General features: G+C 47.3%; 1 protein-coding gene across 6 annotated transcripts; it reads left to right on the top strand.

Moving 5' to 3' along the window:
- Positions 1 to 4,279: 4,279 nt before the first annotated feature.
- DCTPP1 (dCTP pyrophosphatase 1) lies at positions 4,280 to 43,126 on the top strand. 6 transcript variants are annotated; one of them, XM_066577644.1, is made up of 5 exons: positions 4,298 to 4,319; positions 4,526 to 4,607; positions 38,398 to 38,467; positions 40,364 to 40,474; positions 42,403 to 43,126. In XM_066577644.1, exons 3-5 carry the CDS (start codon positions 38,412 to 38,414, stop codon positions 42,656 to 42,658), a joined length of 423 nt encoding a protein of 140 aa, XP_066433741.1. In that variant the 5' UTR covers positions 4,298 to 4,319; positions 4,526 to 4,607; positions 38,398 to 38,411; the 3' UTR covers positions 42,659 to 43,126. The 6 variants fall into 6 exon arrangements, with proteins under 6 accessions (XP_066433743.1, XP_066433741.1, XP_066433744.1 ...); XM_066577646.1 differs by lacking the exon at positions 4,526 to 4,607 and having other exon boundaries at positions 4,280 to 4,319; XM_066577647.1 differs by lacking the exon at positions 4,298 to 4,319 and having other exon boundaries at positions 4,402 to 4,602.
- The last annotated feature ends 11,288 nt before the right edge of the window (positions 43,127 to 54,414 follow it).

Raw genomic sequence — 54,414 nt, 5'->3', positions numbered from 1 at the left:
CAATTTAGAGGAGAAAAAGTAAAATTTCATATTTTTGCAAATCTGTCATTTTAAAGACATATTTGTTTCCTATAGTTTACATGAAAATCAGGATTTACACCCCAAAATGGATACCCCTATTTCTCCCGTGTTCAGAAATATACCCATTGTGGCCCTATTGTTATATCTAAGTCCACAACGGGGCCCAAAATGAAAGGAGTAGTCAGTGTCTTTCAAAACAGAAATTTTGCTTGAAGTCCTTTTAGGCCCCATAGCACACATGTAGAGTTCTTGATCGCCCAAAACCATAGAAAACCCCCACAAATGACCCCATTTTGAAAACTAGACCCCTTAAGGAATTTATCTAGGGGTGTACTGCATATTTTGACCCCACAGTTTTTGAATGAATTCAAACCAAGCAAAAGGAAAAAATTGTGATTTTCGTTTTTTCGGCAATTCTGTAATTTTAAAAACAGCTTTTTTTGTACAGCACACATATGTAGGAAGACTTGCACCCAAAAATGGATACCCCTGTTTGTCCCGTGTTCAGAGACATACCCATTGTGGCCCTAATCTTATGTCTGGATACACAACGGAGCCCAAAATGAAAGGAGCGACCGGTGGCTTTCGGAACACAAATTTTGCTTGAAGTCCTTTTAGGCCCCATTGCCCACTTGTAGAGTTCTTGAGCGCCCAAAACCACAGAGAACCCCCACAAATGACCCCATTTTGAAAACTAGACCCCTTAACGAATTTATCTAGGGATGTACTGCATATTTTGACCCCACAGTTTTTGAATAAATTCAAGCAAAGCAAAAGGAAAAAAATAGGATTTTCATTTTTTGGGCTATTGTGTCAATTTAAAAACAGTTTTTTTTGTACAGCACACATATAAATGAAGGCTTTCACCCCAAAATGGATACCCGTTTGTCCCGTGTTCAGAAACATACCCATTGTGGCCCTAATAGACTTACAGGACCCATGGCTAGGCCTACAATGAAAGGAATACCCGTTGGATTTCAGGGTACCACTGAATAAATTTCAGGCCCCATTGCCCACTTATAGAGCCATTGAGCGGCCAAAACTATAAAGAACCCCCTCAAATGACCCCATTTTGAAAACTAGACCCCTTAACGAATTCATCTAGGGGTGTACTGCGTATTTTGACCCCACAGTATTTGAATGAATCTAAGCAAAGCAGAAGGAAAAAGTTACGATTTTCAGTTTTTTTTGGCAATTTTTTCAATTTAAAAAGTTTTTTTGTACAGTGCACATAGGAATGAAGACGTTCACCCCAAAATGGATACCCCCGTTTGTCCGGAGTTCAGAAACATACCCATTGTGGCCCTAATCTACTTACAGGACGCATGGCAAGGCCTATAAAGGACGGAACACCTGTTGGATTTTAGGGCACAACTGAATAAATTCCAGGCCCCATTGCTTATTTGTACAGAATAAAGATTGACTCCCTAAAAATTCCCCCCCTCCCCCTCCGCGCCCTTTTTGGCATTCGCAAATCTTAGATAAAAGTAAAAATGTGAACTGTGTAGTATTTCCGAAGACAGGGGTAATTACGGAGGCTGGTTGGAATGGGCCCATGGGGCAATAAAACCGGGTATCCCCCCCCCTCCTCTCATGCTTTTTGGGGGTATTTCATGACCTCAGTGGCGGGTATGGGCTGTAAAAAGGGGCGTTCCGTGAGTCTCCGTAAGCTTGATGAGGTGCGGCGGTCTCACACAGAAGGCGCTCAACAAGGTGCTCCTGGAACTGCAGGAAGGCGAGCGTTCCCGGGGCTTCTTGTAAAATACGTATCACAGGTAGCGGTCTGAATAACGCCGGGCTCACGCGGATCCCATCTGTGAGCCCGGCTGTGACCCTGCGTACGGCTGCGTAATGTACTGCGCATAACTGCCTACTCACACAGGCGGTCATGCACAGTACACCTTTGTTTGTATTTCCCGCACCATCGCTTAGCGATGACGCGGGTACCCGCAGCCCGTATACAATGTAGTTACGTATGGGCTGCGGGTATATCCACGACCATGGAGCACAATGGGCTCTATGTTGCCGATATCCGCAGTAAAATAGAACCTGCTGCGTTCTCTTTTCTGCGAGTGGATTACGCAATTCCGACCCGCTAATGTGAGCGGAAATGTGTAATCCAATGCGATTGATCTGCGTAATACCGCGGATCAGAAGGATGCAGAATCCGTAATTCCTATCCGGTCATGTGAGACCGGCCTAAGGTAGATTGCTACCTTTTTATCACGTGACCGGGGACCGCTCAACGAGGCCACCTGTCACTGCTCCAGGCTCTCTGTGACCGTTGGTCGCTGGGAGCAAGGAGATTTTAAGTTTCCTGGGCTCCCTGACTCCTGCGCATGTGTCCGGCTTTTTACCGGCAATCGCATGTGCAGAATCCTGGGAGGTCCACGGAGGAAGATCGCGTCGGGATTCAAATACGCAGGCCTCCGGTAAAAAGTTTCATCTCCTCTCACCGATCGCATCAGTGAGGGGAGATGAAACTTCAATTTTTTTTTTTAACTTTTACGTGATCGGCATTATTGGATAATGGCGAACACGTGACCAGGAACCGCTCACCGCGGACCCCCATTAAATCTCCATGCTCTTGGCTACGTTTTGTAGCCAGGAGCAGGGAGAATTTAAATTATCCTGGCAATCCACAGCTTTTGCGCATGCGCCCGCCATTTTGGCGACGGGCGCGTGTGCAAAAGCTGTGGTAAGGTCCGCGGATAAATCTGGGGGCCTTAGGTACGTACTTTCATCCTCCCTCACGGATATGATCCATGAGGGGAGATGAAACGTACGCTTTTTAAACTTTTAAAAACTTTTTTTTTTTTACTTTTTTACACTTTTTTTTCACTTTACACGATCACTGTCATCCATTGGATGACAGTGATCATGTCCCCGGTATAATCTCTCTGCTCCTAGCTACACATGGCAGCCAGGAGCAGAGGGATTTTAAATTCCCCGGAGCTCGAGCCCGTCTGTGCACGCGCCCGATGTCAATCATCGGGCGCGCATGCGCAGACGGGGATTCGGGTCCCGGGACACCGCTGAGGACTGGGGGTGAGTATTTTCACCTCCCCTCATGGATCCGATCCATGAGGGGAGGTGAAACTGACTTTTTTAAAACTTTTTCGCGATCGCCGCTAACCATTGGATAACGGCGATCGCGGTATCGGGGACCGCTCACCACAGTCCCCGCTGACATCTCCTGCCTCCCGGCTACCTACAGGAGCCGGGAGCCAGGAGATTTTAAATCTCCCGCGCCGCCGGGCCTTCTGCGCATGCGGCTGACGTAATGCCGCCTGGCGCGCATGCGCAGAAGACCGGCTTCGGGCCCCGGAGTGGCAGGAGAGCGGGGAGCAGCGTGCCGGACCTGGGTGAGTAATTTCAGCTGCTCCGATGGATCCGATCCATCAGAGCAGCTGAATCTTTAACTTTTGTGTACTTTTATTTACTTTTTTTGCGATCGGCGCTATCCATTGCATAGCGCCGATCGCAATGCCGGGGGGGGGGGCTCCGAACAGCCCGGGATGACAGCTCCATGCTGTCAGCTACCTGCGGACACCGACAGCATGGAGCTGTCACGTCCACAGCCCGAGGGGCATTATTCTCTGCAGGACACATGTTTTTACGTCCTCAGAGAATAGAGCCCACTTCGGGAGGACGTAAAAACACTATGGGCTGGTCGTTAAGGGGTTAAAAAACAAAAAAAAAATTTAATTTTTTTTTTCTGCTTCCTCACTTCTGCTCTGTAAATTTTTGGTGAACTCATATATCCTGCAATTGTTTTACTACTATGCAGAGATAATTTATGTAATTATATCTATGAGATCTGGGAGTATGCATTCAGAGGAAAGGAGAGAGAACAAAAGAGAAAAAAATTTTTTTTTTTAATTTTTTTTAATTTTTAATTTTTTTCTGCTGTGTAGATTTTGGTGAACTTATATACCCTGCAATCGTTTTATTACTATGCAGAGATAGCTTATGCAACTATATATCTAGGAGATCTAAGAGCATGTATTCCAGTTTTTGTTTTTTTGTTTTTTTCTTCTTGGACTTTTACTTTGGAATTTTTGCTTTCCAGATTCCTTTTCCCTTTAGAATTTTCACTTATTTATCATTGTATTGATGTATTCAAATACTACTTTCCAGATATCCACATACATACTTGTTCCTCTGTCTGTCTGTTTTAAACTCTTTTGCAACAAATCTCTGTATGCTAGTTACAACATGTGGTGCAATTAACTCCTGAACACCCCCTCCACACCATTCCTCAGCCATCTCTCCTCCTGACAAGCTAGCACACACAGGTATTGCTTCTTTGATTTTAATTTGTATTTTGTCTATAAATGTCTTGTGTAGTCCATACCTCATAGCTGTTGACAAAGGTTACTATAGCCGAAACGCGTTCAGCGCGAACCTGTGAGCTGTATGCTTTTTTTATTCAATAAAGAATGACATTTTTTTAACGGTAGCAGCTCCTCTCCACTCCTATTTTTGTTTATATGGAATTTAGCCGTTTGCCGTCGGCTGCTTGAGGACGGAGCTCCTGTTGAATTTCAGATCTCCCTGCAACACTGAAAGATACTGCTGGTGAGGTGAGCCCATATTTCTTTTTTTGTAGTTTCCAGGGTAGTCAGTAATACTCTCTCCGGTGCAAAACACTTAAGTAGTTATAGAGTATTCCTTTTTCCACGTCTCCGTGTAATTGGTGGAAGTGCTAACGACTAAACTAAGGAAACACTCTTCGGCATCTACAGGGAGATTTAGGGGGACCATCCCCGAGTGTAGTCGGGCACTACCGCACACGCAACAGTTAGACTTGTTGCTCCTGTTAGCATTGTACCTCATCAACTCCAACCAGCGATTCTGGTCAGAGTAGCCAGTCGCTACTGTCAAGGTGTCCTCAAAGGTAGGGTCGGCTATGATCATCATGTTCGTCAAGGTCTTTATCTTACGGCGGAGGGGGTTAATTATGGGCACGGGACTAAGTGAAGGCTTCCATTCGGGTGCATCTACCATATCCCTTATTTTAAACTTCCCTAAGGGATCTGTCCTCCCGTACCTGTATGTCCCCAGACTGTAAGTCCCCCCGTCCCCCGGGCTTGGATCTCCCATGGTTAATGTAAAAACCGCATTAAAACCAAGCAACATACTAAGTTCAGCCTTTCAATACCTGCTGTCCTTATTATTCTCAAGGAGGGTTATACGACTAATTAGGGATTTACCGCTCTTATCTTTCTTATTTAAGGCACTTCGTGGTTTATAGGACTAGTCTGTTCCTGCGTTCCATCCCACTAATCCCCAATAACGGCAGTCTTCTCCCGAGACATTATCAGTGGCGCAAACATATTGTATTCCCCGGGTATATAAGTCATATAACCAGCTGGACTGGGCTAAATCTGGTCCGCGGTGGGATCTTGCGCCTAGACACGGGACCACAGTACAATAGTCGAAAGAATATGCAGCTACTTAAGTGTTGGACAAGTTATACCAGAAGGTAACCATACCCTCATATTCTTCCGACTAAGAATTCCAGTTGCCACCCTCCTCTCTCACTAGCCCTAACCAGAGTAATGTCCTTGGCACAACTAAGACTGGTCTCCCGGATCTGAGGCTTTCTTACAGTATGAAGCATGGATCCATGTAAGTCTTTCGGCTAGTTTCACAGCTGTGGCAGTAGTCAGAAGCACCTGGTAGGGACCATCAAATCGGGGCTCAAGAGGGTGTTTCCTGAGGAACTTCTTGACACACACCCAATCCCCAGGCTGCAAGATATGTGTCCCAGTGTCTGCCTCTGAGTCTGGAAGAGAACACCTATGCATAGGCTTTGGTTAGTGCTTTAACAACGGAAATCACATACTTAGTCAACACATCAGATTGTAATTGTAACTACTGAGGATAGTAACAACCTAGCCTTGGGGCTAGCCCAAACAATCTCGTAGGGAGATAATGCATGATCCCCCCTGTGTTCATATCTAACACTGAATAGGGCTATTGGATGACAGTCTTTTCAAAGTGGCGTCATTTTAAGTATCTTGCTTTTTAGCGTGCCACTACGTCTCTCCACCTTTCCACTACTCTAAAGGTGGTAGAGTATGTAAAAGGCCTGGGATACACCCAGAGCAGACATGACATGTTACATTCACCTGTGAAGCTTGTACCTCTGTCTGACTCTGAATCCCTTCTGGCACCCCATATTCACAGTTTACCTCGTTCATGAGCTTCTTTGCGGTTACCTACTTGTTTGCCTTGGTAACAGGGTCAGCCTCCAACCTGCAAAGACATCAACAACAACAAGCACATATTCATACTTCCCAACAAGTGAGAGCTGAACGTAATCAATTTGCAATCCCTGAAATGGGTAGAGTGGTCCCGGCAAGTGTGATGTGGCAAATTTACTTCTGCCCTGTCTCACCCATGGCATAGATCATGCTAAACTGGACAAATGATGCAGCAGCTACAGAGAACCCAGAAGTCGCCCGTCTTCTTTCAAGCGTCGACGTCATTACTGCTTTACTAGGTGGGTCTTTCCGTCCATCAGCTGGGCCATCATGGGATACAGGAACTGTGGTGGGCAAGTGCTGCTGACTGTTCACCATACGCTGTCCTGTTTCTGCTGCTCCCATATTAGTCCATTTATCCTTTCCTTCCTTGCTGGCTTGTAACTGTAAAGTCTTTAGCATATCAAAGTCCAAATTTTGTCAATGTCCAAAGTTTTTACCACTGACTCATGCTGTCAATATCTTTCTTCTTTCTTCCACGGCTTGAGGGCCGCTGCCTTTGCTGTGCTGTCAGTGAGGGTGGGAATTGGTGCGAACTCTCAACTTTGTCAGGTAGAAGTAGGGCCTCCATGAAACTCTGCACCGCTGCACCATTCTCAATTGGTTGTCCTGCTAAAGTAAAAAACTATCTGGCCTTCCATATTGGGCCGTAATCATGAGCTATGCCAAATGCATACCAGGAGTCAGTGTAAAGGGTTGCCGTCTTACCTTTCACCACTCTACTCGCCTCAGTGAGGGCCTTCAGTTCCGCTTTTTGTGCTGAGACATGCGGAGGCAGAGCCTCTGCTTCTAGGATATCTTGTTGTGTGACCACTGCATATCCGATGTGGAGTCATCAATCCTCACCCTGGTACCATCTGCAAAAAGCTCAACATATGCATCATCAACAGAGGTTTCGGTAACTGTTTGCATACCTGCAGTTTCTTACTGTATTAGTACTAAATAATCGTGTTGATGTTCTATTTCACATGGCTCAGAATCTTGTAGCACAAAATCATTTATTTCCTTTTTATCTTATTTCATTTATTTATTTATTTTTTTTAAATCCAATAGCTGATCTACAACACCTAGATCATCTATGACTCAGATCAACAATGCTTCCCCTTTTGAACCGGAATACTCAATGGAAAAAGAGTAATCGCGTTCAAACTAGTACAACGTTGAAAAAGGAAACCAAGAGGCACAAAAACAAGCACTTTGTAGATCAAGGTGACATTGTATGCAGTGAAGCCTGAGCAAAAATCTCCTTTAGATTTTTTTTTTTTCCCCCCTCTTCATGTCACAGTTAGCATTTTTTTAACACAAGGGGGTGCAACACAAGCAAAATTTACAATCACCCAGTGTAAAAGTATTTCAGGCAACGTCAATGGTTAACTTTCACTCTCCTGTCGGAATATAATGATAGCTTCAGTGTAGACTGACACAAGAATATACAAAAGACTTAAGGAAAAAACTAAAGAATACGGATGAATTGACATCCTGCTCTGGGCAATTCGTCCCTCTTTCTCACAGAACAACTAAAATTACTTCATCAAATTCATCTGTCTGAGCATCTATTGGAGAAGCAGGCAGTGGAAAACAGAGCCCCTGGGAACACACCATGAGAAGGCGTCCCCTTTCATGGGTCCCTGGCCTCTGTCCCCCATGCATCAACTCCAATCTTCCATACACTATAAACTAGCTTAGTCATCTACTATGTCCCAAGCTGCATCTTCACAAAGGTTTGTTTCCCTGAACTTATCACACATCCAAAGTGGCCACATTTTGGAGTGTAACAAAGTCTGGTCAAACAAAAGCTTACATCAGACAATCATGATGTTAGCACTGGATACAGTGGCATTGGAGAATGTAGGCCTCCCAAGTGCAGCAAAATGGCCGCCAGAGGCAGAAAGGGGCGGGGCTACAAATCTCCCAGGTGAGGCAAGATGGCTGCTGGAGGAAGGGGCAGGGCTTAGTCCTATCCCGGATTGGAATGGCCGGAAGTAACATCACACACCCTGAAAGTGAGCACATGGGGGGGGGGGGGGGAGTAATTTCAGGGTGGGGGCAGGGCTCACCACACTTGCTGCAGAGTCACACTATGTGGGGTTTTAAACATTGCAAGTGCGGCCGCCATTATAGGGAGGGGCTGTAGTCAACACAAAGGCACGATACAGGCAATACACATCCCCCACTACACTTTCTCATCTTGGATCTCTTTCCTACATTATACCTTCTCCTAGCAATCTAATACACCTTTCTTTCTGCTTATCTGTCCATAACCCGACATTTCTTTCTGCAACTTTTCCTGATCCTTTTCTTGTAAAACATTTCTACATGTTTTGCATATTCCAAAACATCCTGCACTGATCCCTCATTCTATTCCGCCTGCTTATTCTATCCTATTTGAAATTTCTGGACACAGTAAAACTCCTTTACCAAATTCCACCCATCTCTTCTTATATCCCTCGTAAATCACAATGCGCATTAACACTATAGGCAAAGGGAACAAACGGGTTAACTGGGAAATGTTTTCAGTGGCTTAACTTCAGCCCACTCTACCCTCCCCCAATAATAAACACTGCATTGTTTAAACAAGACCTCTGAAACACACAAAGACTGATGATTATATTCAATGACCAAGAGCTCTAGAGCCTATAATTCTCCGCGTATATACCTTTCCACATATGAGAACATAACACGCTCAATCATACAGGTAAATACACCTTTTTTAAACCCTGCGTATCCTTTCACATATGAGAGCACATAACACGCTCAATCATACAAGTGCATACGCGTATCATAAATTTTCCTGACCTCACTAGTTACCTAGGAGTAAGTGTCCCTCTGGCGCGCTCCCTCAGACTTAAACAGCCAAGTCCGCCCTTCTGACACATTAACCCTCACAGAATTTATCTCTTGGTCTTGTATACACAATCTTTAACCATCTCAGCCATAACATACCCAGCATACAGAATACCCCTTAGGCAGGTGAAAACGGTGTTTTTTTTCCGAGAAGAAAGGACTATATTACCTGCCTTTCATTGATTTATCACTCTGGATTAGACATAGGCAGATTAACAGTTAGAAATCAGCTTGACACAGGTAGATAAAGCAATCTTACCGTGTTCTGTAGATTTTCGGGCCCCTGAGTTCTACGTGTTATCTGCCGATCTCTGTATTGTTCCAGAATGAAAGAAATCAAAAGAAATCTACTCTGGCTCACCCAGGGACTCCAATTGAGCTGGATCATATTTTCCTCCAGCAGGTTTCGGGGTATTCTGTAGCTCCCAAATTGTATAGTGTGCACTAGAGATGAGCGAACGTACTCGGTAAGGGCGATTTCGCAATCGAGCACCGCGATTTTCGAGTACTTCACTACTCGGGTGAAAAGTACTCGGGTGCGCTGTGGGGCGGGGGGTTGCAGAGGGGATTTGGGGGTAGCAGCGGGGAACAGGGGGGAGCCCTCTCTCTCTCCCTCTCCCCCCCACTCCCCACTGCAACCCCCCGCTCACCCACAGCGCACCCAAGTACTTTTCACCCGAGTAAGTGAAGTACTTGAAAATCGCGGTGCTCGATTGCGAAATCGCCCTTACCGAGTACGTTCGCTCATCTCTAGTGTGCACACATCATCGACCAGATCAGACACAAGTGCCGGTCTAAGCTGGGAGAGTCTCTTCACAAATGTGTAGAGCCTCAGGCTTTTATTGTAACACATGATAACCGCCCTTTTATGGGCGTGCAACAGATTACATCAGTAACATATAGGATTCTTATTTGTTGGATCATATAGAATCCCCCACCCCTCTCTAAAGTCCACTGTGTAAGGGTGAAGTCACACGAACGTATATCGGCTCGGTTTTTACGCTGAGCCGATATACGTTGTGCTCGTGTGCAGGGGGGGAGGATGGAAGAGCCAGGAGCAGGAACCGAGCTCCCGGCCCCCTCTCCGCCTCCTCTCCGCCCCTCTGCACTATTTGTAATGGGAAAAGGCGGGGCGGGGGCGGGGCTAAGTTCAGAGAATTAGCCCCGCCCCATCCCACCTTTCCCCATTGCAAAAAGTGCAGAGGGGCGGAGAGGAGGCAGAGAGGGGGGCGGGAGCACAGTTCCTGCACTTGGCTCTTCCATCCTCCCCCCCCCTGCACACGAGGACAATGTATATCGGCTTGGCGTGAAAACCGAGCCGATATACGTTCGTGTGACTTCACCCTCAGCCAGTCCTTTGTTCCATCACATGTGCTCAAAACTGAAAGCATCTTTGTTTGAGAAGCTGGAGAGTGGGTGAGGGGGCTTCTTCAGTATTGGAATGTGACTTAACTCTTTAAGAGGCTGCTGTGGAACTGTGTGCAAAGTCAACATTATACCACACACACATCTTTTCACCATGCCATTGTCCAGCAATTACTATAATGAAATTATGCAGTCATTAGACTCTAAGAGTTAAAGTCACTATAGCTGCGTAATACATCTAGTTTAGTACAAATCAATAGACATTTTACACTGACTAATTATCATGTCTATCACATGACATAGAGCTTATTAGAGCATTGCCCCGTGCACACAGTACATGACATAGAGCTTAGAGCATTGGCCTGGTGCACACAGTACATGACATAGAGATTAGAGCATTGCCCCCGTGCACACAGTACATGACATAGAGATTAGAGCATTGCCCCGTGCACACAGTACATGACATAGAGCTTATTAGAGCATTGCCCCCGTGCACACAGTACATGACATAGAGATTAGAGCATTGCCTTGGTGCACACAGTACATGACATAGAGATTATTAGAGCATTGCCCCCGTGCCCACAGTACATGACATAGAGATTATTAGAGCATTTCCCCCGTGCACACAGTACATGACATAGAGATTAGAGCATTGCCCCCGTGCACACAGTACGTGACATAGAGATTAGAGCATTGCCCCCGTGCACACAGTACATGACATAGAGATTAGAGCATTGCCCCCGTGCACACAGTACATGACATAGAGATTAGAGCATTGCCCCCGTGCACACAGTACATCACAGAGATTAGAGCATTGCCCCCGTGCACACAGTACATGACATAGAGATTATTAGAGCATTGCCCCCGTGCACACAGTACATGACATAGAGATTAGAGCATTGCCCCCGTGCACACAGTACATGACATAGAGATTAGAGCATTGCCCCCGTGCACACAGTACATGACATAGAGATTAGAGCATTGCCTTGGTGCACACAGTACATGACATAGAGCTTATTAGAGCATTGCCCCCGTGCACACAGTACATGACATAGAGATTAGAGCATTGCCTTGGTGCACACAGTACATGACATAGAGCTTATTAGAGCATTGCCCCCGTGCACACAGTACATGACATAAAGATTAGAGCATTGCCCCCGTGCACACAGTACATGACATAGAGATTAGAGCATTGCCCCCGTGCACACAGTACATGACATAGAGATTAGAGCATTGCCCCTGTGCACACAGTACATGACATAGAGATTATTAGAGCATTGCCCCCGTGCACACAGTACATGACATAGAGATTAGAGCATTGCCCCCGTGCACACAGTACATGACATAGAGATTAGAGCATTGCCCCCGTGCACACAGTACATGACATAGAGATTAGAGCATTGCCTTGGTGCACACAGTACATGACATAGAGCTTATTAGAGCATTGCCCCCGTGCACACAGTACATGACATAGAGATTAGAGCATTGCCTTGGTGCACACAGTACATGACATAGAGCTTATTAGAGCATTGCCCCCGTGCACACAGTACATGACATAAAGATTAGAGCATTGCCCCCGTGCACACAGTACATGACATAGAGATTAGAGCATTGTCCCCGTGCACACAGTACATGACATAGAGCTTATTAGAGCATTGCCCCCGTGCACACAGTACATGACATAGAGATTAGAGCATTGCCCCCGTGCCCACAGTACATGACATAGAGATTAGAGCATTGCCCCGTGCACACAGTACATGACATAGAGATTAGAGCATTGCCCCCGTGCACACAGTACATGACATAGAGATTAGAGCATTGCCCCGTGCACACAGTACATGACATAGAGATTAGAGCATTGCCCCCGTGCACACAGTACATGACATAGAGATTAGAGCATTGCCCCCGTGCCCACAGTACATGACATAGAGATTAGAGCATTGCCCCCGTGCACACAGTACATGACATAGAGATTAGAGCATTGCCCCCGTGCACACAGTACATGACATAGAGATTAGAGCATTGCCCCGTGCACACAGTACATGACATAGAGCTTATTAGAGCATTGCCCCGTGCACACAGTACATGACATAGAGATTAGAGCATTGCCCCCGTGCACACAGTACATGACATAGAGATTAGAGCATTTCCCCATGCACACAGTACATGACATAGAGATTAGAGCATTGCCCCCGTGCACACAGTACATGACATAGAGATTAGAGCATTGCCCCGTGCACACAGTATATGACATAGAGATTAGAGCATTGCCTTGGTGCACACAGTACATGACATAGAGATTAGAGCATTGCCCCCGTACACACAGTACATGACATAGAGATTATTAGAGCATTGCCCCCGTGCATACAGTACATGACATAGAGATTAGAGCATTGCCCCCGTGCACACAGTACATGACATAGAGATTAGAGCATTGCCCCCGTGCACACAGTACATGACATAGAGATTAGAGCATTGCCCCCATGCACACAGTACATGACATAGAGATTAGAGCATTGCCCCGTGCACACAGTACATGACATAGAGATTAGAGCATTGCCCCCGTGCACACAGTACATGACATAGAGATTATTAGAGCATTGCCCCCATGCACACAGTACATGACATAGAGATTAGAGCATTGCCCCCGTGCACACAGTACATGACATAGAGATTAGAGCATTGCCCCCGTGCACACAGTACATGACATAGAGATTAGAGCATTGCCCCCGTGCACACAGTACATGACATAGAGATTAGAGCATTGCCCCGTGCACACAGTACATGACATAGAGCTTAGAGCATTGCCCCCGTGCACACAGTACATGACATAGAGCTTAGAGCATTGCCCCCGTGCACACAGTACATGACATAGAGATTAGAGCATTGCCCCGTGCACACAGTACATGACATAGAGATTAGAGCATTGCCCCGTGCACACAGTACATGACATAGAGATTAGAGCATTGCCCCGTGCACACAGTACATGACATAGAGATTAGAGCATTGCCCCGTGCACACAGTACATGACATAGAGATTAGAGCATTGCCCCCGTGCACACAGTACATGACATAGAGATTATTAGAGCATTGCCCCCGTGCACACAGTACATGACATAGAGATTAGAGCATTGCCCCGTGCACACAGTACATGACATAGAGATTAGAGCATTGCCCCCGTGCCCACAGCACATGACATAGAGATTAGAGCATTGCCCCCGTGCCCACAGTACATGACATAGAGATTAGAGCATTGCCCCCGTGCACACAGTACATGACATAGAGATTAGAGCATTGCCCCCGTGCACACAGTACATGACATAGAGATTAGAGCATTGTCCCCGTGCACACAGTACATGACATAGAGATTAGAGCATTGCCCCCATGCCCACAGTACATGACATAGAGATTAGAGCATTGCCCCCGTGCCCACAGTACATGACATAGAGACTAGAGCATTGCCCCCGTGCACACAGTACATGACATAGAGATTAGAGCATTGCCCCCGTGCCCACAGTACATGACATAGAGATTAGAGCATTGCCCCCGTGCCCACAGTACATGACATAGAGACTAGAGCATTGCCTTGGTGCACACAGTACATGACATAGAGATTAGAGCATTGCCCCCGTGCACACAGTACATGACATAGAGATTAGAGCATTGCCCCCGTGCACACAGTACATCACAGAGATTAGAGCATTGCCCCCGTGCACACAGTACATGACATAGAGATTATTAGAGCATTGCCCCCGTGCACACAGTACATGACATAGAGATTAGAGCATTGCCCCCGTGCACACAGTACATGACATAGAGATTAGAGCATTGTCCCCGTGCACACAGTACATGACATAGAGATTAGAGCATTGCCTTGGTGCACACAGTACATGACATAGAGCTTATTAGAGCATTGCCCCCGTGCACACAGTACATGACATAGAGATTAGAGCATTGCCTTGGTGCACACAGTACATGACATAGAGCTTATTAGAGCATTGCCCCCGTGCACACAGTACATGACATAGAGATTAGAGCATCGTCCCCGTGCACACAGTACATGACATAGAGCTTATTAGAGCATTGCCCCCGTGCACACAGTACATGACATAGAGATTAGAGCATTGCCCCGTGCACACAGTACATGACATAGAGATTAGAGCATTGCCTTGGTGCACACAGTACATGACATAGAGATTAGAGCATTGCCCCCGTGCACACAGTACATGACATAGAGATTAGAGCATTGCCTTGGTGCACACAGTACATGACATAGAGATTAGAGCATTGCCCCGTGCACACAGTACATGACATAGAGATTAGAGCATTGCCCCCGTGCCCACAGTACATGACATAGAGATTAGAGCATTGCCCCCGTGCACACAGTACATGACATAGAGATTAGAGCATTGCCCCCGTGCACACAGTACATGACATAGAGATTAGAGCATTGCCTTGGTGCACACAGTACATGACATAGAGATTAGAGCATTGCCCCCGTGCACACAGTACATGACATAGAGATTAGAGCATTGCCCCCGTGCACACAGTACATCACAGAGATTAGAGCATTGCCCCCGTGCACACAGTACATGACATAGAGATTATTAGAGCATTGCCCCCGTGCACACAGTACATGACATAGAGATTATTAGAGCATTGCCCCCGTGCACACAGTACATGACATAGAGATTAGAGCATTGCCCCCGTGCACACAGTACATGACATAGAGATTAGAGCATTGGCCCCGTGCACACAGTACATGACATAGAGATTAGAGCATTGCCCCGTGCACACAGTACATGACATAGAGATTAGAGCATTGCCCCGTGCACACAGTACATGACATAGAGATTAGAGCATTGCCCCCGTGCACACAGTACATGACATAGAGATTAGAGCATTGCCTTGGTGCACACAGTACATGACATAGAGATTAGAGCATTGCCCCCGTGCACACAGTACATGACATAGAGCTTATTAGAGCATTGCCCCCGTGCACACAGTACATGACATAGAGATTAGAGCATTGCCCCGTGCACACAGTACATGACATAGAGATTAGAGCATTGCCCCGTGCACACAGTACATGACATAGAGATTAGAGCATTGCCCCCGTGCCCACAGCACATGACATAGAGATTAGAGCATTGCCCCCGTGCCCACAGTACATGACATAGAGATTAGAGCATTGCCCCCGTGCACACAGTACATGACATAGAGATTAGAGCATTGCCCCCGTGCACACAGTACATGACATAGAGATTAGAGCATTGTCCCCGTGCACACAGTACATGACATAGAGATTAGAGCATTGCCCCCATGCCCACAGTACATGACATAGAGATTAGAGCATTGCCCCCGTGCCCACAGTACATGACATAGAGACTAGAGCATTGCCCCCGTGCACACAGTACATGACATAGAGATTAGAGCATTGCCCCCGTGCCCACAGTACATGACATAGAGATTAGAGCATTGCCCCCGTGCCCACAGTACATGACATAGAGACTAGAGCATTGCCCCCGTGCACACAGTACATGACATAGAGATTAGAGCATTGCCCCCGTGCACACAGTACATGACATAGAGATTAGAGCATTGCCCCCGTGCACACAGTACATCACAGAGATTAGAGCATTGCCCCCGTGCACACAGTACATGACATAGAGATTATTAGAGCATTGCCCCCGTGCACACAGTACATGACATAGAGATTAGAGCATTGCCCCCGTGCACACAGTACATGACAAAGAGATTAGAGCATTGCCCCCGTGCACACAGTACATGACATAGAGATTAGAGCATTGCCTTGGTGCACACAGTACATGACATAGAGCTTATTAGAGCATTGCCCCCGTGCACACAGTACATGACATAGAGATTAGAGCATTGCCTTGGTGCACACAGTACATGACATAGAGCTTATTAGAGCATTGCCCCCGTGCACACAGTACATGACATAGAGATTAGAGCATTGTCCCCGTGCACACAGTACATGACATAGAGCTTATTAGAGCATTGCCCCCGTGCACACAGTACATGACATAGAGATTAGAGCATTGCCCCCGTGCCCACAGTACATGACATAGAGATTAGAGCATTGCCCCCGTGCCCACAGTACATGACATAGAGATTAGAGCATTGCCTTGGTGCACACAGTACATGACATAGAGATTAGAGCATTGCCCCGTGCACACAGTACATGACATAGAGATTAGAGCATTGCCCCCGTGCCCACAGTACATGACATAGAGATTAGAGCATTGCCCCGTGCACACAGTACATGACATAGAGATTAGAGCATTGCCCCCGTGCACACAGTACATGACATAGAGATTAGAGCATTGCCCCGTGCACACAGTACATGACATAGAGATTAGAGCATTGCCTTGGTGCACACAGTACATGACATAGAGATTAGAGCATTGCCCCCGTGCACACAGTACATGACATAGAGATTAGAGCATTGCCTTGGTGCACACAGTACATGACATAGAGATTAGAGCATTGCCCCCGTGCCCACAGTACATGACATAGAGATTAGAGCATTGCCCCCGTGCACACAGTACATGACATAGAGATTAGAGCATTGCCCCCGTGCACACAGTACATGACATAGAGATTAGAGCATTGCCCCGTGCACACAGTACATGACATAGAGATTAGAGCATTGCCCCCGTGCACACAGTACATGACATAGAGATTAGAGCATTGCCTTGGTGCACACAGTACATGACATAGAGATTAGAGCATTGCCCCCGTGCACACAGTACATGACATACAGATTAGAGCATTGCCCCCGTGCACACTGTACATCACAGAGATTAGAGCATTGCCCCCGTGCACACAGTACATGACATAGAGATTATTAGAGCATTGCCCCCGTGCACACAGTACATGACATAGAGATTAGAGCATTGCCCCCGTGCACACAGTACATGACATAGAGATTAGAGCATTGCCCCCGTGCACACAGTACATGACATAGAGATTAGAGCATTGCCTTGGTGCACACAGTACATGACATAGAGCTTATTAGAGCATTGCCCCCGTGCACACAGTACATGACATAGAGATTAGAGCATTGCCTTGGTGCACACAGTACATGACATAGAGCTTATTAGAGCATTGCCCCCGTGCACACAGTACATGACATAGAGATTAGAGCATTGTCCCCGTGCACACAGTACATGACATAGAGCTTATTAGAGCATTGCCCCCGTGCACACAGTACATGACATAGAGATTAGAGCATTGCCCCCGTGCCCACAGTACATGACATAGAGATTAGAGCATTGCCCCCGTGCCCACAGTACATGACATAGAGATTAGAGCATTGCCCCCGTGCACACAGTACATGACATAGAGATTAGAGCATTGCCCCCGTGCACACAGTACATGACATAGAGATTAGAGCATTGCCCCCGTGCACACAGTACATGACATAGAGATTAGAGCATTGCCTTGGTGCACACAGTACATGACATAGAGATTAGAGCATTGCCCCCGTGCCCACAGTACATGACATAGAGATTAGAGCATTGCCCCCGTGCACACAGTACATGACATAGAGATTAGAGCATTGCCCCCGTGCACACAGTACATGACATAGAGATTAGAGCATTGCCTTGGTGCACACAGTACATGACATAGAGATTAGAGCATTGCCCCCGTGCACACAGTACATGACATAGAGATTAGAGCATTGCCCCCGTGCACACAGTACATCACAGAGATTAGAGCATTGCCCCCGTGCACACAGTACATGACATACAGATTAGAGCATTGCCCCCGTGCACACAGTACATGACATAGAGATTATTAGAGCATTGCCCCCGTGCACACAGTACATGACATAGAGATTAGAGCATTGCCCCCGTGCACACAGTACATGACATAGAGATTAGAGCATTGGCCCCGTGCACACAGTACATGACATAGAGATTAGAGCATTGCCTTGGTGCACACAGTACATGACATAGAGCTTATTAGAGCATTGCCCCCGTGCACACAGTACATGACATAGAGATTAGAGCATTGCCTTGGTGCACACAGTACATGACATAGAGATTAGAGCATTGCCCCCGTGCACACAGTACATGACATAGAGCTTATTAGAGCATTGCCCCCGTGCACACAGTACATGACATAGAGATTAGAGCATTGCCCCCGTGCACACAGTACATGACATAGAGATTAGAGCATTGCCCCCGTGCACACAGTACATGACATAGAGATTAGAGCATTGCCCCCGTGCACACAGTACATGACATAGAGATTAGAGCATTGTCCCCGTGCACACAGTACATGACATAGAGCTTATTAGAGCATTGCCCCCGTGCACACAGTACATGACATAGAGATTAGAGCATTGCCCCCGTGCACACAGTACATGACATAGAGATTAGAGCATTGCCCCCGTGCACACAGTACATGACATAGAGATTAGAGCATTGCCCCCGTGCCCACAGTACATGACATAGAGATTAGAGCATTGCCCCCGTGCCCACAGTACATGACATAGAGATTAGAGCATTGCCCCCGTGCACACAGTACATGACATAGAGATTAGAGCATTGCCTTGGTGCACACAGTACATGACATAGAGATTAGAGCATTGCCCCGTGCACACAGTACATGACATAGAGATTAGAGCATTGCCTTGGTGCACACAGTACATGACATAGAGATTAGAGCATTGCCCCCGTGCACACAGTACATGACATAGAGATTAGAGCATTGCCCCCGTGCACACAGTACATGACATAGAGATTAGAGCATTGCCCCCGTGCACACAGTACATGACATAGAGATTAGAGCATTGGCCTGGTGCACACAGTACATGACATAGAGATTAGAGCATTGCCCCCGTGCACACAGTACATGACAGAGATTAGAGCATTTCCCCATGCACACAGTACATGACATAGAGATTAGAGCATTGCCCCCGTGCACACAGTACATGACATAGAGATTAGAGCATTGCCCCGTGCACACAGTACATGACATAGAGATTAGAGCATTGCCTTGGTGCACACAGTACATGACATAGAGATTAGAGCATTGCCCCCGTGCACACAGTACATGACATAGAGATTAGAGCATTGCCCCGTGCACACAGTACATGACATAGAGATTATTAGAGCATTGCCCCCGTGCACACAGTACATGACATAGAGATTAGAGCATTGCCCCCGTGCACACAGTACATGACATAGAGATTAGAGCATTGCCCCCGTGCACACAGTACATGACATAGAGATTATTAGAGCATTGCCCCCGTGCACACAGTACATGACATAGAGATTAGAGCATTGCCCCCGTGCACACAGTACATGACATAGAGATTAGAGCATTGCCCCCGTGCCCACAGTACATGACATAGAGATTAGAGCATTGGCCTGGTGCACACAGTACATGACATAGAGATTAGAGCATTGCCCCCGTGCACACAGTACATGACATAGAGATTAGAGCATTGCCCCCGTGCACACAGTACATCACAGAGATTAGAGCATTGCCCCCGTGCACACAGTACATGACATAGAGATTATTAGAGCATTGCCCCCGTGCACACAGTACATGACATAGAGATTAGAGCATTGCCCCCGTGCCCACAGTACATGACATAGAGATTAGAGCATTGGCCTGGTGCACACAGTACATGACATAGAGATTAGAGCATTGCCCCCGTGTATACAGTACATGACATAGAGATTAGAGCATTGCCCCCGTGCACACAGTACATGACATAGAGATTATTAGAGCATTGCCCCCGTGCACACAGTACATGACATAGAGCTTAGAGCATTGCCCCCGTGCACACAGTACATGACATAGAGATTAGAGCATTGCCCCCGTGCCCACAGTACATGACATAGAGATTAGAGCATTGGCCTGGTGCACACAGTACATGACATAGAGATTAGAGCATTGCCCCCGTGCCCACAGTACATGACATAGAGATTAGAGCATTGGCCTGGTGCACACAGTACATGACATAGAGATTAGAGCATTGCCCCCGTGTATACAGTACATGACATAGAGATTAGAGCATTGCCCCCGTGCACACAGTACATGACATAGAGATTAGAGCATTGCCCCCGTGCACACAGTACATGACAGAGATTAGAGCATTTCCCCATGCACACAGTACATGACATAGAGATTAGAGCATTGCCCCCGTGCACACAGTACATGACATAGAGATTAGAGCATTGCCCCGTGCACACAGTACATGACATAGAGATTAGAGCATTGCCTTGGTGCACACAGTACATGACATAGAGATTAGAGCATTGCCCCCGTGCACACAGTACATGACATAGAGATTAGAGCATTGCCCCGTGCACACAGTACATGACATAGAGATTATTAGAGCATTGCCCCCGTGCACACAGTACATGACATAGAGATTAGAGCATTGCCCCCGTGCACACAGTACATGACATAGAGATTAGAGCATTGCCCCCGTGCACACAGTACATGACATAGAGATTAGAGCATTGCCCCGTGCACACAGTACATGACATAGAGATTAGAGCATTGCCCCCGTGCACACAGTACATGACATAGAGATTATTAGAGCATTGCCCCCGTGCACACAGTACATGACATAGAGATTAGAGCATTGCCTTGGTGCACACAGTACATGACATAGAGATTAGAGCATTGCCCCCGTGCACACAGTACATGACATAGAGATTAGAGCATTGCCCCGTGCACACAGTACATGACATAGAGATTATTAGAGCATTGCCCCCGTGCACACAGTACATGACATAGAGATTAGAGCATTGCCCCGTGCACACAGTACATGACATAGAGATTAGAGCATTGCCCTGGTGCACACAGTACATGACATAGAGATTAGAGCATTGCCCCGTGCACACAGTACATGACATAGAGATTATTAGAGCATTGCCCCCGTGCACACAGTACATGACATAGAGATTAGAGCATTGCCCCCGTGCACACAGTACATGACATAGAGATTAGAGCATTGCCCCCGTGCACACAGTACATGACATAGAGATTAGAGCATTGCCCCGTGCACACAGTACATGACATAGAGATTAGAGCATTGCCCCCGTGCACACAGTACATGACATAGAGATTAGAGCATTGCCCCGTGCACACAGTACATGACATAGAGATTAGAGCATTGCCCCCGTGCACACAGTACATGACATAGAGATTAGAGCATTGCCCCCGTGCACACAGTACATGACATAGAGATTAGAGCATTGCCCCCGTGCACACAGTACATGACATAGAGCTTATTAGAGCATTGCCCCCGTGCACACAGTACATGACATAGAGCTTATTAGAGCATTGCCCCGTGCACACAGTACATGACATAGAGATTAGAGCATTGCCCCCGTGCACACAGTACATGACATAGAGATTAGAGCATTGCCCCCGTGCACACAGTACATGACATAGAGCTTATTAGAGCATTGCCCCCGTGCACACAGTACATGACATAGAGATTAGAGCATTGCCCCCGTGCACACAGTACATGACATAGAGATTAGAGCATTGCCCCGTGCACACAGTACATGACATAGAGATTAGAGCATTGCCCCCGTGCACACAGTACATGACATAGAGATTAGAGCATTGCCCCCGTGCACACAGTACATGACATAGAGCTTATTAGAGCATTGCCCCCGTGCACACAGTACATGACATAGAGATTAGAGCATTGCCCCCGTGCACACAGTACATGACATAGAGATTAGAGCATTGCCCCGTGCACACAGTACATGACATAGAGATTAGAGCATTGCCCCCGTGCCCACAGTACATGACATAGAGATTAGAGCATTGCCCCCGTGCACACAGTACATGACATAGAGCTTATTAGAGCATTGCCCCCGTGCACACAGTACATGACATAGAGATTAGAGCATTGTCCCCGTGCACACAGTACATGACATAGAGATTAGAGCATTGCCCCGTGCACACAGTACATGACATAGAGATTAGAGCATTGCCCCGTGCACACAGTACGTGACATAGAGATTAGAGCATTGCCCCCGTGCACACAGTACATGACATAGAGATTATTAGAGCATTGCCCCCGTGCACACAGTACATGACATAGAGATTAGAGCATTGCCCCCGTGCACACAGTACATGACATAGAGATTAGAGCATTGCCCCCGTGCACACAGTACATGACATAGAGATTAGAGCATTGCCCCGTGCACACAGTACATGACATAGAGATTAGAGCATTGCCCCCGTGCCCACAGTACATGACATAGAGATTAGAGCATTGCCCCCGTGCACACAGTACATGACATAGAGATTATTAGAGCATTGCCCCGTGCACACAGTACATGACATAGAGATTATTAGAGCATTGCCCCCGTGCACACAGTACATGACACAGAGATTAGAGCATTGCCCCCGTGCACACAGTACATGACATAGAGATTAGAGCATTGCCCCGTGCACACAGTACATGACATAGAGATTATTAGAGCATTGCCCCGTGCACACAGTACATGACATAGAGATTATTAGAGCATTGCCCCCGTGCACACAGTACATGACATAGAGATTAGAGCATTGTCCCCGTGCACACAGTACATGACATAGAGATTATTAGAGCATTGCCCCGTGCACACAGTACATGACATAGAGATTATTAGAGCATTGCCCCCGTGCACACAGTACATGACATAGAGATTAGAGCATTGCCCCCGTGCACACAGTACATGACATAGAGATTAGAGCATTGCCCCGTGCACACAGTACATGACATAGAGATTAGAGCATTGCCCCCGTGCCCACAGTACATGACATAGAGATTAGAGCATTGCCCCCGTGCACACAGTGAACTGGATTATAATTTTCTCCAGCAGGCTTTTGGGGTATTTTGTCGCTTCCAAATTGAGTATTGTGTAGAAGCAGTATGCGCACACTGACCAAGTCAAACACGAGGTATCAGTCTCATGCTCAAAATGGCTCTCTGCCCAGAAACAGCCAGACAGGGCCTTTTATTGTACAGACACACAATGGGCGTGCAACAGGTTACATCAGTAACATATAGGATTCTCATTTGTCGGATCATATATAATCCCCCCTCCTTCCTGCCCACCTTCTCTCAAGTCCAATGTATAAGCAAGTCTTTGTCTTTAACATGTGTCCAAATCTGAAAGTGAAAGTAGATATCCCTTTGTTCAAGAAGATTCTGTGTGTGGAGGATGGGAGGACTGGGAAAACACTCAAGCAATAACATAACACTGTGATTTAACTCTTAGAAGCTGGTTGTGCAACTTGTGTAACTTCTATGTACTTAACTAACATTAGATCAGACATCCATTGTCTAGCAAATACTATGATTAGATTGTGTGTGTGTCCTTTAAACTCTTGAGCTAAAAGTCATTACAACAACAAAATACATTTGGGTTATATTAATCGATAGACATTTTATAAATAATCATCATGTCTATCACAATCCCCCCTTAAAATGTCTATCCTCTAATTCTCTATCTAATTTTCACAGTTTTCTGCGCGTGAGCCTATAACTGGAGCGCGTTGAAGGTTCGTTTTAGAGTCTTCAAGGGGGTGTAGGACTTGTCCACTCCTTCTGGGGATGCATCCAGCAAACTCATGGTGGGAGCGGCTTTTCCAGCATCAGTTTCACAGGTCTCTCTGACACAGGGGATAACACAGCAGACTAGAACAGAAAGGGTAACCATCAGTTCACATACAACAGCGACGCCCGTCTGTGCCAGGATCCTTTACCACCCGCTCATCCATGGCGAGTGCTGGTCCCAAAAGTTAGCTCTTTTTAGTTAGTGCGGTCAGCTTCTTAATGGCAACTGCGTCTTTACCCGCGGGTCACGTGTCGTCTAGGATGTAGGTACAACAAGTCTCCCCTATCATCTTTACAGACACTCCCCTTTTTAGCTAAAGTCATATCTAAGGTCACTCTATTTTTAAAAAAAAAGTCATAGTCGAGGTAGGTCCTATTGGTCGACTAGTCCCTATAAGGCGTCTCTAGTATAATTTATAAACCGCTGCTAATTATAATAAACATAATTAATCCAGTCAACATTTATTTACCATAATGATCGGGAAAATGGACTCGAATCTAGTTTTAACTTGATCTCTAATTTTTAAAACTTGTCAGGTACCCCCCTTGGCTATCCTATGATGTCAATGTATACGTGTAGATCAAAACTACCACCAGGGGTCTCTCTTCTCGCTCTAGTATAATGTTACAATACTAGTAGCGTGCACAGGTACGCACGGCGTGGGACTCCCTAATCTTCACCCACACCAATGTCCCTCCTGGAGATAGTCCTAATGGTGAACACGTCCAGGTCGCCTCACCCTTGCGTCAGGGTTTTCCCACTGCCCGTAAGTCCCTACTCCTAGGAGGGGGGGAATCCCTACCTCACCTCAGAGGGAGGCCATGGATTCCCTGGGCTCATTTCCGGGCATCCATACCCTCTATCTGTACAAGTTAACACCACACAGGGTGTGCCCTCGCCGGAACCTAAGGTCTTCTGCACTATCCCTTGGCAAATGGGAATTCCACTGACAATCCATCTTAGGAGATCGGGGCAGGCACAGTACTAGTACATTTCTCCTTTTCTTTGGTAGCGTATGTGTTTGGCATTATCGGAACTGGCTCTTCATCTTTTTTAAACAAGGGAAATATTGGTGAGTTCCCCAAAAATCTCCCTCTACCCTGCCTATTTGCCTGGCAGGTGTAGTTTCCAGGGTAGTCAGTAATACTCTCTCCGGTGCAAAACACTTAAGTAGTTATAGAGTATTCCTTCTTCCATTTCTCACGGACAGTGTAATTAGCGGAAATGTTCGTGAAGAGACTAATAAACCACTCTTCAGCATCTACAGGGAGATTTAGGGGGACCATCCCCGAGTGTAGTCGGGCACTACCGCACACGCAACAGTTAGACTTGTTGCTCCTATTAGCATTGTACCTCATCAACTCCAACCAGAGATTCTGGTCAGAGTAGCCAGTCGCTACTGTCAAGGTGTCCTCAAAAGGTAGGGTCGGCTATGATCATCATGTTCGTCAAGGTCTTTATCTTACGGCGGAGGGGGTTAATTATGGGCACGGGACTAAGTGAAGGCTTCCATTCGGCTGCATCTACCATATCCCTTATTTTAAACTTCCCTAAGGGATCTGTCCTCCCGTACTGGTATGTCCCCAGACTATAAGTCTCCCCGTCCCCCGGGCTTGGATCTCCCATGGTTAATGTAAAAACCGCATTAAAACCAAGCAACATACTAAGTTCAGCCTTCCAATACCTGCTGTCCTTATTATTCTCAAGGAGGGTTATACGACTAATTAGGGATTTCCCGCTCTTATCTTTCTTATTTAAGGCACTTCGCGGTTTATAGGACCAGTCTATTCCTGTGTTACATCCCACTAATCCCCAATAACGGCAGTCTTCTCCCCAGACGTTATCAGTGGCGCAAACATATTGTATTCCCCCGGTATATAAGTCATATAACCAGCTGGACTGAGCTAAATCTGGCCTGCGGTGGGATCTTGCGCCTAGACACGGGACCACAGTACAATAGTCGAAGGAATATGCGGCTACTTGAGCATTGGACGAGTTATACTAGAAGGTAACCATACCCCCATATTCTTCCGACTAAGGATTCCAGTTGCCACCCTCCTCTCTCACTAGCCCTAACCAGAGTAATGTCCTTGGCACAACTAAGACTGGTCTCCCGGATCTGAGGCTTTCTTACAGTATGAAGCACGGATCCATGTAAGTCTTTCGGCTAGTTTCACAGCTGTGGCAGTAGTCAGAAGCACCTGGTAGGGGCCATCAAATCGGGGCTCAGGAGGGTGCTTCCTGAGGAACTTCTTGACGCACACCCAATCCCCAGGCTGCAAGATATGTGTCCCAGTGTCTGCCTCTGAGTCTGGAAGAGAACACCTGTGCATAGGCTTTGGTTAGTTCTTTAACAACGAAAATCACATACTCAGTCAACACATCAGATTGTAATTGTAACCACTGAGGATAGTAACGACCTAGCCTTGGGGCTAGCCCAAACAATCTCATAGGGAGATAATGTATAATCCCCCCTGGGTTCATATCTAACACTGTATAAGGCTATTGGATGACAGTCTTTCCAAAGTGGCGTCATTTTTAAGTATCTTACTTTTTTAGCGTGCCACTACGTCTCTCCACCTTTCCACTACACTAAAGGTGGTACAGTATGTAAAAGGCCTGGGATACACCCAGAGCAGACATGACATGTTACATTCACCTGCGAAGTTTATACCTCTGTCTGACTCTGAATCACCTCTGGTACCCCATATTCACAGTTTACCTCGTTCATGAGCTTCTTTGCGGTTACCTACTTGTTTGCCTTGGTAACAGGGTCGGCCTCCAACCTGCAAAGACATCAACAACAACAAGCACGTATTCATACTTCCCAACAAGTGGGAGCTGAACGTAGTCAATTTGCAATCCCTGAAATGGGTAGAGTGGTCCCGGCAAGTGTGATGTGGCAAATTTACTTCTGCCCTGTCTCACCTATGGCATAGATCATGCTAAACCGGACAAATGATGCAGCAGCTACAGAGAATCTAGAAGTCGCCCAACCTCTTTCAAGCGTCGTCGTCATTACTGCTTTACTAGGTGGGTCTTTCCGTCCATCAGCTGGGCCATCATGGGATACAGGAACTGTGGTGGGCAAGTGCTGTTGACTGGTCACCACACGCTGTCCTGTTTCTGCTGCTCCCATATTAGTCCATTTATTCTTTCCTTCCTTGCTGGCTGGTAACTGTAAAAGTCTTTAGCATATCAAAGTCCAAATTTTTGTCAATGTCCAAAGTTTTTTGCCACTGACTCATGCTGTCAGTACCTTTCTTCTTTCTTCCACGGCTTGAGGGCCGCTGCCTTTGCTGCGCTGTCAGCGAGGGTGTCGTCTCTCGCCTCTCCAGTGTAGGAATCGGTGCGAACTCTCAACTTTGTCAGGTAGAAGTAGGGCCTCCATGCGACTCTGTACCGCTGCACCATACTCAATTGGTTGTCCTGCTAAGGTAAAAAAACTGTCTGGCCTTCCATATTGGGCCGTAATCATGAGCTGTGCCAAATGCATACCAGGAGTCAGTGTAAAGGATTGCCGGTCTTACCTCTCGCCACTCTACACGCCTCAGTGAGGGCTTCCAATTCCGCTTCTTGTACTGTGACATGCGGAGGCAGAGCTTCTGCTTCTAGGACATCTTGTTGTGTGACCACTGCATATCCGATGTGGAGTCATCAGTCCTCACCCTGATACCATCTGCAAAAAGCTCAACATATGCATTATCAACAGAGGTTCTGATAACTGTTTGCATACCTGCAGTTTCTTACTGAATTAGTACTAAATAATCGTTCTGATGTTCTATTTCACATGGCTCGGAATCTTGTAGCACAAAATCATTTATTTATTTTTTTTTCAAACCCAATAGCTGATCTACAACACCTAGATCATCTATGACCCAGATCACCTCTGCCTCCCCCCTTTTGAACAGGAATACTCAATGCAAAAAGAGTCATTGCGTTCAAACTAGTAAACCAAGAGGCACAAAAACAAGCACTTTGTAGGTCAAGGTGACATTGTATGCAGCGAAGTCTGAGCAAAAATCTCCTTACAAAAAATTTTTTTTTCCTTTCAGGTTGCAGTTAGCATTTTTTAACACAAGGGGGCGCCACACAATTCAAATTTTACGTCACCCAGTGTAATAGTATTTCAGGGTATGGCCAGCGTTTAGCTTTTACTCTCCTGTCGGAATATAATTATAGCTTCAGTGTAGACTGACACTAGAATATACAAAAGACTTAAAGAAAAACTAAAGAATACGGATGAATTAACATCCTACTCTGGGCAATTCAATCCCTCTTTCTTCACATAAAAAGTTAAATTACTTCACCAAATTGCGTGAAAAAAGTTTGCTGGGTGACTATAGGGAAATTATTTCATCTGTAGGAGCCTTCCATAACATCATCTGTCTGAGTAGGCATTGGAGAAGCGGGCAGTGGAAAACAGAGCCCCTGGGAACATGAGAGAGCGTCCCCTGTCATGTATTCCCGGCCTCTGCCCCCCATGCATCAACTCCAATCTTCCATGCACTATAAACCAGCTTAGTCATCTACTATGTCCCAAGCTGCATCTTCACAAAGGTTTGTTTCCCTGAACTTATCACACATCCAAAGTGGCCACATCTTGGAGCGTAACAAAGTCTGGTCAAACAAAACCTTACTTCAGACAATCATGATGTTAGCACTGGATACAGTGGCATTGGGGAATATAGGCCTCCCAAATGCAGCAAAATGGCCGCCAGAGGCAGAAAGGGGCGGGGCTACAAATCTCCCAAGTGAGGCAAAATGGCTGCTGAGTAGCAGCACGTCCAGGTGAGGCAAGATGGCCGCTGGAGGAGGAAGGGGCGGGGCCAGGTCCTGTCCCGGATGGGGAGGGACCAGAAGTAACATCACACACCCTGAAAGTGAGCACATGGGGGGGGGGGAGTAACTTCAGGGTGGGGGCAGGCCTCACTACATTTACTGCAGAGTCACACTATGTTGGATTGTAAACATTGCAAGCACGGCCGCCATTACAGGGAGGGGCTGTAGTCAACACAAAGACATTACATTGTTCATTAGCAATACACATACCCCCCTACATGCTTTCCCCTCTTCAATCTCTTGACTACGTTATACCTTCTCCTAGCAATCTAAAACACCTTTCTTTCTGCTAGGCTTCCTGCTCATCTTCTGAAACTTTCTACAGCCTATCTTATCTGTCCATGACCTGACATTTCTTTCTGCAACTTTTCCTGATCCTTTCCCATCAGCAACCAAATCACAAGCTCTATGACCTTTGTCCTTGTTCACTTTGCTCAACTCTATGCTACCTGCTTATTCTATTCTATTCAAAGTTTCTATTCATTCTATTCGAAGACACAGTAGTGTTTCTCTTGTAAAATCTGCTTTCTTCAAATCCTTCCCATATAACCTCTTTCCCACTCAGATTACAATACGCATTAATTCTATAAAACACAGGGAAAGACAAAGTAAACAGAAAGGGTTAATTGAGAAGTGCTCTTAGTGGCTTAACTTCAGTCCACTCTCTTACCAGCACCCCTCCCCCAATAATCAACACTGCACATTCTTTCTATAATAGCAGACAGACGGGATTACTGGAGAATACCCACAACGGCTCAAGGTATATATATATATCCACCTTTCTATCAACCCAAGGTATATATCTCATCTACCTTTTTTAACAACCCACCGTCTAGTAATCCCCAAGAGCACTCCTTGTACACGATCTAGACAGGACATTTAGCTATACACAGAGACTGACGATTATTTTCAATGACCAAAACTTCAACAATATTCTGGAGAAATCAGCCGTCACACCACGGCTATATTCACCCGTAAATACCTTTCCACATATGAGAACATAACACGCTCAATCATATGGTAAGTATACGTATCATAAATCTTCCTAACCTCACACTAGTTTTACCTAGGAGCACGTGTCACTGGCGTGTTCCCTCAGACTTAAACAGCCAAGTCCGCCCTCCCGACACATTAACCCTCACAGAATTTATCTCTTGGTCTTGCATAAACAATTTTTAACCGTCTCAGACATAACAGCCACAGCATACAAAATACCCCTTAAGCAGGTTAAAACGGTGGTCTTTTCCGAGTAAGAAAGAACTATATTACCTGCCTTTCATTGATTTATCACTCTGGACCAGGAACAGGCAGAAAAGCAGTCAGAACCCAGATCACATCGGTAGATTTACATAAAGCAATCTTACCGTGTTCTGTAGATTTTCGGGCCCCTGAGTTCTGCGTGCCATCCGCCGATCTCTGTATTTTTCCAGAATGAAAGAAATCAAAATCTCTTAACTCGGTCCACCCAGGAGACGCCACTGAACTGGATTATAATTTTCTCCAGCAGGCTTTTGGGGTATTTTGTCGCTTCCAAATTGAGTATTGTGTAGAAGCAGTATGCGCACACTGACCAAGTCAAACACGAGGTATCAGTCTCATGCTCAAAATGGCTCTCTGCCCAGAAACAGCCAGACAGGGCCTTTTATTGTACAGACACACAATGGGCGTGCAACAGGTTACATCAGTAACATATAGGATTCTCATTTGTCGGATCATATATAATCCCCCCTCCTTCCTGCCCACCTTCTCTCAAGTCCAATGTATAAGCAAGTCTTTGTCTTTAACATGTGTCCAAATCTGAAAGTGAAAGTAGATATCCCTTTGTTCAAGAAGATTCTGTGTGTGGAGGATGGGAGGACTGGGAAAACACTCAAGCAATAACATAACACTGTGATTTAACTCTTAGAAGCTGGTTGTGCAACTTGTGTAACTTCTATGTACTTAACTAACATTAGATCAGACATCCATTGTCTAGCAAATACTATGATTAGATTGTGTGTGTGTCCTTTAAACTCTTGAGCTAAAAGTCATTACAACAACAAAATACATTTGGGTTATATTAATCGATAGACATTTTATAAATAATCATCATGTCTATCACAACAGTACATGACATAGAGATTATTAGAGCATTGCCCCGTGCACACAGTACATGACATAGAGATTATTAGAGCATTGCCCCCGTGCACACAGTACATGACATAGAGATTAGAGCATTGCCCCCGTGCACACAGTACATGACATAGAGATTAGAGCATTGCCCCGTGCACACAGTACATGACATAGAGATTAGAGCATTGCCCCCGTGCACACAGTACATGACATAGAGATTAGAGCATTGCCCCCGTGCACACAGTACATGACATAGAGATTAGAGCATTGCCCCGTGCACACAGTACATGACATAGAGATTAGAGCATTGCCCCCGTGCACACAGTACATGACATAGAGATTAGAGCATTGCCCGTGCACACAGTACATGACATAGAGATTAGAGCATTGCCCCCGTGCACACAGTACATGACATAGAGATTAGAGCATTGCCCCCGTGCACACAGTACATGACATAGAGATTATTAGAGCATTGCCCCCGTGCACACAGTACATGACATAGAGATTAGAGCATTGCCCCCGTGCACACAGTACATGACATAGAGATTAGAGCATTGCCTTGGTGCACATAGTACATGACATAGAGATTATTAGAGCATTGCCCTGGTGCACACAGTACATGACATAGAGATTAGAGCATTGCCCCGTGCACACAGTACATGACATAGAGATTAGAGCATTGCCCCCGTGCACACAGTACATGACATAGAGATTAGAGCATTGCCCCGTGCACACAGTACATGACATAGAGATTAGAGCATTGCCTTGGTGCACACAGTACATGACATAGAGATTAGAGCATTGCCCCCGTGCACACAGTACATGACATAGAGCTTATTAGAGCATTGCCCCCGTGCACACAGTACATGACATAGAGATTAGAGCATTGCCCCCGTGCACACAGTACATGACATAGAGATTAGAGCATTGCCCCGTGCACACAGTACATGACATAGAGATTAGAGCATTGCCCCCGTGCACACAGTACATGACATAGAGATTAGAGCATTGCCCCCGTGCCCACAGTACATGACATAGAGATTAGAGCATTGCCCCCGTGCACACAGTACATGACATAGAGATTAGAGCATTGCCCCGTGCACACAATACATGACATAGAGATTAGAGCATTGCCCCCGTGCACACAGTACATGACATAGAGATTAGAGCATTGCCGCCGTGCACACAGTACATGACATAGAGATTATTAGAGCATTGCCCCCGTGCACACAGTACATGACATAGAGATTAGAGCATTGCCCCCGTGCACACAGTACATGACATAGAGATTATTAGAGCATTGCCCCCGTGCACACAGTACATGACATAGAGATTAGAGCATTGCCCCCGTGCACACAGTACATGACATAGAGATTAGAGCATTGCCCCCGTGCACACAGTACATGACATAGAGATTAGAGCATTGGCCCCGTGCACACAGTACATGACATAGAGATTAGAGCATTGCCCCCGTGCACACAGTACATGACATAGAGATTAGAGCATTGCCCCCGTGCACACAGTACATGACATAGAGATTAGAGCATTGGCCCCGTGCACACAGTACATGACATAGAGATTAGAGCATTGCCCCCGTGCACACAGTACATGACATAGAGATTAGAGCATTGCCCCCGTGCACACAGTACATGACATAGAGATTAGAGCATTGCCCCGTGCACACAGTACATGACATAGAGATTAGAGCATTGCCCCCGTGCACACAGTACATGACATAGAGATTAGAGCATTGCCCCGTGCACACAGTACATGACATAGAGATTATTAGAGCATTGCCCCCGTGCACACAGTACATGACATAGAGATTAGAGCATTGCCCCCGTGCACACAGTACATGACATAGAGATTATTAGAGCATTGCCCCCGTGCACACAGTACATGACATAGAGATTAGAGCATTGCCCCCGTGCATACAGTACATGACATAGAGATTAGAGCATTGCCCCGTGCACACAGTATATGACATAGAGATTAGAGCATTGCCCCCGTGCACACAGTACATGACATAGAGATTATTAGAGCATTGCCCCCGTGCACACAGTACATGACATAGAGATTAGAGCATTGCCCCCGTGCACACAGTACATGACATAGAGATTAGAGCATTGCCCCCGTGCACACAGTACATGACATAGAGATTAGAGCATTGGCCCCGTGCACACAGTACATGACATAGAGATTAGAGCATTGCCCCCGTGCACACAGTACATGACATAGAGATTAGAGCATTGCCCCCGTGCACACAGTACATGACATAGAGATTAGAGCATTGGCCCCGTGCACACAGTACATGACATAGAGATTAGAGCATTGCCCCCGTGCACACAGTACATGACATAGAGATTAGAGCATTGCCCCCGTGCACACAGTACATGACATAGAGATTAGAGCATTGCCCCCGTGCACACAGTACATGACATAGAGATTAGAGCATTGCCCCCGTGCACACAGTACATGACATAGAGATTATTAGAGCATTGCCCCCGTGCACACAGTACATGACATAGAGATTAGAGCATTGCCCCGTGCACACAGTACATGACATAGAGATTAGAGCATTGCCCCCGTGCACACAGTACATGACATAGAGATTAGAGCATTGCCCCCGTGCACACAGTACATGACATAGAGATTAGAGCATTGCCCCCGTGCACACAGTACATGACATAGAGATTAGAGCATTGCCCCGTGCACACAGTACATGACATAGAGATTAGAGCATTGCCTTGGTGCACACAGTACATGACATAGAGATTAGAGCATTGCCCCCGTGCACACAGTACATGACATACAGATTAGAGCATTGCCCCCGTGCACACAGTACATGACATAGAGATTATTAGAGCATTGCCCCGTGCACACAGTACATGACATAGAGATTATTAGAGCATTGCCCCCGTGCACACAGTACATGACATAGAGATTAGAGCATTGCCCCCGTGCACACAGTACATGACATAGAGATTAGAGCATTGCCCCCGTGCACACAGTACATGACATAGAGATTAGAGCATTGCCCCGTGCACACAGTATATGACATAGAGATTAGAGCATTGCCCCCGTGCACACAGTACATGATCGCTGCCATCTGCTGCTACTCCAATAAAATGAATAGAGTTCTGGTCCAGCAACAAAATTTCCTGCGAAACTCTAGAATGGCCCCGCCCACACAGGAGTCTGGTCACGTGGTCATGACGTCATCACAGGTCCTTTACCCACTAGTAGTAGCATGCATAAGAGCTGTGAGGGCGGACTTGTGATTGGACACTGAGCGCGGCCACGTGGTATTTGTGTGCTCTGCTGGCGCGGAGTTTTAACTGAGTCAGACAACTAACTGGAGAGCCGTAAGTGCATGTGTGTGCTGTACTCCCCAGCATACCGCTCATCACACACCCCACCAGCAATGCCCCACACACCTCATCACACTGTCCACAGCACACCTCACCGCTCATCACACATCCCCCCAGCAATGCCCCACACACCTCATCACACTGTCCACAGCACACCTCACCTCTCATCACACATCCCACCAGCAATGCCCCACACACCTCATCACGCTGTCCACAGCACACTCTCTCATCACACGGCCCCCAGCAATCCCCCCACCACACCTTCTTATCACACAGCTGCCCCCCCCCCCCAGCAAACCCCTCACACACCTCATCACACACCTCATCAAACATCCTGCCAGCAATCCCACCACACACCTCATCACTCATCCCCCCTCCAGCAATGCCCCACACACCTCATCACACTGTCCACAGCACACTCACCACCACATGGCCCCCCAGCTATCCCCCACCAGCACACCCTCTCATCACACGGCCCCCAGCAATCCCCCCACCACACCTCATCACTCATGCCCCCCCAGCAATCCCCCCACACACCTCATCCCCCCCCCCCCCCAGCAATGCCCCACACACCTCATCACACTGTCCACAGCACACCCACCACCACATGGCCCCCCAGCTATCCCCCACCAGCACACCCTCTCATCACACGGCCCCCAGCAATCCCCCCACCACACCTCATCACTCATGCCCCCCCAGCAATCCCCCCACACACCTCATCCCCCCCCCCCCCCAGCAATGCCCCACACACCTCATCACACTGTCCACAGCACACCCACCACCACATGGCCCCCCAGCTATCCCCCACCAGCACACCCTCTCATCACACGGCCCCCAGCAATCCCCCCACCACACCTCATCACTCATGCCCCCCCAGCAATCCCCCCCCCACCACACGGCCCCCCAGCAATCCCCACCACACCTCATCACACGCCCCACAGCAATCCCCCCCCCCCACCCTCATCACACGGCCCCTCCAGCAATCCCCCCCCCCCTCTCATCACACGGCCCCTCCAGCAATCCCCCCCCCCCATCACACGGCCCCTCCAGCAATCTCCCCCCCCCCCCCCCCTCATCATCACACGCCCCACAGCAATCCCCACCACCACCACACCTTTTCTATTTTTACTTTTCTTTTTTTTATCTTTTACTTTTTCTTTTATTTTTTTTGTAGTTTTTATTTCTTATGTTTCACTTTCTTTTTTTCCATTTATTTTCATTTTTTTCAATTTTTCTGTTTATTTTTTTTCTGTTAATTTTTTGTCTATCATTATTTTTCTTACACTTGCTTCTATATGTCTTGCCTTGTATCGCCTTCTCTTAGTCCACACCATACACATACTGCTTTTTACATTTGCTTCCTTCTAATAGCCATTCACTACATACTTATTTGGTCTGTGATTGGCACTACTATTATGGGGATTGTGGCACCATCTTGTGGCTGGCAACTCCATGTGCCTCTATTTAAATCTCCCTATATGTAATACAGGACCGACCCTTCCTGTTTGCGGGCGCCATATTGTGGCTGGCAAAACAGCCTTATGAGCCTGACGTCTTGGTTGGCGGCCCGTACATGCGTAGTCGGCCGACTATTGTGTGTTCGCACTATGGCAGTATTGGGACGCCGAGTGCGATATGACATCGGTGGAGCAGCCCAGCACATGGAGCTTACCCAGGTTTTTAGTGTTTGCAGTTAACATATGTGATAATTACCTCCCTGTGGGGGGGTGTCTGTCTTTTTTTTGTCTGTCATTTGCTATATAAACTCTGTACTAGTGGCTGTATGTTAGGCTTGATAAAGACTGCTAAAGTCAAAACGTTGCCTGCTGTATGAAGCAATAAAACTTTATATTTTTTTGCTACACCATTGATGCTGCCATTTGCTTCTCTTCTGGACGTATCACACCTTCTTATCACATAGCCCCCCAGCAATCCCCCCCCCCCACCACACCTTCTCATCACACGGTCCCCCCAGCAACCCCACCACCACACCTTGTCATCACACGGCCCCCCAGCAATCTCCCCACCACCACACCTTGTCATCACACGGCCCCCCAGCAATCTCCCCACCACCACACCTTGTCATCACACTGCCCCCAGCAATCTCCCCACCACCACACCTTGTCATCACACTGCCCCCCAGCAATCCCCCCACCACCACACCTTGTCATCACACGGCCCCCCAGCAATCCCCCCACCACCACACCTTGTCATCACACGGCCCCCCAGCAATCCCCCCACCACCACACCTTGTCATCACACGGCCCCCCAGCAATCCCCCCACCACCACACCTTGTCATCACACGGCCCCCCAGCAATCTCCCCACCACCACACCTTGTCATCACACTGCCCCCCAGCAATCCCCCCACCACCACACCTTGTCATCACACGGCCCCCCAGCAATCCCCCCACCACCACACCTTGTCATCACACGGCTCCCCCAGCAATCCCCCCACCACCACACCTTGTCATCACACGGCCCCCCAGCAATCTCCCCACCACCACACCTTGTCATCACACGGCCCCCCAGCAATCTCCCCACCACCACACCTTGTCATCACACGGCCCCCCAGCAATCTCCCCACCACCACACCTTGTCATCACACGGCCCCCCAGCAATCCCCCCACCACCACACCTTGTCATCACAGGGCCCCCCCAGCAATCCCCCCACCACCACACCTTGTCATCACACGGCCCCCCAGCAATCTCCCCACCACCACACCTTGTCATCACACTGCCCCCCAGCAATCCCCCCACCACCACACCTTGTCATCACACGGCCCCCCAGCAATCCCCCCACCACCACACCTTGTCATCACACGGCCCCCCAGCAATCTCCCCACCACCACACCTTGTCATCACACTGCCCCCCAGCAATCCCCCCACCACCACACCTTGTCATCACACGGCTCCCCCAGCAATCCCCCCACCACCACACAGTCATCACACGGCCCCCCAGCAATCCCCCCACCATCACACGGCTCCCCCAGCAATCCCCCCATCACCACACCTTCTCATCACACGGCCCCCCAGCAATCCCCCCACCACCACACCTTGTCATCACACGGCCCCCCCCCCCAGTAATCCCCCCCACCACATCTTCTCATCACACGCCCCCCCCACCACATCTTCTCATCACACGCCCCCCCCAGCAATCCCCCCCCCACCACACCTTCTCATCACACGCCCCCCCACCACATCTTCTCATCACACGCCCCCCCCAGCAATCCCCCCCACCACACCTTCTCATCACACGCCCCCCCCACCACATCTTCTCATCACACGCCCCCCCCAGCAATCCCCCCCACCACACCTCATCACACGATTCCCCCCCTTCCCCCAGCAATCCCCCCAACACCACACCTTCTCAGCATACGGCTCCTCCAGCAATCCCCCCACCACCACACCTCATCACACGCGCCCCCCCCCCCAGCAATCCCCCCACCACACCTTCTCATCCCATAGCCCCCCAGCAATCCCACCACACCTCATCACACGCCCTCCCAGCAATCCCCCCAACACATGGTCACCCAGCAATCCTCCCCACCACATGGTCACCCAGCAATCCCCCTCCCTCCCATATCTTCACACGCCCCCCCTCCCCCCACCTTGTCGGATTGGGGGTTTTTGGGTGAAATGAAGGGTTTTTGGAATGGTGGGATGAGAATAGGAGGAACTGGCTGTAGGGGGCAGCGTGTGGAGAATGTATGTTGTCTAGAGATGAGCGAGCATCGTCCTTTTCGAGTACCTGCTCGTCCGCAAAGATTTGGGGGCCGGCGGGGGTGAGCGGTGGGTTGCGGGAGTGAGAGAGATCCCCCACCGGCTCCCGAATCTTTGCGGATGAGCAGACAGGTACTCGAAAAGGACGATACTCGCTTGAGTATTTGCCCTTAACGAGTATGCTCGCTCATCTCTAATGTCACATTGAGCTCTCATTTCTCTCTCTTCCCAGGTCTCAGCATCATCATGAGTGACTCCCCAGCAGAATTCTGCTTCAGCGACTCCCCAAGCATGGAGGAGATGTAAGAGGGGGTCGTGGAGAATGTAGAGAGTACGAGTGATTCGGGAAGGGAGTTGTAGGGGATTTGGGGTGGGGTCTGTTGTGAGATGTACAGGGCTGTGGGGGGATGTACAGGGGCTGTGGGGGGGGGGGGGTGTACAGGGGCTGTGGGGGGGGGGGGGGAGATGTACAGGGGCTGTGGGGGGGGGGGGAGATGTACAGGGGCTGTGGGGGGGGGGGGAGATGTACAGGGGCTGTGGGGGGGGGAGATGTACAGGGGCTGTGGGGGGGGGGAGATGTACAGGGCTGTGGGGGGGGGGAGATGTACAGGGGCTGTGGGGGGGGGAGATGTACAGGGGCTGTGGGGGGGGGGAGATGTACAGGGGCTGTGGGGGGGGGGGGAGATGTACAGGGGCTGTGGGGGGGGGGGGGGAGATGTACAGGGGCTGTGGGGGGGGGGGGGGAGATGTACAGGGGCTGTGGGGGGGGGGGGAGATGTACAGGGGCTGTGGGGGGGGGGGGGAGATGTACAGGGGCTGTGGGGGGGGGGGGAGATGTACAGGGGCTGGGGGGGGGGGGGAGATGTACAGGGGCTGTGGGGGGGGGGGGAGATGTACAGGGGCTGTGGGGGGGGGGAGATGTACGGGGGCTGTGGGGGGGGGGGAGATGTACGGGGGCTGTGGGGGGGGGGGAGATGTACGGGGGCTGTGGGGGGGGGGAGATGTACGGGGGCTGTGGGGGGGGGGGAGATGTACGGGGGCTGTGGGGGGGGGGGGAGATGTACGGGGGCTGTGGGGGGGGGGGGAGATGTACGGGGGCTGTGGGGGGGGGGGGGATGTACGGGGGCTGTGGGGGGGGGGGGGATGTACGGGGGCTGTGGGGGGGGGGGGGATGTACGGGGGCTGTGGGGGGGGGGGATGTACGGGGGCTGTGGGGGGGGGGGATGGGGGGATGTACGGGGGCTGTGGGGGGGGGGGGGATGTACGGGGGCTGTGGGGGGGGGGGGGGATGTACGGGGGCTGTGGGGGGGGGGGGATGTACGGGGGCTGTGGGGGGGGGGGGGATGTACGGGGGCTGTGGGGGGGGGGGGATGTACGGGGGCTGTGGGGGGGGGGGGGGATGTACGGGGGCTGTGGGGGGGGGGGGATGTACGGGGGCTGTGGGGGGGGGGATGTACGGGGGCTGTGGGGGGGGGATGTACGGGGGCTGTGGGGGGGGGGATGTACGGGGGCTGTGGGGGGGGGATGTACGGGGGCTGTGGGGGGGGGGGGATGTACGGGGGCTGTGGGGGGGGGGATGTACGGGGCTGTGGGGGGGGGGGGATGTACGGGGGCTGTGGGGGGGGGGGGGATGTACGGGGGCTGTGGGGGGGGGGGATGTACGGGGGCTGTGGGGGGGGGGGGATGTACGGGGGCTGTGGGGGGGGGGGATGTACGGGGGCTGTGGGGGGGGGGGGATGTACGGGGGCTGTGGGGGGGGGGATGTACGGGGGCTGTGGGGGGGGGGGGGTGTACGGGGGCTGTGTGGGGGGGGGGGGGGGACGTACGGGGGCTGTGTGGGGGGGGGGGGGGGGACGTACGGGGGCTGTGTGGGGGGGGGGGGACGTACGGGGGCTGTGTGGGGGGGGGGGGACGTACGGGGGCTGTGTGGGGGGGGGGACGTACGGGGGCTGTGTGTGGGGGGGGGACGTACGGGGGCTGTGGGGGGGGGGACGTACGGGGGCTGTGGGGGGGGGTGTACGGGGCTGTGGGGGGGGTGTACGGGGGCTGCGGGGGGGGGGGAAGGGGCAGAGTACGGGGGCTGCGGGGGGGGGGGTGTACAGCGTAGGGTAGCTGGGGGGGGGGGTAGTCCTTGTCTGTGTCCCTGGGACGGTCCTGTGGCCTTGCTGCTGACATGATGCGTCTACTCTTTTTCTCAGACGGCGCCTGCAGTCCCGCTTCACCGCTGAGAGAGACTGGAACAAGTTTCATCAACCGAGGAGCCTGCTGCTGGCGCTGGTGGGAGAAGTCGGGGAGCTGGCGGAGCTTTTGTGAGTAGTGCTAGACTGTGCCGTGCTATTAATGAAAGCAGGGGAAACACACACTTGACTCCGTCATTAAGGGAACCCGGCCGCACATAAACCTGCTATTAGGCGAGGGGACAGGGAGACGGGATGGATTTTTGTGTAGCCTCCTGCGATCCAGCGCAGTCACTTGGTGAAGCCAGCATGCGGCATGAAAATCTGACTTCAGAGTCCAGTGCACTGCTGTCCTATAAAAGTGTGGGAACGCGTGGGACTCTGAAAACATTACGCTTTTTATGCCACGTGCCAATATCCGTGAGGGACACCACTGGATCACGGGAGCCAGTGAGTATAAAAAATCCTTCCCCCGCCTCACAGCACCAGAACTTGGTTTATGTGGGAATGTGACAGGTTCTCTTTTAAGGTGCCTTTACCCAGGACAACTCCCAGGCTAAGTGCTCGACCGTCTTGCAAATGACATTGATGCTGTGCTTTCACACAGGAGTGATAGTTGTTCAGTGAATGGAGGCGAAGCGCTTATTCGTCCAACAATCGCCCCGTGTAAAGGTACCTTTAGCCGTTAGAGGGAGGTGCTGTAAGTGGTGGGATGTTGGAGGCAGGGATATTGGCAGGTCTCCTGTGGGTTGCTGGGGAAGCCAAGGTCTCAGGTGATGGGTGGCCTAGTTGCATAGGAGTCATTGGGCAGTTCATTCATTTGAGTGGCAGCATAACAGTTCTTGTGTGAGTGTTGACATGGGTTGTTGGGTTTTGAGTGACAGCATGGGTTGGGGTGGAGTCTTCTGTGAGTAGGATGTGGAGGGTTGTTGGGTTTTGAGAATGGCGAGTTGGGGTTGAGTCTTCTGTGGCAGGTAGGATGTGGGAGTTGTGGGATTTTGAGTGATGGCATGGGTTGGAGTAGAGTCTTCTGTGGCAGGTAGGATGTGGGAGTTGTGGGATTTTGAGTGATGGCATGGGTTGGAGTAGAGTCTTCTGTGGCAGGTAAGATGGGAGTTGTTGGATTTTGAGAGACTGCATGAATTGGGATGGAGTTTTCTGTGGCAGGTAGGATGGGAGTTATTGGGTTTTGAGAATGACGGCATAGGTTGGGGTGGAGTCTTCTGTGGCAGGTAGGATGTGGGGGTTGTTGGGTCTTGAGAATGACGGCATAGGTTGGGGTGGAGTCTTCTGTGGCAGGTAGGATGTGGGGGTTGTTGGGTTTTGAGAATGACGGCATAGGTTGGGGTGGAGTCTTCTGTGGCAGGTAGGATGTGGGGGTTGTTGGGTTTTGAGAATGACGGCATAGGTTGGGGTGGAGCCTTCTGTGGCAGGTAGGATGTGGAGGTTGTTGGGTTTTGAGAATGACGGCATAGGTTGGGGTGGAGCCTTCTGTGGCAGGTAGGATGTGGAGGTTGTTGGGTCTTGAGAATGACGGCATAGGTTGGGGTGGAGCCTTCTGTGGCAGGTAGGATGTGGAGGTTGTTGGGTCTTGAGAATGACGGCATAGGTTGGGGTGGAGCCTTCTGTGGCAGGTAGGATGTGGGGGTTGTTGGGTCTTGAGAATGACGGCATAGGTTGGGGTGGAGCCTTCTGTGGCAGGTAGGATGTGGGGGTTGTTGGGTCTTGAGAAAGACTGCATGAGTCAGGATGGAGTCTTCTGTGGCAGGTAGAATGGGAGCTGTTTGGTTTTGAGTGACGGCGTGGGTTGGAGTGGAGTCTTCTGTGGCCGGTTGGATGGGAGTTATTGAGTTTTGAGAAAGATGGCATGAGTTGGGATGGAGTCTTCAGTGGCAGGTAGGATAGGAGTTATTGGGTTTTGAGAATGATGGCATTAGTTGGGGTGGAGTCTTTTGTGGCAGGCAGGATGTGGGGGTTGTTGGGTCTTGTGAATAATGAGTTGTGGGGTTGAGTCTTCTGTGAGTGGCAGGTTGTCTACATTCTGTAAACTCTCTTACCAGCCAGTGGAAGGGTGAGGTGCTGGAAGGTCTCCCTGACTGGACGCCATCTCAGAAGGAGTCTGTCCAGCACGAGCTGAGTGACGTCCTCATTTACCTCCTGGAACTAGCAGAGAAGTGCCATGTGGATCTCCCCCGTGCCGTACTTGCCAAGATGGAGTTAAATGCCAAGAAATATCCAATTGAGCGGGTACAGGGCAGTGCCAAGAAGTATACGGAGTACAGTGAAGAGGACCAGACAGACGGTGCGGTGGCTTAGCAGGTTCGGAGTTGGAAGCCCCTGCTTCCTCTTGGACTTTGGTACCCTCGGTTCCTACGTGTGCCAGTTTGTGTTTTATGTTCTCATTTTAGGGCGTTTATTTGAACAGTTTTTGTGGTTTTTATTCTCCTGAGCTGCAGAGGTGAGATGTGACATCTGAGCTGCGACAGGAAGCGGCTTATCAACCTTCAGAGAGCTCGTGGGTCATCCTCTGCCTTGTCCTATGAGCTGACTCTCCACTGCTTACGTTATTTGTCTGCCCTCACATACCTGGCTGTAGAGATCAGTGCAGCTGAATCTAGAGCGCTCCATTCTTCTGGGGTATTGTGGGTGGATCGTGGTTTTTGGTTGCACATCTCTATTTTTGAGTCAATTTCTGTGGTTTCTTACACCATCGTGTACAGTTCTTCCTTTCTCTTCAGATTGCGATGAATTTTATCATGTTAACTGATTAAATGACTTCTCTCCGGCATATTGTCTGGTGTCCTCTTTAGATGCAGTATGATATAGGGTGTGTGGGGGGGGGGGGGCACACCTTATAGTCGTCTTCCTCCTCGCTCTGCTGCGGGCTCATCAGCTTTGCACTGGCTGCTGCTTTATGTTATTGTCGATTGGTGGTCTTGTGACTGGGCCTGATAAACACGTGGCCTGAGGTGGGTGTGATGGAAGTCATTAATGCATCAGCCAGATGAGGTAAGAATTTCTGTAAATAGTTTTTCAAGGGATCGACTTTTTAGAAAAAACAAAAAACCTGTTCAACCTGCGCTAGCAAAATAGATGACACACTCCGGTCCCCCGCCGGTCTTCACTTATGGCTGCAGGGAGCCATAACACCCCAGACAAAAAGGCCATGGGACCGCTGCAGCCAATCAGCCAGTGGGCAGCTGCAGTGCTCACGTGACCCAGTGTTGTGTTTTTCATCACTCCCTTCCAGAAGTGAAGATCAGCAGGGATGGGGAGGCAAGTGGGGGTGGGGGTGGGGGGTGGTATTGATTTACGAAAGCAGGCTGAAGAAGGCTATGAGGAAAAAAAGTGTGTCTCCTAGAAAGATGAATCATTTCAGATTTATCTCCACCCTCCATGTGACCCGTTCCATTGGAAAGCAAACTGACATCTTTTAGAGCGGGGGAAATAAAACTCGAACAATATATTTGCATAAGGATGCACACCCTAACACTAATACTTGCACCCTTTGACTTTATGACCGCATTCAGTCTCTTTGGGTCGGTGTCTATCAGCATGGCACATCTTGACTTGGAATCGTTGCCCGCTCTTCCTTGGTGGGTAAAGATTGCTTTGAGTCGTTGTACTGAAAGGTGAAATTCCTCTTCACCTTTATCTTTTCAGCAGAGGCCTGAAGGTTTGGGGTCAAAATTGACTGGTATTTGGGACTGTTCTTAATTCTCTCCACCTTGATTAAAACCGCAGATACAGCAGCAGAACAGCCCCACACAATTTTTCTGGTCTTTTAATCAATTTTTTTTATTTTTTATTTATTTTTTTTTAATTTATTTTTCTTTATTTGAGGAACATAAACATTACATGAGTATGAACATTTGGAAGACAGTACTTATTACACCACAGCATTATAAACATTGTTATTCTAATCTGTCTTAAAGCTTTTTTTTCTGCCTCAGTTTTGAAAGGGAGAAAGAAAAGATAACATACACTATGTATATCTGGCTTATACATCTGGAAGAGATCTGGGGTCTATCAATTAACAGTCCATATAACAAAAGTCCCAACATCTCGTGGTGTTCAATATATATAGAAGGGGACTAACAATTACATTAAATAACTAATAACAATAAAACAGGACAAAAAGGAAAGGCATCTTGAAGTACTCACTTATAACTAGTTATGTAGGCTCCCTCCACACGCTCCACATCTTCTCGTGTTTCAGTATACTATTTTCTCTGAACGCCAACCATCTTTCAAATATTTTTTGTTCGGACATCCTAGCAACAAAGTCATAGAACATCGGGGGGTCTGCTTTCCTCCAGTGCTTTGCAATTATTGCTTTCGCGGTCATCAGGGCATGGCCAACTAATTTTCTGGACGGAGGGGGAAGTCCCTCCAGACCCACCAACAGCAGGACCTGTTCCGCCTCTCTACGTATCTGGAAGTGTAGGGTTTTGTCTAATAGGTTTAATACTTCTCTCCAGTAGACCTTCAATTTTGGGCAGGACCAAAAAATGTGTGAGAGGGAGCCTCTACCTCCACATTCCCTCCAGCAGGCCCCGTCCCCTCTACGGAATCTGTTGCTAATTAGTGCTGGGGAATAATACCAACGCGTATTAATCTTAATTTGTACTTCTAGGATTCCCATCCCTTTAGTAGCTGTCCCTGCTAGTTTAAACGCGTTATTCCAGCTGTCCATTGGGATAGTTGTCATCAATTCCCTTTCCCAGTTCAGCATATGGACTCTTTTAGAGGGGATATTGTTGCTTGTTAATATATCATAAAAGAACCTCGTATCTGACTTGTCCAATACAGAGCAGGCGCAGATTCTTTTTATGGCTTCCTGCGGAATTTTAATTGTGTGTGTAGTTGGGATTTATGTATGAAGTGGGCTACTCTTGTAAATTTATATAGGTCATGTGGAGGTAAATTATACTGAGAAGCGAGCATCCTGAAAGGTTTCATTGTTTTACCCGACATTAAATCCGACACTTTTGCTATACCTTTACTACTCCAGTCCTTTACATCCAGGTCTGGGAGGAACAGGCAAATTGTCTCAAGAGGGATCTGTGGGAGACCCAGCGTGTCGTATGAGGCTAATTTTGCGGTTAAGTCCTTCCAGACCTTAAGAGAAGCGATCGTGGTGGGGGAAAGATGTTTTGCGTTAACTTTCAAGTTATTTAGTAGGTTCGGGTGATTAATCATAGTTTCCAGGGACGCCGCCAGAAGCATAGGTCTGCACGAACTAAGTTTAGCAAAGTTGCTTTCCAGACCGACCCAACCCATCTTGTCTTCCCGCGAAAGCCATCCTCTAGTCTGATTCAGGAGAGAGGCTCTGAAGTATTTTTCCACATTTGGAATATCCGCTCCGCCCCTGGATCGGTGCATAGCTAGTATGGGTAACGCGAGACGAGGTTTTTTACCTTCCCATATAAAATTTGATAATTGTTTCTGGAGTTTAGATAGCGTACTAGGAGAGACGTCAATCGGCAAAACCCGAAAGACATACAAAATCTTGGGTAGAAGTTTCATTTTAAACGTCATAATTCTGCCATACCATGACAGACCGAGCCTCGCTAAACGATCCAGATCCTTCTGTATAGAGGACAGCAATGGGGGAAAATTAATTTTTTCCACGTCATTTGTGTCAGGGGACAAGCCTATTCCCAGATAGGGGAGGTCTTTTTCTCGCCACTTAAAGGGGAACTCTTTTTTTATGGCGTCTTTCAAATCCCTTGGGACATTTACTTCCATAATCAAGGATTTATCAATGTTCAGTTTATACTGCGAGACATTACTAAATTCCTGCAGGGTGTGTTGGACCGCTCTCAGAGAGCTTAGCGGGTTCGACAGAGTGAGAATCACATCATCTGCGAACAATCCTATCTTATGCTGGCGGAGATTTAAAGGGATCCCTCTTATTTCCAGCGATGTCCTAATAGCCTCTGCCAGCGGTTCAATCGAGAGGACATACAGTATAGGGGACAGCGGGCAGCCCTGTCTCGTGCCGTTAGTTATTTTAAACGGCTCGGACAGAGTCCCATCCACCAACGTCCTAGCCGAGGGCGCGGAGTATAAGGCTCGGATAGCTCTCTGTAACCCTTCTCCTACACCAAACCTCCCCAGTGTCAAAAAATGTGTAGTCCCAATGGACGCGATCAAAAGCCTTTTCGGCATCGAGTGCGAGCATGATCACTGGGAGGAGGGAGGACTTCAGGGAATGAAGGAGGTTAATTATTTTGCGTGTGCTATCCGATGCCTGTCTACCTTTCACAAACCCAGCCTGGTCGGGGTGGATGATCTCCGGGAGAACCTCCAGAAGTCTCCTCGCCAAGATCTTGGAATATATTTTTACATCCACGTTTAATAAAGAAATTGGTCTGAAATTGGAGGGGTCATCAGGGGGTTTACAAACTTTGGGCAGTACTACAATAGTTGCCTGGAGGGACTCCGCCGGGAATGCACCGTTTCGCATCGCTAGGTTAAAATGGCATACTAAGTGTGGGGCCAGTAATCCCTGAAACATTTTATAATATTCGGCTGAGAAGCCGTCGGGGCCGGGTGCTTTCTGGTTCTTCATTATTGAAATGGTATCTAGAACTTCCGTTAGGGACATTTCTTTGTCTAGATCGGCCATCTGTGAGTTAGAGATTTTGGGGAGTGTTAAATTATTTAGGAAATTTTCTATCACTTCTTTTTGTGGTTGTTTTATAGAATTGTCATCTTTCAAATTATACAGATCGCTGTAGTAAGATCTAAATCTATCTGCGATCTGTTTCGGGTGGAAGATTTTGAATTCTTTCTTTTTTGAGTTCCACACAAAAGGGATGTTGGATTTAATTATCTTTTTTTTTAACCAAGTTAGCCATCAGTTTTGTTGGCTTATTTAATGAAGAGTATATATTGGCTCTATTTATGGTGGTTTCTTTTTCGAAGTCCCCTTGTAAGACTTTTCGGCGTTCTAATCTTGTATTGAGTAATTTATTATGAGTGGCCATGGAAGGAGATGACTGAAGCTTTCTCTAGGGATTGGATATTGGTCACTAAAATTTCAGTCTTGTCGCGTTTTATTCTTTTGTACCTGGCCCCTAGCTTTATGAGCACTCCTCTTATGAACGCCTTGTGGGCGTTCCAGAGGATACTTGAGTTCACATCAGGGGTGGCGTTTAGGGTGAGAAACTCCTCTAAGCTTTCTTTTATTTCTTTTTTGTATTCAGGGATTTTTATGAGATATAAATTATTTCTCCACGTTTTAGCACCTTGACGAGAGTCGCCTATATGGATCGATGTTATGGGAGCGTGGTCTGACCACGTTGCCGTTCCGATGGCTGCTTTCGATACTGAGGTAATTAATTGTTTATCCACCAGACACAGATCTATGCGTGAAAACGTCTTGTGACGGGGTGAATAATAGGTAAATTCTTTTGCCGATGCGTTTAAGCAGCAGAAAGTGTCGAACAGAGCCATCTCACGGATCCAACGGCCCAGAGGGGAGTCCCTTTTTGCGGGACTCTGGGTGGAATCTATCTTGCTTTCCAGCACCAAATTAAAGTCCCCACAGAAGATCAGCGGACCCTTAGCTACTTTACGGGTTTTTCTCATGAGTTTATTTAGGAAATGGACTTGCTTCGTATTAGGGGCATAATTATTTATGAGAGTGTGGGAGATATCCTATATGTTCACCATTTTGTATGTATTTTCTGTTATCAACTGTGAATATACTGTATTTTGTCTATAATGGTCTGAACTTCTGGAGGAAGGGAACATCACCTCCCCCCCCACCTCCACAAGAATTGGAGGAGCTCAAGAACTGGTTTGTCTTGGACAGCAGAGAGGAGAAACACAGGATGTTCTTCTCATGAAGCTAAATTCAAGAATGAACTGAGCATGCTCACTGAAGTTCCTCCCAGATGGATGACATCACAAGCTACCTCACAAATACCTCCCTCTGAGGACAACCAATCAGCACGCTAAATAATGTAACTGTATACTTCCTGTGTTGAAACTTATTTAAGTTTCAACGCGCGCAGAATAAACACAGACTCTTTGGGGAACACATGATGTAGTCCGTGTGGTCTTTGAAGGCTCTCCAGGCCTGTACACATATTATTTAATTTGGAACACATGGTATATCTATAATAGCGAATTTTGCGCTAACAAATTTGGAGGCACCGCTGGGATAATGAAGATACAGAGATATGAAGATATTTCATCGTTATCCGGACACAAGGGGACTTCGAAGCAGAGACGGACAGATAATGAGCTCAAACAAGGTAATAAGTTATTCTTGTACCTGTCCCATCTCTCCCTCTCTGCTATGATCCGCCCCGGGCCGGGTGAGTTGAAATATAAGTCTGTATCAAAAGAACAATCAAGTAGATATACTGTGTGGTTTTAATGTTCTCTGTGAAGTAATGTCCTGAGTGTAAGAAGGTGTGAGCTATGGGGTTTTATATTCTCTGTAGTAGTGAATGGTGTGAACAGACTGTGCAGGTTAATAAGGAACAAAGAAAGTGTAGTATAACTTGTTAAAAGAAAGCAAAAAGGAAAGTTGATATAAGCAATTTTAGCTGAAGGTTATAGTAGTGAGTAAAGTTGCTGAGTGTCCATGCGGTGAGTTTCCATTGTTCAACATGTGGCTGAAGAGGTCTCCCTTTGTTATGTGGGGGGAGGGGTGCACATGGAATGCTTGCATTTGCCATGTCTGCATACCTCAACTCAAGGGAATTTGGGCTTGGAGTAAAGATGTGGGCGCGCCAGAGAAGTCTTCTCCGATTATGGCAGGCCAAGCAGGCTGTTGAGGTTCCACAATGTGGTGCCAAAAGTACAGATCTGCGCCATGAGGTGCGGGAGTAGAGAATCTCAATTAATTAAGGATTTTTCCAATTACGACAAGATGGGCAGGGACGAAATTGTAAGTGCTTATTAGTGGTAAGCCAGACCTGTGTCGTGAGTTGTGGGAAAAATCGAAGTATGACTCGCAAGCAAATTCAATGAGATGATGTTTGTAAACATAACTGGACACACAAAAATGGGGAAAGGAAAAAGCAAGTCAATGAGTTAAGGAAAGGTAGAAGGTTTAACAATGAACGGTGATAATAGTTGCTATCTGGAGTGGTAAATATAAGTATGTGGGTGGAAATGGGCATAAGTTGTATTGTGTTTGTCATTGGATAGCCTATTCTGAACAAAATATGTAAAAACCGCGGTACATAAGAGTTTTTCTTTTATATATATATATATATATATATATATATATATATATATATATATATATATATATATATACTTTGTTCAATATGGGAAGTCCTATGTACAGTAAATACAATCCCAGTTTCTACTTCACATGAGATACTTATCAGTCTGTGTACGAGTGAATTAAAACCCCAGTGAGTGTGAATTTGTGTGTATAAATGAAGGGCCCGTATGAGAGTTAGATTGTGTTATATGGTGTGTACTGTCCGGTGGCTAGAAATGAAATGAGGCAAGAAAGACCAAACGCTGAGCCAGACCACAGGGGGTGGAGCTAGGTGATGTAAGGAGATGGGAAGTAAGAACAATAGGAAGAGGTCTTGCTCCACCCTCAACACAGATCAGCCTAGGAGAGAAGTGTGTCTCCATTTAAGTGGATGTTGGTATATATATATATGTATATTGTGGTAATGTATAGAGGGAAGGTCACTCTTAGACTCCATGTTAAGTCTCTCACTTGAACAAATGTAGGTGACCAAAGGAGGGGCATCTAATTTTATTCCTGAGGGTAGTTGTGTGAGATAATAGTCCAGGATTGTCACAGAGTATATATATATATATATGTATGTATGTATGTATGTATGTATGTGTGTATGTATATATATATAATATTAGGTTCTTGGAGTATGTGGAGAATTTAAAAATTTTGAGTTGTATTTATTTTGAATATCATTGAATTAAGATACTAAAATGAGATAATTGTGTACTTGAGACATCTGATAAGTACTTTAGTCAAATTAATAACAAAAGTTCTATTTTAGAGAGTATCTCATTTTCAATTAACAACAGTATTTTACATGAAAATAGTTACATTTGAAAAATAAGTACATTTTTGATGCCAGTAATTGAGTATATCCCGAATGCTATCAGGGATATTAGTCCCTTAGTAAACCAGTAGTTAACCATCATTTGTGCAGTTGTTATGGTTGCAGATTGTAATAACAATATTTCCTCTCCTGTTTGCAGTATGTTTTAATACAGGTACCAGAAATGATGTGGGGCCCCTTAATATCATGCTTCCTCAAGGGGTCATAAAATACTGTATAGAGTGCAAATTAAACATCTTTCAGCTTCCAGACTAGCTATGTATGAGACTGCCCTGCTAGCACCCTCACATATCGCAATCAAGAGGGGTATAGTTCCAAATGCCGTTTCATGTCTTTTACTGAATTTAGAAGGTTGAGAGGAAGGGGCGGCAGGCGCAGACCATGACATTAAATAGCAAGCACATGATTGTATGGTTGTAGAAACACGAATGAAAAGGGAAAATAGGGTCTTAACAATAATGTTGTAACTGCCATGATTAATGTAAATCTTGAGATTTTCCCATAGATGGTTCCAAATATTGTGAAAATGGACAAGCAAAACAGGCTATGCAATGGTAACCGACAGAAAGAGGTAATTGTACAAAAACCACTCTTTTCCTCCTGAGACACTCAGTTACTCAGGAAATAGAGGTGATGGCGCTCACTGAAATATGTAAGCTGGCTGCAGGTAAGACTGTTTATGTCTGCACCGACTTAAGGTACACACATTGGGAATCGTACACGATTTCACATCTTATATGGCACAGTGGAAGTTTCATGGGGTCCTTGAGTAAGCCAATCCAGAATGCAGAAGAAGTGTTTTTGTTCTACAAGTTTTTAGCTCTTTCCGCACAGGTGACTTATCATCAAGTCCAGCCTTATGCCACAGAGACAACCACTGAGGCTGGAAGGAACCAGAGAGCAGGCACCGCAGCAGCCTGACTTCCCTTGAATGAGGTAACGGCTGGTAACCTGCTTGCACCTGAAACAGGTGTAGATATTTCTCTGTTGCTTGAATTACAGGAACAGGCCTCAAAAGAAGACAAAGGAGGAGTGGAAAAGCGAGCGGAATGCTACTGGGGTCTGGCAGAAAGGTAAATGCCTGTGCCTCCCCTGCACGCTGTACTCCATGATGTCACACCTGATCCCTGAGCTAACCCATCCATCCAAGGAGGTAATGTGTGGTATGGTGTCTTCTGCTTGGCTTACCCCAGGGTTCAACACTGCTGCAATAGGGTTTGTACAGGGATGCATAATATGCGCCCGTTACAATCCAGGCCAATTGGTCAAGGTACCTTCTCGGTGAGAGCCAGACTATCTGTATCAGTGACTGCAGGATGGTAGCGTACAGCTACCACAGGTAGGTGTTTTGGAGTTGTTGGTTTGCATAGACCTCTTTTCATGTTATTTGGAGGGGTGGCTTGAGAAAAAAAATAAATAAATAAAATAAAATAAAAATAATTTTTAACACGCCAAAAATATGACCTAAGAATATGTTTTATGAAAGTAATTTTGAATATTTGGGTACACCAGAAATAATAGTAAATAATAAAGGTAAACATTTTAATAGTCATCTACTTGGTTAGAACCACGCCTGATTGTAAAACTTAAGTTGAGTCATTATAAACGTTTTGCGTAGGGCTCCTGTAATAGGCCTATTCTTATTCCAGGCCAAAAAGGAGGGCCTTACCTCCCATGTGAGTGCCTAACATCAGGAGTTATATCATCTGTCACTCATAAATGTGTATTCTCCGTGTTTCCAGATCAAAATGCAAAGAATCCTTTCAAGTGCTGTTAACCACTACGGTCTCAGTGAAACTTCAAGAAAAGCTAATTTGGGTTCATGTCAGACATTGAATAAAGATAATCAAGGAAGGAGACAAATGTGGCCCATAATCCTTTGTTATATGTAGGACCCCTGCGGTCATTGGGCTGTCATTTCTCTTCTTCCTCATAAGGGATGTGGTAAATACATAACTACTAATGAAGAGGATTATGACAAATCTAGGAATGTTGCGTTATAAAATTTGCTTAACTTGATTGATTTGCAATGTTTGATATTATATTGTTTGTTTACATAGTAAGAATTCTTGAGATATAGGTCTACTGTATGTAGAAGGTATTTGTGCCGTAATGTAGGAAGATTAGGAATATTAGAAATATTCATTTGCTACAGCAGAAAACTTATCAAGTCTCTCTGGGCAGAGTTTGTTGGATGGATAAATTTAAACTACAGATTTTTGTTTTGAAGGGGTGAAGAAAAGCACACAAGACACCGGATTGTGATTTTGTTTTTGTTTTGTTTGATTTGCCATGGACTGAATTATTTTGGATCAAGTTTATTTGGGACTGAGAAAATTTATGAACTGATTTATTTCCACCAGGACATTGGAACTTTCTACGTGTGATTTGAAATTTCAGCTTCTCTAAGTGCATGCTGCACCTATCCACACGCTATGACTATTCAACTGAGCCTGAAGAACTGACAAGTGTGCCTGACTGTTGCTAAATTGCCACTGGGGTGATCCTCATACTCTGCATAATAACCGCCAGCAGATGACGTCAAAGGAGGGCAAAGCATCACCGCTCCTCCCTGAAGACCTTGGGCAACAAAATGCTGTACAGAGGCATCTGCAACATTGGAATAAAGGGGCTCTATAGTCAGCTGTGGATACTTCTGGATATGGAGAAGATTGTTTGATACCAATGTAATGGGCGGGGACAGATTCCTACTTAGGGTCTGTTCTTTGGCTAACCAGGGAAAGCAGTGAGGGCACAATAATCCCCCTGCTTCCCTGCATCGGAGATCCTATAGGTTTAGGATCTAAAGAAGATCAAGAGAAGAAGAAACAATTTTACAGGAAGAGACATTTGTATTCAACATCTAATGGTTCTTGATTTTTTTTGTTTTCGTTATTTTCTCGAGCCCAGATTTGACAAGATTGGTTTTATGTTGATAGCAAATGTATATATATAGGGAACAGATATTTGGTTGTTTATGTAATATATTTCAGAAGTTGATTAATAGAACTTGAAGATCAAACCATGATATGTCAAAGTACATATTCCAACCCTAAATTGTATGCTAATTTTATGTATCTTGATGAAATAGTTGTATGATGGCTACAAATAGCCAACGGGTGGATTGTGGTACAAATATAATTGGCTATTTGTAGCCCTCCATTTTGTCTTTCATCCTCCATTTTGTATCTTACATACGAATAGCTATGAACATTCATGTGGCCTTCAAACCTGTTTGGTGTAGGAAGCTTTGATGTAACTGTGAAATGTGACAGAACAATGCTAACTGCATTAACTACAGTTCCATTTGTATAGGTTTGTTTGAGCTCTGTCCATATACATTGTATGGCCAGGAATCTGTTGTCTTGTTAATCCTGTGATACCATCATCATTGTCTAGGAAATTGAGTTGCTGATTCTGAACCTTTGATCAATGAAATTGGCTCCTTCAGATGGTGGGGGGCTCTCAGACTGATAACATCTTGGTTTACAAAGCTTGGGTATGACTAAGCAAGTTTTAGTGTATAAAATAGGACAAAAAAAATGTCAACAGATGCAATAAGGTAGCAGTAAGTGTACCAATGTTTCAGCCATATTGTGTAATCAGACCAATGTTAACATGTAACAAACAATATAACCTGAGATCACACTTGGAAAGCCAGTCACATTCAACATGTTGTATGTCATTTAAACTATGAACAAGGTGGCTTATGCAGAAAACGTGAAATAAAGATAAATCTTTCAGGAGCCATCTACCTAGAATACCGTTGGGAAACTGTAACGTGTTGTGAGGTATTTTCCTTATCCTGGATATCACCCAGCAGTAGGCAGGGATAAGGCAGGAGGCAGCCACATGGCGGAGGTGACAGCTAGGGTCCCCTGTAGGCAGTAGGGAAAGGCCCGAGAACACAAATAGGAAGGAAAAACTATCCAGGAGAATGAAAATACGCACAACAAAGGAGGGAATTGTGGGAGATATCCTATATGTTCACCATTT

The sequence above is a fragment of the Eleutherodactylus coqui genome, chromosome 8 (assembly GCF_035609145.1).
Source record: "Eleutherodactylus coqui strain aEleCoq1 chromosome 8, aEleCoq1.hap1, whole genome shotgun sequence".
Lineage (NCBI taxonomy): Eukaryota > Metazoa > Chordata > Amphibia > Anura > Eleutherodactylidae > Eleutherodactylus > Eleutherodactylus coqui.
Note: the sequence above shows the minus strand (reverse complement) of the source record. Positions and strands in the feature narration are given on the sequence as shown.

Excerpts from the sequence above, each read along its gene's own strand:
- DCTPP1 (XM_066577646.1), top strand. The coding sequence starts at position 38,412 with ATGAGTGACTCCCCAGCAGAATTCTGCTTCAGCGACTCCCCAAGCATG. Across the intron at positions 38,468-40,363 it reads TCCCCAAGCATGGAGGAGAT|ACGGCGCCTGCAGTCCCGCT; the intron begins GTAAGAGGGGGT and ends TCTTTTTCTCAG. Across the intron at positions 40,475-42,402 it reads GGGGAGCTGGCGGAGCTTTT|CCAGTGGAAGGGTGAGGTGC; the intron begins GTGAGTAGTGCT and ends CTCTCTTACCAG.